This window comes from Salmo trutta, chromosome 38, assembly GCF_901001165.1.
Source record: "Salmo trutta chromosome 38, fSalTru1.1, whole genome shotgun sequence".
Classification (NCBI taxonomy): Eukaryota; Metazoa; Chordata; class Actinopteri; order Salmoniformes; family Salmonidae; genus Salmo; species Salmo trutta.
In genome coordinates this window covers 33678377-33747521 of record NC_042994.1, presented here as the reverse complement: position 1 = coordinate 33747521, position 69145 = coordinate 33678377, and the positions used below count along the sequence as shown (strand labels likewise).

At 43.2% G+C, this 69145-nt stretch overlaps 1 pseudogene; it reads right to left on the bottom strand.

The window, feature by feature from the left end:
• Nucleotides 1-15465: 15465 nt before the first annotated feature.
• LOC115178082 (zinc finger protein 271-like) lies at nucleotides 15466-48924 on the bottom strand (annotated as a pseudogene).
• Nucleotides 48925-69145: the final 20221 nt, after the last annotated feature.

Genomic DNA, 69145 nt, shown 5'->3' with positions numbered 1-69145 from the left:
TACCTCTCATCGCTACGGCGGTGGAATCATTTCACGGCGCGCGTTTTTTCACGAAACTGGACCTCAGGAGCGCTTACAATCTGGTGCGTATCCGGGGAGGAGACGGGTTAAAGAATGCTCCAGCCGTCTTTCAATCCTTTGTTGACGAGATTCTCAGGGACCTGCACGGGCAGGGGGTGGTGGTGTATATTGACGACATCCTGATTTATTCCGCCACCCGCGCCGCGCATGTCTCCCTGGTGCGCAAGGTGCTTGGGCGACTGCTGGAGAATGACCTGTACGTCAAGGCTGAGAAATGTGAGTTTTTCAAACGAGCCGTTTCCTTCCTGGGGTATCGCATTTCCACCTCGGGGGTGGTGATGGAGGATGACCGCGTTAAAGCCGTGCGTAATTGGCCGACTCCGACCACGGTAAAGGAGTTGCAGCGGTTTTTATGGTTTGCCAATTACTACCGGAGGTTTATCCGGGGCTTTGGTCAAGTTGCGGCTCCCATTACCTCACTGCTGAAGGGGGGTCCGGCGCGCTTGCGCTGGTCAACAGAGGCGAACAGAGCGTTCAGTCGCCTGAAGGAGCTGTTTACCGTTGCTCCAGTGCTGGCTCATCCGGATCCCTCTTTGGCATTCATAGTGGAGGTGGACGCGTCCGAGACTGGGGTGGGGGCCGTGCTATCACAGCGCTCGGGCACGCCACCCAAACTCCGCCCCGTGCGCTTTCTTTTCTAGGAAGCTGGGGCCGGCGGAGCAGAACTATGACGTGGGGGACAGGGAGTTGTTAGCTGTGGTCAAGGCTCTGAAGGTGTGGAGACATTGGCTTGAGGGGGCTAAGCACCCTTTCCTCATCTGGACTGACCACCGTAATCTCGAGTACATCCGGGCAGCTAGGAGACTGAATCCGCGTCAGGCCAGGTGGGCCATGTTCTTTACCCGTTTCCGGTTCACGATCTCTTATCGGCCAGGTTCACAGAACACGAAGGCCGACGCACTGTCCCGCCTATATGACACCGAAGAGAGGGCCATCGATCCGGCTCCCATTCTTCCGGCGTCGTGTTTGGTAGCTCCGGTGGTATGGGAGCTGGACGCGGAGATCGAGCGGGCGTTACGGTCGGAACCTGCACCATCGCAGTGTCCGGCAGGTGTTCAGTACGTACCGCTTGGTCTCCGTGATCGATTGATTCGATGGGCCCATAATCTCCCCTCTTCGGGTCACCCTGGGATTGAGAGGACAGTGCGGAACCTGAGGGGAATGTACTGGTGGCCCACCTTGGGTAAGGACGTGCGGTTCTATGTTTCCACCTGCTCGGTGTGCGCTCAGAGCAAGGCTGCTCGACACCTGCCTAGAGGGAAATTACACCCCCTCCCCGTTTCACAGCGGCCGTGGTCACACTTGTCAGTGGACTTCCTCACTGACCTTCCCGTATCTCAGGGGAACACCACTATCCTGGTCGTTGTGGATCGGTTCTCGAAGTCCTGTCGTCACATCCCGTTGCCCGGTCTCCCTACGGCTCTGCAGACTGCGGAGGCACTGTTTACCCATGTCTTCCGGCACTACGGGGTGCCCGAGGACATCGTTTCTGATCGGGGTCCCCAGTTCACGTCCAGAGTTTGGAGGGCGTTCATGGAACGTTTGGGGGTCTCGTTCAGCCTGACCTCGGGTTTCCACCCCGAGAGTAATGGGCAGGTGGAGAGGGTGAACCAAGAGGTGGGTAGGTTTCTAAGGACGTATTGCCAGGACCGGCCCAGAGAATGGGCGAGATACGTGCCATGGGCGGAATTAGCCCAAAATTCTCTACGGCACTCATCTACCAACATGTCCCCGTTCCAGTGCGTGTTGGGCTACCAGCCGGTCCTGGCTCCATGGCACCAGAGCCAGACCGAGGCTCCTGCGGTGGAGGATTGGGTGCAGCGCTCGAAGGACACCTGGAGAGCCATCAAGGACGCACTCACAAAGGCGAGTGGACGGCAAAAGAAGAGCGCTGACCAGCACAGCAGTGAGACCCCTGTGTTTGCACCGGGGGATCGAGTCTGGCTCTCGGCTAGAAACCTGCCCCTCCGCTTGCCCTGCCGGAAGCTGGGCCCGCAGTGTGTAGGGCCGTTTAAAGTCCTGAGGAGGATAAACGAGGTGTGTTACCGATTACAACTTCCATCTTACTACCGTATTAACCCCTCGTTTCATGTGTCTCTCCTCAGGCCGGTGGTGGCTGGTCCCATGCAGGAAGGTGAGGTGCCGGAGGTTCCTCCCCCCCGCTGGACATTGGGGGGTCCCCGGCGTATAGGATACACGCCATTCTGGACTCCAGACTTCGGGGGGGGGGCCTACAGTACCTCGTCGACTGGGAGGGGTACGGCGCGGAGGAGAGGTGCTGGGTACCCAGGAGGGACATTTTGGACCCCCCACTACTGAGGGAGTTCCACCGCCTTCATGGGGATCGCCCTGCGCCTCGTCCTCCGGGTCGCCCTCGAGGTCGGTGGCGGCGCGCTGCGGGAGCCGCGCGTCAGGAGGGGGGTACTGTCACGAATCCCACCGAAGGTGGCTCCCCTGCCTGCTCGGGCGGCGCTCGAGCGGTCGTCGTCACCGACCTACTAGCCGCCGCTGATCCCTTTTTCCTTTTCGTTTGGTATGTCTTATTGTTTGCACCTGTCCCTCATTTGGTCTTTTGATTTTGGTTATTTAAGCCTGGTTAGCCCGCCCAGTGTTGTGCGGGATTATTTTAGCGTCAGGTTGTATTTGATCGTTGGATGTGCTGGCGATTTATTACTTATTATTAATTGCATGCTGTGCACCTGTTTTGGGCACTTGGCAATTTTCCCACGCCGTTTGTGTTGGCGTTTATCGTGTTGTTTTTTTGTTCAAAATAAACACGAAGTTCTGTACCTCTGCTCTCTGCGCCTGACTCCTACCACCACTCCTAGCAACATTGTGACAATTATCCATCTGTAGGTGTTTGTAATGTATTTTAATGTATTATCCATCTGTAGGTGTTTGTAATGTATTTTAATGTATTATCCATCTGTAGGTGTTTGTAATGTATTTTAATGTATTATCCATCTGTAGGTGTTTGTAATGCATTTTAATGTATTATCCATCTGTAGGTGTTTGTAATGCATTATCCATCTGTATCCATCTGTAGGTGTTTGTAATGTATTTTAATGTATTATCCATCTGTATGTGTTTGTAATGTATTTTAATGTAATATTCATCTGTCAAACCACATGGCATCTGTCAAACTACATGGCATCTGTCAAACCACAGGACATCTGTCAAACCACACTGCATCTGTCAAACCACACTGCATCTGTCAAACCACAGGACATCTGTCAAACCACAGGACATCTGTCAAACCACACTGCATCTGTCAAACCACAGGACATCTGTCAAACCACAGGACATCTGTCAAACCACATGGCATGCTGTCAGGGACGTGACATGTTAAGGTACCATGTTAAGGTACCATGTTAATGTACCATGTTAATGTACCATGTTAATGTACAATGTTAAGGTACCATGTTAAGGTACCATGTCAAAATGAGCCCTCTTCACCTAAATGACTCAAATCTAACTGTCTGTAGCTCAGGACCAGAAGCAGGGATATGAGCCCCCTTCACCTAAATTATATACCTACATTAGATCTGGTAAAAGACAATACAAACAAACAAAAAGTTCCCTGAGATCATGGCTCTGTATAATACTGTGGTGGGAGTTCCCTGAGATCATGGCTCTGTATAATTCTGTGGTGGGAGTTCCCTGAGATCATGGCTCTGTATAATACTGTGGTGGGAGTTCCCTGAGATCATGGCTCTGTATAATACTGTGGTGGGAGTTCCCTGAGATCATGGCTCTGTATAATACTGTGGTGGGAGTTCCGTGAGATCATGGCTCTGAATAATACTGTGGTGGGAGTTCCCTGAGATCATGGCTCTGTATAATACTGTGGTGGGAGTTCCCTGAGATCATGGCTCTGTATAATACTGTGGTGGGAGTTCCCTGAGATCATGGCTCAATATAATACTGTGGGTGGGAGTTCCCTGAGATCATGGCTCTGTGTAATACTGTGGTGGGAGTTCCCTGAGATCATGGCTCTGTATAATACTGTGGTGGGAGTTCCCTGAGATCATGACTCTGTATAATACTGTGGTGGGAGTTCCCTGAGATCATGGCTCTGTATAATACTGTGGTGGGAGTTCCGTGAGATCATGGCTCTGAATAATACTGTGGTGGGAGTTCCCTGAGATCATGGCTCTGTATAATATTGTGGTGAGAGTTCCCTGAGATCATGGCTCTGTATAATACTGTGGTGGGAGATGCCTGAGATCATGGCCCTGTATAATACTGTGGTGGGAGTTCCCTGAGATCATGGCTCTGAATAATACTGTGGTGGGAGTTCCCTGAGATCATGGCTCTGTATAATACTGTGGTGGGAGTTCCCTGAGATCATGGCTCTGTATAATTCTGTGGTGGGAGATCCCTGAGATCATGGCTCTGTATAATACTGTGGTGGGACTTCCATGAGATCATGGCTCTGTATAATACTGTGGTGGGAGTTCCCTGAGATCATGGCTCTGTATAATACTGTGGTGGGAGATCCCTGAGATCATGTCTCTGTATAATACTGTGTTGGGAGTTCCCTGAGATCATGGCTCTGTATAATACTGTGGTGGGAGTTCCCTGAGATCATGGCTCTATATAATACTGTGGTGGGAGTTCGGAGTTCCCTGAGATCATGGCTCTGTATAACACTGTGGTGGGAGTTCCATGAGATCATGGCTCTGTATAACACTGTGGTGGGAGTTCCCTGAGATCATGGCTCTGTATAACACTGTGGTGGGAGTTCCATGAGATCATGGCTCTGTATAACACTGTGGTGGGAGTTCCCTGAGATCATGGCTCTGTATAATACTGTGGTGGGAGTTCCCTGAGATCATGGCTCTCTATAATACTGTGGTGGGAGTTCCCTGAGATCATGGCTCTGTATAATACTGTGGTGGGAGTTACGTGAGATCATGGCTCTGTATAATAATGTGGTGGGAGTTCCCTGAGATCATGGCTCTGTAAAAAAATGTGGTGGGAGTTCCCTGAGATCATGGCTCTGTATAATACTGTGGTGGGAGTTCAATGAGATCATGGCTCTGTATAATACTGTGGTGGGAGTTCCCTGAGATCATGGCTCTGTATAATACTGTGGTGGGAGTTCCCTGAGATCATGGCTCTCTATAATACTGTGGTGGGAGTTCCCTGAGATCATGGCTCTGTGTAATACTGTGGTGGGAGTTCCCTGAGATCATGGCTCTGTATAATACTGTGGTGGGAGTTCCCTGAGATCATGGCTCTATATAATACTGTGGTGGGAGTTCCCTGAGATCATGGCTCTGTGTAATACTGTGGTGGGAGTTCCCTGAGATCATGGCTCTGTATAATACTGTGGTGGGAGTTCCCTGAGTTCATGGCTCTGTATAATACTGTGGTGGGAGTTCCCTGAGATCATGGCTCTGTATAATACTGTGGTGGGAGTTCCCTAAGATCATGGCTCTGTATAATACTGTGGTGGGAGTTCCCTGAGATCATGGCTCTGTATAATACTGTGGTGGGAGTTCCCTGAGATCATGGCTCTGTATAATACTGTGGTTGGAGTTCCCTGAGATCATGGCTCTGTATAATACTGTGGTTGGAGTTCCCTGAGATCATGGCTCTGTATAATACTGTGGTGGGAGTTCCCTGAGATCATGGCTCTGTATAATACTGTGGTGGGAGTTCCCTGAGATCATGGCTCTGTATTTATAATACCAGTTTATTTTACCCCCCCCCATTCTGATACTGGAACTCTGTATTTATAATACCAGTATATTATACCCCCCCATTCTGATACTGGAACTCTGTATTTATAATACCAGTTTATTATACCCCCCCCCCCATTCTGATACTGGAACTCTGTATTATAATACCAGTTTATTATACCCCCCCATTCTGATACTGGAACTCTGTATTTATAATACCAGTTTATTATACCCCCCCATTCTTATACTGGAACTCTGTATTTATAATACCAGTTTATTATACCCCCCCCCATTCTGATACTGGAACTCTGTATTTATAATACCAGTTTATTATACCCCCCCCCATTCTGATACTGGAACTCTGTATTTATAATACCAGTTTATTATACCCCCCCCCATTCTGATACTGGAACTCTGTATTTATAATACCAGTTTATTACCCCCCCCCCATTCTGATACTGGAACTCTGTATTTATAATACCAGTTTATTATACCCCCCCCAATCTGATACTGGAACTCTGTATTTATAATACCAGTTTATTATACCCCCCCCCCCATTCTGATACTGGAACTCTGTATTTATAATACCAGTTTATTATACCCCCCCATTCTGATACTGGAACTCTATTTATAATACCAGTTTATTATAACCCCCCCCCCATTCTGATACTGAACTCTGTATTTATAATACCAGTTTATTATACCCCCCCCCATTCTGATACTGGAACTCTGTATTTATAATACCAGTTTATTATACCCCCCCATTCTGATACTGGAACTCTGTATTTATAATACCAGTTTATTATACCCCCCCATTCTGATACTGGAACTCTGTATTTATAATACCAGTTTATTATACCCCCCCCCCCCATTCTGATACTGGAACTCTGTATTTATAGTACCAGTTTATTATACCCCCCCCATTCTGATACTGGAACTCTGTATTTATAATACCAGTTTATTATACCCCCCCCCATTCTGATACTGGAACTCTGTATTTATAATACCAGTTTATTATACCCCCCCCCATTCTGATACTGGAACTCTGTATTATAATACCAGTTTATTATACCCCCCCCCCATTCTGATACTGGAACTCTGTATTTATAATACCAGTTTATTATACCCCCCCATTCTGATACTGGAACTCTGTATTTATAATACCAGTTTATTATACCCCCCCATTCTGATACTGGAACTCTGTATTTATAATACCAGTTTATTATACCCCCCCCCCCCATTCTGATACTGGAACTCTGTATTTATAATACCAGTTTATTATACCCCCCCCCATTCTGATACTGGAACTCTGTATTTATAATACCAGTTTATTATACCCCCCCCATTCTGATACTGGAACTCTGTATTTATAATACCATTTTATTATACCCCCCCCCCATTCTGATACTGGAACTCTGTATTTATAATACCAGTTTATTATACCCCCCCATTCTGATACTGGAACTCTGTATTTATAATACCAGTTTATTATACCCCCCCATTCTGATACTGGAACTCTGTATTTATAATACCAGTTTATTATACCCCCCCATTCTGATACTGGAACTCTGTATTTATAATACCAGTTTATTATACCCCCCCCTTCTGATACTGGAACTCTGTATTTATAATACCAGTTTATTATACCCCCCCCCCCATTCTGATACTGGAACTCTGTATTTATAATACCAGTTTATTATACCCCCCCATTCTGATACTGGAACTCTGTATTTATAATACCAGTTTATTATACCCCCCCATTCTGATACTGGAACTCTGTATTTATAATACCAGTTTATTATACCCCCCATTCTGATACTGGAACTCTGTATTTATAATACCAGTTTATTATACCCCCCCATTCTGATACTGGAATCTGTATTTATAATACCAGTTTATTATACCCCCCCCCCCATTCTGATATTGGAACTCTGTATTTATAATACCAGTTTATTATACCCCCCCCCATTCCCTGATACTGAACTCTGTATTTATATACAGTTTATTATACCCCCCATTCTGATACTGAACTCTGTATTTATAATTTGATTTTATTATACCCCCCCTTCTGATACTGGAACTCTGTATTTATAATACCAGTTTATTATACCCCCCAAACTCCATTATAATACCATGTTCCCCCCCATTTGTAAACTCTGTATTTATATACCAGTTTATTATACCCCCCCCATTCTGATACTGGAACTCTGTATTTTAATACCATTTATTATACCCCCCCATCTGTTATTGTATTTTTTATATCATTCATTTCTGATACTGGAACTCTGTATTTATAATACCAGTTATTATACCCCCCCCCATTCTGATACTGGAACTCTGTATTTATAATACCAGTTTATTATACCCCCCCATTCTGATACTGGAACTCTGTATTTATAATAACCCGTTTATTATACCCCCCCCATTCTGATACTGGAAACTCTGTATTTATAATACCAGTTTTATACCCCCCCATATCTGATACTGGAACTCTGTATTTATAATACCAGTTTATTATCCCCCCCCCCATTCTGATACTGGAAACTCTGTATTTATAATACCAGTTTATTATACCCCCCCATTCTGATACTGGAACTCTGTAATTATAAGTACAGTTTATTATACCCCCCCCCCATTCTGATACTGAACTCTGTATTTATAATACCAGTTTATTATACCCCCCACCATTCTGATACTGGAACTCTGTATTTATAATACCAGTTTATTATACCCCCCCAATTCTGATACTGGAAACTCTGTATTTATAATACCAGTTTATTATACCCCCCCCCCCATTCTGATACTGGAACTCTGTATTTATAATACCAGTTTATTATACCCCCCCCATTCTGATACTGGAACTCTGTATTTATAATACCAGTTTATTATACCCCCACCCCCATTCTGATACTGGAACTCGTATTATAATACCAGTTTATTTACCCCCCCCCCTTCTATACTGGAACTCTGTATTTATAATACCCGTTATTATACCCCCCCATTCTGATACTGGAACTCTGTATTATAATACCAGTTATAAACCCCCCAAACTGATACTGGAACTCTGTATTTATAATAACAGTTTATTAAACCCCCCCCCCCATTCTGATACTGGAACTCTGTATTATAATACCAGTTATTATACCCCCCCATTCTGATACTGGAACTCTGTATTTATAATACCAGTTTATTATCCCCCCCCCCCCAATTCTGATACTGGAACTCTGTATTTATAATACCAGTTTATTATACCCCCCCCCCATTCTGATACTGGAACTCTGTATTTATAATACCAGTTTATTTATACCACCCCCCCATTCTGATACTGGAACTCTGTATTTATAATACCAGGTTATTATACCCCCCCCATTCTGATACGGGAACTCTGTATTTATAATACCAGTTTATTATACCCCCCCCATTCTGATACTGGAAACTCTGTATTTATAATACCAGTTTATTATACCCCCCCCCCATTCTGATACTGGAACTCTGTATTTATAATACCAGTTTATTATACCCCCCCATTCTGATACTGGAACTCTGTATTTATAATACCAGTTTATTATACCCCCCCCCATTCTGATACTGGAACTCTGTATTTATAATACCAGTTTTTTATATACCCCCCCCCATTCTGATTACGAACTGGAACTCTGTATTTATAATACCAGTTTATTATACCCCCCCCATTCTGATACTGGAACTCTGTATTATAATACCAGTTTATTATACCCCCCCATTCTGATACTGGAACTCTGTATTTATAATACCAGTTTATTATACCCCCCCATTCTGATACTGGAACTCTGTATTTATAATACCAGTTTATTATACCCCCCCATTCTGATACTGGAACTCTGTATTTATAATACCAGTTTATTATACCCCCCCCCCCCATTCTGATACTGGAACTCTGTATTTATAATACCAGTTTATTATACCCCCCCCATTCTGATACTGGAACTCTGTATTTATAATACCAGTTTATTATACCCACCCCCCCCATTCTGATACTGGAACTCTGTATTTATAATACCAGTTTATATACCCCCCCATTCTGATACTGGACTCTGTTTTATAATCAGTTTATTATACCCCCCCCACATTCTGATACTGAACTCTGTATTTATAATACCAGTTTATTATAACCCTCCCCATTCTGATACTGGAACTCTGTATTTTAATACCATTATTATAACCCCCCCCCTTCTGTACTGGAACTCTGTATTTAATACCAGTTTTATTATACCCCCCCCATTCTGATACTGACTCTGTTTTATAATACCATTTTAGTACACCCCCATTCTGATACGGAACTCTCTATTTATATACCAGTTTATTATACCCCCCCCCCATTCGATACTGGAACTCGTATTTATAATACCAGTTTATTATACCCCCCCCATTCTGATACTGGAACTCTGTATTATAATACCAGTTTATTATACCCCCCCCCCTTCTGATACTGGAACTCTGTATTTATAATACCAGTTTATTATACCCCCCCATTTCTGATACTGGAAACTCTGATATTTATAATACCAGTTTAATATATTACCCCCCCCATTCTGATACTGGGAACTCTTGTATTTTATTAATACCAGTTAATTATTCCCCCCCATTTTATGATACGGAACTCTGTATTATATACAGTTTATTATACCTCCCCATTCTGATACTGAACTCGGTATCTATAAATACCGTTATTAGACCCCCCCCCCATTTGATACTGGAACTCTGGATTTATAATACCAGTTTATTATACCCCCCCATTCTGATTACTGGAAGCTCTGTATTTATAATACCAGTTTATTATTACCCCCCCCATTTGATACCGGGAACTCTGTATTTATATACCAGTTATTATACCCCCCCATTCTGATACGGGAACCATCTGATTATCAATGACCAAGTTTATTATCCCCCCCCCATCATCGATACTGGAATCTGTAATTTATAATACCAGTTATTATACCCCCCCATTTGATACTGGACCTCTGTTGTATATTTTTAATACCAGTTTATGTATACACCCCCCCCCCATTTCTGATACTACTGGAACTCTGTATTTATAATACCAGTTTTATTATTACCCCCTCCCCCATTCTGATACTGGAACTCTGTATTCTATAATACCAGGTTTATTATACCCCCCCCCATTCTGATATGGAACTCTGTATTTTATAATACCAGTTTATTATACCCCCCCCCATTCTGATACTGGAACTCTGTAATTTATAATACCAGGTTTATTTTTATACCCCCCCACCATTCTGATACTGGAACTCTGTATTTATAATACCAGTTTTATTATACCCCCCCCTCCATTATGATACTGAACTCTGTATTTTCATAATAACCAGTTTATTATACCCCCCCCCATTCTGATTCATGCGAACTCTGTATTTATTATACCAGTTTATTATACCCCCCCATTCTGATACTGGAACTCTGTATTTATAATACCAGTTTATTATACCCCCCCCCCCCATTCTGATACTGGAACTCTGTATTTATAATACCAGTTTATTATACCCCCCCCCCCATTCTGATACTGGAACTCTGTATTTATAATACCAGTTTATTATACCCCCCCCCCCAATCTGATACTGGAACTCTGTATTATAATACCAGTTTATTATACCCCCCCATTCTGATACTGGAACTCTGTATTTATAATACCAGTTTATATACCCCCCCCCATTCTGATACTGGAACTCTGTATTTATAATACCAGTTTATTATACCCCCCCCCATTCTGATACTGGAACTCTGTATTTTATAATAACAGTTTATATACCCACCCCCCCCCATTCTGATACTGGAACTCTGTATTTATAATACCAAGTTTATTATACCCCCCCCCCCATTCTGATACTGGAACTCTGTATTTATAATACCAGTTTATTATACCCCCCCTTTCTGATACTGGAACTCTGTATTTATAATACCAGTTTATTATACCCCCCTCCCCCATTCTGATACTGGAACTCTGTATTTATAATACCAGTTTATTATACCCCCCCCCCCCATTCTGATACTGGAACTCTGTATTTATAATACCAGTTTATTATCCCCCCCCCCCCCCATTCTGATACTGGAACTCTGTATTTATAATACCAGTTTATTATACCCCCCCCCCATTCTGATACTGGAACTCTGTATTTATAATACCAGTTTATTATACCCCCCCCCATTCTGATACTGGAACTCTGTATTTATAATACCAGTTTATTATACCCCCCCCCATTCTGATGCTGGAACTCTGTATTTATAATACCAGTTTATTATACCCCCCCCCATTCTGATACTGGAACTCTGTATTTATAATACCAGTTTATTATACCCCCCCATTCTGATACTGGAACTCTGTATTTATAATACCAGTTTATTATACCCCCCCCCCCCCATTCTGATACTGGAACTCTGTATTTATAATACCAGTTTATTATACCCCCCCCATTCTGAACTCACTGGCTTTGAGCTCCAACCCAAAATATAAGCTTGTTTTTACTACATTGTTTGTAAACAATATAGTTGAACAACAAACAAAAAAAAGTCAGTTTGTTTCATAAATAATATTTCATCAATATAATTGTACACAAAAATTGTCAGTTGGTTGCATAAATAATTATGATTACTAAATGTTACATTAATATTAAACATGAAATATAAAACCCAAATGTACACCCCTTTGTTAATATGTATTAGCAATAATTCACTTAATGGTGAGGCATAAAATGTATCTTTTGTCAGGCTGGATGTTTGAAATATTAGGTGATTTGAGTCATGCTTCTTCAGTAGTGGAATAAAGACAATTAGTACTTGAATGTTGTCAAGAAATACTGGAGTGATGTAGGATTGTTAATAAAATTGTTCATAGACCGTACATTTAAATTAAGTTGTTTTCAAGCCGTTGAAACAATAACCTGAAAAATGTAAACCAAAACCGAACGTTTTTTGGACGTCGGGCAAAGTCTTCTGTTCAATGACATGTTGCTAGGTGGGATAGCCTGAATGTCAAAACACAGTTTTAACGTGTCCAAATCAATAACCAATATGCAGAAACAGTTTGGGATATATTGAAAACCTAAACATAAAATGTGCTATATACACAAACACAATAGTAATCATATTACTTGTATTTTTTTTAACTGCACAAGCACCAAAAACGCTGTTGTTTTGACAAGTAGCAATAAATCACTGATATCGATTAGGGGGGAAATTAGGTTGTACGTGCTGTTGAAACTAACAAAACAAAAAAAACACATGGAAATGGGAGATATATTTCACCTCACTGGTTAGAGGACAACCTGCAGAAGACAGTCAGCTACATTTTGGAGTGATACATTTAAATGTAGGGGTCGCTAAACAAAGGAACACAACACTTATTTGTCATGTCACGTTGAAATCAATTGTGCGAGAGGGGGGGTAGATGAAGTTGCACGTCCTGTTAAAACGAACAGCTCAAAAACCACACGGAATCTGGGAATAATGTGTACATCCCTGGTTAGAGGACAATTTGTAGAAAACAGATCGCTACATTTTGATTCAAGTGGGTCATCAACGCGGTAAGTGTAAGGCAACACTTTTTGTTAATCACATAAATAGTAACTCTTTAATTTGACATTGTTGGAAGAGATAGAGACCCTGTCAAAACAAAGATCCTAAACGGTCAAATAAAGATGTTTATTGAAATTACATGGTGCCCAAAGAATATATAATAGTACAAGAAAGTGCCTAAATAAAAGGTTAAAAGAACAGTTGGGTCCTCAGGCCATGATCACTGTGAATAGGCACCAGGCTTCTATTTCACTGGTAATTACATGTCACATGGTCTCAGATCATGATCACTGTGAATAGGCACCAGGCTTCTATTTCAATGATAATTACATGTCACATGGTCTCAGGCCATGATCACTGTGAATAGGCACCAGGCTTCTATTTCAATGGTAATTACATGTCACATGGTCTCAGGCCATGATCACTGTGAATAGGCACCAGGCTTCTATTGCAATGGTAATTACATGTCACATGGTCTCAGGCCATGATCACTGTGAATAGGCACCAGGCTTCTATTTCACTGGTAATTGCATGTCACATGATCTCAGATCATGATCACTGTGAATAGGCACCAGGCTTCTATTTCACTGGTAATTGCATGTCACATGATCTCAGATCATGATCACTGTGAATAGGCACCAGGCTTCTATTTCACTGGTAATTGCATGTCACGTGATCTCAGGCCATCGTCATTGTGAATAGGCACCAGGCTTCTATTTCACTGGTAATTGCATGTCACATGATCTCAGATCATGATCACTGTGAATAGGCACCAGGCTTCTATTTCACTGGTAATTGCATGTCACATGATCTCAGATCATGATCACTGTGAATAGGCACCAGGCTTCTATTTCACTGGTAATTGCATGTCACGTGATCTCAGGCCATCGTCATTGTGAATAGGCACCAGGCTTCTATTTCAATGGTAATTACATGTCACATGATCTCAGGTCATCATTAGTGTGAAAAGGCACCAGGCTTCTATTTCAAATGGTAATTACATGTCACATGACGGGGCAAGAAAACACATCAGAACATCAATAAATCAGTACTTAGTACAACAGAATGCATGCTCTACATTATATATACCAAATATACACAAACCGGACAGAGAAACATCATCATTTATTGCTTATACATGTGAACGGTTTCCCTCGGGAATAAATAAAAAGAGGATGGTGAGAGTAGGGAGCTAGAGACACCACTAGATGGAGGTATGGAACACTGATACGAGGCTCTACACCCGTTACAGAAAACACAAATAATGAGCCTCAAACTCCCTGTACATTTTTACTGAGAGCATCACCAAGCCATTCTTTAGGGGGGGGGGGGTGAGCCTCAAACTCCCTGTACATTTCTACTGAGAGCATCATCAAGCCAATCTTTAGGGGGGGGGGGATGAGCCTCAAACTCGCTGTACATTTCTACTGAGAGCATCATCAAGCCATTCTTTAGGGGGGGGGTGAGCCTCAAACTCCCTGTACATTTCTACTGAGAGCATCATCAAGCCAATCTTTAGGGGGGGGGGGGATGAGCCTCAAACTCCCTGTACATTTCTACTGAGAGCATCATCAAGCCATTCTTTGGGGGGGGGGGGAATGAACCTTTAAACCCCCTGTACATTTTCAGCCTCTGTTTTACTACAACACACAAGAGCTTCAGTCTCAGAAATGTGGGATTGCGCACTAGAAGCGTGTAGGATACTGCTCTCGTCTGTAGGTTTTGTTTACTAAAGTAGTGGACATAAGAAAGACCTGGAGTGAAGGCGCACAAGGAAGAATATCTCACTCAGTATATATATTTTACATTGTGACATTATTAATTAAAATACTCCTACTACAACGGTAAAACATTCTACATTGTGACATCATTAAAATATGCCTTCTACAACATTCTACATTGTGACATCATTAAAATACGCTTTCTACAACATTCTACATTGTGACATCATTAAAATACGCCTTCTACAACATTCTACATTGTGACATCATTAAAATACGCCTTCTACAACATTCTACATTGTGACATCATTAAAATACGCCTTCTACAATATTAAAAACATTCTACATTGTGACATCATTAAAATATGCCTTCTACAATATTAAAAACATTCTACATTATTTCATTGATATCATGAAACAACTCCTTCATGTATTTTCTGATGTTTAATCAGAGATCTTTTTACCAGAGTATCTCTTCCCACATTGATCACAACTACAATATTTACTTCCTGTGTGTGTTCTCTGGTGTGATATCAGCCAGTCTGGCTGAGTAAAATTCTTCCCACATTGATTTCAACTGTAAGGATTCTCTCCTGTGTGCGTTCTCTGGTGCGTAGTCAGATGGCTAGATGTAGTAAAACGCTTCCCACATTGATCACAGCCGTAAGGTTTCTCTCCTGTGTGTGTTCTCTGGTGTATAGTCAGACTGCTAGATGTAACAAAACTCTTCCCACATTGATCACAGCTGTAAGGTTTCTCTCCCGTGTGTGTTCTCTGGTGTATAGTCAAACGGCTAGATGTAACAAAACACTTCCCACATTGATCACAGCTATGAGATTTCTCTCCTGTGTGTGTTCTCTGGTGTATAGTCAGCTGGCTAGAAGTAACAAAACTCTTCCCACATTGATCACAGCTATAAGGTTTCTCTCCTGTGTGTGTTCTCTGGTGTATAGTCAGGCTGCTTGAGTGAGTAAAACTCTTCCCACATTGATCACAGCTATAAGGCTTCTCTCCTGTGTGTGTTCTCTGGTGTGATTTTAAATGTCCCGACGAAACAAATCTCTTTCCACAGTCAGAGCAGTGGTAAGGTTTCACTCCTGTGTGTGTTCTCTGGTGTGTAGTTAGCCTTCTAGATTCAGTAAAACTCTTCCCACATTGATAACAGCTATAAGGTTTCTCTCCAGTGTGAATTCTCTGGTGTGATTGTAATGTAGATGATTTTGAAAAGGTCTTCCCACAGTCAGAGCAGCTATAAGGTTTCTCTCCAGTGTGAATTCTCTGGTGTGATTGTAATGTAGATGATTTTGAAAAGCTCTTCCCACAGTCAGAGCAGCTATAAGGTTTCTCTCCTGTATGGATTCTCTGATGTATTTTAAGATCTGCTGAAGAGGTAAATCTCTTCTCACAGTCAGAGCAACAGTGAGGTTTCTCTCCAGTGTGTATTCTCATGTGTGCTGTCATGCTGCGTGAGTGAGCAAAACTCTTCCCACATTGATTACAGCTATAAGGCTTATCTCCTGTGTGTGTTCTCTGGTGCAAAGTCAGCAGTCTAGATGTAGTAAAATTCATCCCACATTGATCACAGATATAAGGATTCTCTCCTGTGTGTGTTCTCTGGTGTATAGTCAGACGGCTTGACGAAGTAAAGCTCTTCCCACAATGACAACAGCTATAAGGTTTCTCTCCTGTGTGTGTTCTCTGGTGTGTTTTCAGGCTGCTTGGAACATTAAAACTCTTTCCACAGTCAGAGCAGCTATAAGGTTTCTCTCCTGTGTGGATTCTCTCATGTCTTTTAAGGTCTGCCGAAGAGGTGAGTCTCTTCCCACAGTCAGAGCAGCAGTGAGATTTATCACCTGTGTGAATTCTCTGGTGTAGTTTCAGTGAATCTGATCTTGAGTAACTCTTCCCACAGTCAGCGCAGCAGTGAGGTGTCTTTCCTGTGGGTCTCTGCTGGTGTTTCTTGAGGTGGTCTGATGTGGAGAGACTCTTCCCTGCCTCGTCAGCATCATGATGTTGAGGCTCCCCAGAGGATCCACTATAGTCATGTCTCTCTCCTGTGTGAACAACAAAGTCAGACCGATGGTTAAAGGCCCACAACAGTAGAAATCCACTGTTTATTTTAGCTGAAAGGTGATGCCCGTGATGTACAATTTAAGTCTGTAATGAATGTTTAACTTCTTCGGGCTATGGGGCAGTATTCGGAAGTTTGGATGAATGAGGTGCCCAAAGTAAACTGACTGTTACTCAGGCCCAGAAGCTAGGATATGCATATAATTGATAGTATTGGATAGAAAACACTCTAAATTTTCCAAAACTGTTAAAATAATGTCTGAGTATAACAGAACTGATATGGCAGGCAAAAACCAGAGGACAATCCATCCAGAATTATTTTTTTCCAGCTCACCTCTGATTACAATGGCTGGGAATGGGAATATAAAAGGAAGTCCTCCCAGATTGCAGTTCCTAGGGCTTCCACTAGATGCCAACAGTCTTTAGAAAGAGTTTTAGGCTTGTTTTTGAAAAATGAGCCAGAATTTTGTAGTTTTTCTAAGTGGCTCCCATTTTGGCTGTAGTGTTTGTAGCGCGTTCCGGTGAGTGCTCGTACTTCGTCATTTATGTCCGGTAATGGTCTCCGGTATTCTCAGTCTTACATTTTATCGTTTATTTACATAATAGGGTACCTGAGGATTGATTAGAAACATTGTTTGACTTGTTTAGAAGTTTATTGGTATCTTACGGGATTAATTTTGTATGCATTTTGAACGAGGGAAACCGGTGGATTACTGAGTCAAGCGTGCCATTGAAACATACTTTTTGGGGATATAAAGAAGGACTTTATCGAACAAAAGGACCATTTATTATGTATCTGGGACCCTTGTGATTGCAACCAGATGAAGATCTTCAAAGGTAAGTGATTTATTTTATCGCTATTTCTGACTTTCGCAACGCATTTGCTTGGTTGGAAAATGTATTGCGCTGTCCTCAGATAATCGCATGGTGTGCTTTCGCTGTAAAGCCTTTTTGAAATCCGACAACGTGGCTGGATGAACAAGAAGTTAAGCTTTTAAATGATGTATGACACTTGTATTTTCATGAATGTTTAATATTCCGATTTATGGAATTTGAATTTGGCGCTCTGCGATTTCACCGGATGTTGGCCAGGTGGGACGGTAGCATCACAATGATTCGCAAGAAGTTAAATGTTTTTACAAACTCATTTGAAAACTGTCTTAAGGACATTCAAGTGAACAACAACAGCCATATTATCTTGTTTTTTTCACAGTAGTATATAGTGGATGATTCTAGAAATAAGTTAATACAGCTGTTAAAACCCTAAGTACTAATTGACCACCGTGGGGGAAAACTCAGGGGAGTTCTCATAAACTTACAGCAAAAATAGCCTCCATTTACAGGTTGCTTATGAGTGCATTTCACACTACCTTTGGATCATAATTGTACAGGCTCGTTTGAATGTCCTGCTTAATATAATGTTTGTGCCATTGTTTAAAATCAACTGCTTTATACTTAAAAAAAAAAAATCAATTTCAACCAGTAAAATGTTCTTCGGCTAGCTTTGCTACCATCCTATGTCAAGAAGCTTTAGCATTCCAGCTAACAGCTTTGCTACCAGCCTATGTCAATAAGCGTTAGCATTCTAGCTAACAGCTTTGCTACCAGCCTATGTCAATAAGCGTTAGCATTCTAGCTAACAGCTTTGCTACCAGCCTATGTCAATAAGCGTTAGCATTCTAGCTAACAGCTTTGCTACAAGCCTAGCGTTAGCATTTAAGCTAACAACTGCTGCATCCAAAATACATATTTTGCAATTATCACAACCAAATAGTCTCTTAGAGACTGTTCAAGAAATAATCAAAACAACAATTGTAAGTCTATGACAACCCCAAAAACGGTTTATTGTTAAGCAGTGATACCCTGGTAAATCTAGACTGTTGAATGGTCCCAGGTGGTGAACAGCAGTAATACCCTGGTAAATCTAGACTGTTGAATGGTCCCAGGTGGTGAACAGCAGTAATACCCTGGTAAATCTAGACTGTTGAATGGTCCCAGGTGGTGAGCAGCAGTAATACCCTGGTAAATCTAGACTGTTGAATGGTCCCAGGGGGTGAACAGCAGTAATACCCCCTGGTAAATCTAGACTGTTGAATGGTCCCAGGTGGTGAGCAGCAGTAATACCCTGGTAAATCTAGACTGTTGAATGGTCCCAGGTGGTGAGCAGCAGTAATACCCTGGTAAATCTAGACTGTTGAATGGTCCCAGGTGGTGAACAGCAGTAATACCCTGGTAAATCTAGACTGTTGAATGGTCCCAGGTGGTGAACAGCAGTAATACCCCCTGGTAAATCTAGACTGTTGAATGGTCCCAGGTGGTGAACAGCAGTAATACCCTGGTAAATCTAGACTGTTGAATGGTCCCAGGTGGTGAACAGCAGTAATACCCTGGTAAATCTAGACTGTTGAATGGTCCCAGGTGGTGAACAGCAGTAATACCCTGGTAAATCTAGACTGTTGAATGGTCCCAGGTGGTGAACAGCAGTAATACCCTGGTAAATCTAGACTGTTGAATGGTCCCAGGTGGTGAGCAGCAGTAATACCCCCTGGTAAATCTAGACTGTTGAATGGTCCCAGGTGGTGAACAGCAGTAATACCCCCTGGTAAATCTAGACTGTTGAATGGTCCCAGGTGGTGAGCAGCAGTAATACCCCTGGTAAATCTAGACTGTTGAATGGTCCCAGGTGGTGAACAGCAGTAATACCCTGGTAAATCTAGACTGTTGAATGGTCCCAGGTGGTGAGCAGCAGTAATACCCTGGTAAATCTAGACTGTTGAATGGTCCCAGGTGGTGAACAGCAGTAATACCCTGGTAAATCTAGACTGTTGAATGGTCCCAGGTGGTGAACAGCAGTAATACCCTGGTAAATCTAGACTGTTGAATGGTCCCAGGTGGTGAACAGCAGTAATACCCTGGTAAATCTAGACTGTTGAATGGTCCCAGGTGGTGAGCAGCAGTAATACCCTGGTAAATCTAGACTGTTGAATGGTCCCAGGTGGTGAACAGCAGTAATACCCCCTGGTAAATCTAGACTGTTGAATGGTCCCAGGTGGTGAACAGCAGTAATACCCTGGTAAATCTAGACTGTTGAATGGTCCCAGGTGGTGAACAGCAGTAATACCCTGGTAAATCTAGACTGTTGAATGGTCCCAGCAGTAATAACATAGACCAACTGTAGGACCCATAACTTCACCTAATAACAACATAGACCTACTGTAGGACCCATAACTTCACCTAACAATAACATAGACCTACTGTAGGACCCATAACTTCACCTAACAATAACACAGACCTACTGTAGGACCCATAACTTCTCCTAACATCAACATAGCCCTACTGTAGGACCCCTAACTTCCCCTAACATCAACATAGCCCTACTGTAGGACCCATAACTTCACTTAACAACAACATAGACCTACTGTAGGACCCATAACTTCACCCAACAACAACATAGACCTACTGTAGGACCCATAACTTCACCTAACAACAACATAGACCTACTGTAGGACCCATAACTTCACCTAACAATAACACAGACCTACTGTAGGACCCATAACTTCACCTAACAATAACATAGACCTACTGTAGGACCCATAACTTCACCTAACAATAACATAGACCTACTGTAGGACCTACTGTAGGACCCATAACTTCACCTAACAACAACATAGACCTACTGTAGGACCCATAACTTCACCTAACAATAACATAGACCTACTGTAGGACCCATAACTTCACCTAACAATAACATAGACCTACTGTAGGACCCATAACTTCACCTAACAACAACATAGACCTACTGTAGGACCCATAACTTCACCTAACAATAACATAGACCTACTGTAGGACCCATAACTTCACCTAACAATACAACAGGTGTAGACCTTAACTTGAGATGCTTACTTACAAGCCCTTAACTAACAATGCAGTTCAAGAAAGATAAGAGTTAAGAAAATATTTGCTAAGTAAACTAAACTATAAAATAAAAAGTACACAATAAGAACCTAACAATAACGAGGCTATACACAGGGTGTACGTTACCGAGTCAATGTGTGGAGGTACAGATCAACCAGACCGGACACAGCTGAAAAATCAACCAGACTAGACCCTACTGTAAAACAACCAGACCATGCTGTAAACAACCAGACCCTGCTGTAAATCAACCAGACCCTGCTGTAAATCAACCAGACCCTGCTGTAAATCAACCAGACTAGACCCTGCTGTAAATCAACCAGACTAGACCCTGCTGTAAATCAACCAGACAAGACCCTGCTGTAAATCAACCAGACTAGACCCTGCTGTAAATCAACCAGACTAGACCCTGCTGTAAATCAACCAGACTAGACCCAGCTGTAAATGAACCAGACTAGACCCTGCTGTAAATCAACCAGACTAGACCCAGCTGTAAATCAACCAGACTAGACCCTGCTGTAAATCAACCAGACTAGACCCTGCTGTAAATCAACCAGACTAGACCCTGCTGTAAATCAACCAGACTAGACCCTGCTGTAAATCAACCAGACTAGACCCTGTTGTAAATCAACCAGACCAGACCCTGCTGTAAATCAACCAGACTAGACCCTGCTGTAAACCAACCAGACTAGACCCTGCTGTAAATCAACCAGACTAGACCCTGCTGTAAATCAACCAGACTAGACCCTGCTGTAAACCAACCAGACTAGACCCTGCTGTAAATCAACCAGACTAGACCCTGCTGTAAATCAACCAGACTAGACCCTGCTGTAAATCAACCAGACTAGACCCTGCTGTAAATCAACCAGACTAGACCCTGCTGTAAATCACCCAGACTAGACCGTGCTGTAAATCAACCAGACAATAACAGATGATAAACATAAATGTAGGGATATTAGATCCGGCGCCGACAGAGATGGTCGCCTCGCTTCGCGTTCTCAGGAAACTATGCAGTATTTTGTTTTTTTTGTGTATTATTTTTTACATTGTTACCCCAGGAAATCTGGGGGCAGAAGAAGCGGTCTTCTGGCCCGGCTCCGTAGACAGGCACATCGCGCACCGCTCCTGAGTTTACTACTCACCAACGTCCAGTCTCTTGACAACAAGGTAGACGAAATCCGAGCAAGTTTAGCCTTCCAGAGAGACATCAGAGACTGTAACGTTCTTTGTTTCACGGAAACGTGGCTCATTCGAGACACGCTATTGGAGTCGGTACAGCCACCTGGTTTCTTCACGCATCGCGCCGACAGAAACAAACATCTCTCTGGTAAGAAGAAGGGCGGGGGGTATATGCCTTATGATTGACGAGACGTGGTGTGATCATAACAACATACAGGAACTCAAGTCCTTTTGCTCACCTGACCTAGAATTCCTTTCAATCAAATGTCAACCGCATTATCTACCAAGAGAATTCTCTTCGATTATAATCACAGTCGTGTATATCCCCCTCAAGCAGACACCTCGACGGCCCTGAAAGAACTTCATTGGACTCTATGTAAACTGGAAACCACATATCCTGAGGCTGCATTGATTGTAGCTGGGGGATTTTAACAAGGCTAATCTGAAAACAAGACTCCCTAAACGTTATCAGCATATCGAATGCGCTACCCGGGCGGAAAAAATCCTGGACCATTGTTACTCTAACTTCCGTGATGCATACAAAGCCCCGCCCCGACCACGGCTCCAGTTTGTTGCTCCCAGCCTATAGACAGAAACTAAAACAAGAAAACGCCCGTGCTCAGGTCTGTTCAACGCTGGTCCGACCAATCGGATTCTACGCTTCAAGATTGCTTCGATCACGTGGACTGGGATATGTTCCGCATTGCAGCGAATAACAACATTGATGTATACGCTGATTCGGTGAGCGAGTTTATTAGCAAGTGCATCGGTGATGTTGTACCCACGGTGACTATTAAAACATTCCCCAACCAGAAACCGTCGAATGATGGCAGCATTCGTGCAAAACAGAAAGCGCGAACCACTGCTTTTAATCAGGGCAAGGTGACCGGAAACATGACCGAATACAAACAGTGTAGCTATTCCCTCTGCAAGGCAATCAAACAAGCTAAGCGTCAGTATAGAGACAAAGTAGAGTCGCAATTCACGAGACGTATGTGGCAGGGTCTACAGTCAATCACGCATTACAAAAGGAAAACCAGCCCCGTCGCGGACCAGGATGTCCTGCTCCCAGACAAACTAAACAACTTCTTTGCTCGCTTTGAGGACAATACAGTGCCACTGACACGGCCCGCTATCAAAACCTGCGGACTGTCCTTCACCGCAGCCAGCATGAGTAAAACATTTAAAAGTGTTAACCCTCGCAAGGCTGCAGGCCCAGACGGCATCCCTAGCCGCGTCCTCAGAGCATGCACAGACCAGCTGGCTGATGTGTTTACGGACATACTCAATCAATCCTTATCCCAGTCTGCTGTTCCCACATGTTTCAAGAGGGCCACCATTGTTCCAGTTCCCAAGAAAGCTAAGGTAACTGAGCTAAATGACTATCGCCCAGTAGCACTCACCTCCGTCATCATGAAGTGCTTTGAGAGACTAGTCAAGGGCCATATCACCTCCACCCTACCTGACACCCTAGACCCACTCCAATTTGCTTACCGCCCCAATAGGTCCACAGACGACGCAACCGCAATCACACTGCCCACTGCCCTAACCCATCTGGACAAGAGGAATACCTATGTAAGAATGCTGTTCATGGACTACAGCTCAGCATTTAACACCATAGTACCCTCCAAACTCATCATTAAGCTCGAGACCCTGGGTCTGGACCCCGCCCTGTGCAACTGGGTCCTGGACTTCCTGACGGGCCGCCCCCAGGTGGTGAGGGTAGGAAACAACATCTCCACTCCACTGATCCTCAACACTGGGTCCCCACAAGGGTGTGTTCTCAGCCCTCTCCTGTACTCCCTGTTCACCCATGACTGTGTGGCCATGCACGCCTCCAACTCAATCATCAAGTTTGCAGACGACACTACAGTGGTGGGCTTGATTACCAACAACGACAAGACGGCCTACAGGGAGGAGGTGAGGGCCCTCGGAGTGTGGTGTCAGGAAAATAATCTCACACTCAACGTCAACAAAACAAAGGGGATGATCGTGGTCTTCAGGAAACAGCAGATGGTGCACCCCCCTATCCACATCGACGGGACAGTAGTGGAGGAAAGTTAAGTTCCTCGGCGTACACATCACGGACAAACTGAAATGGTCCACCAGGTTAATGACAGTACTGATGTTGGTGTTCTGAATCAATTCAATGTGACTCTTTATTGAAGAGCCAGGTTAATGAGAGAACTGACTTGGTGTTCTGAATCAATTCAAAATGACTCTATTGAAGAGCCAGGTTAATGAGAGAACTGACTGGGTGTTCCGAATCAATTCAAAATGACTCTCTATTGAAGAGCCAGGTTAATGAGAGAACTGACTTGGTGTTCTGAATCAATTCAAGGTGACTCTTTATTGAAGAGCCAGGTTAATGAGAGAACTGACTTGGTGTTCTGAATCAATTCAAGGTGACTCTTTATTGAAGAGCCAGGTTAATGAGAGAACTGACTTGGTGTTCTGAATCAATTCAAGGTGACTCTTTATTGAAGAGACAGATTAATGAGAGAACTGACTTGGTGTTCTGAATCAATTCAAAATGACTCTTTATTGAAGAGCCAGGTTAATGACAGCTCTGACTTGGTGTTCTGAATCAATTCAAAATGACTCTTTATTGATGTTGGTGTTCTGAATCAATTCAAAATGACTCTTTATTGATGTTGATGTTCTGAATCAATTCAAAATGACTCTTTATTGATGTTGGTGTTCTGAATCAATTCGAGGTGACTCTTTATTGAAGAGCCAGGTTAATGAGAGAACTGACTTGGTGTTCTAAATCAATTCAAGGTGACACTTTATTGAAGAGCCAGGTTAATGACAGAACTGACTTGGTGTTCTGAATCAATTCAAAATGACTCTTTATTGATGTTGGTGTTCTGAATCAATTCAAAATGACTCTTTATTGATGTTGATGTTCTGAATCAATTCAAAATTACTCTTTATTGATGTTGGTGTTCTGAATCAATTCAATGTGACTCTTTATTGAAGAGCCAGGTTAATGAGAGAACTATTGTTAGTGTTCTGAATCAATTCAAGGTGACTCTTGAAGAGCCAGGTTAATGAGAGAACTGACTCGGTGCTCTGAATCAATTCAAGGTGACTCTTTATTGAAGAGCCAGGTTAATGACAGAACTGACTGGGTGTTCCGAATCAATTCAAAATGACTCTTTATTGAAGAGCCAGATTAATGAGAGAACTAACTTGGTGTTCTGAATCAATTCAAGGTGACTCTTTATTGAAGAGCCAGATTAATGAGAGAACTGACTTGGTGTTCTGAATCAATTCAAAGAGACTCTTTATTGAAGAGCCAGGTTAATGAGAGAACTGACTTGGTGTTCTGAATCAATTCAAAATGACTCTTTATTGAAGAGCCAGGTTAATGAGAGAACTATTGTTAGTGTTCTGAATCAATTCAAAATGACTCTTTATTGATGTTGGTGTTCTGAATCAATTCAAGGTTACTCTTTATTGAAAAGCCAGGTTAATGAGAGAACTATTGTTAGTGTTCTGAATCAATTCAAGGTGAGTCTTTATTGAAAAGCCAGGTTAATGAGAGAACTGACTCGGTGCTCTGAATCAATTCAAGGTGACTCTATTGAAGAGCCAGGTTAATGAGAGACCTGACTCGGTGCTCTGAATCAATTCAAGGTGACTCTATTGAAGAGCCAGGTTAATGAGAGAACTGACTCGGTGTTCTGAATCAATTCAAAATGACTTTTTATTGAAGAGCGAGGTTAATGAGAGAACTGACTCGGTGTTCTGAATCAATTCAAGGTGACTCTCTGTTAGAAGCATTCTATTGTTCTAACTCATAAATGTGAAAACTGTTTACACAGCGTAACTTAATAATAAGCAGCCCACGTATCCATTATGGCCATTTCCCTCTTTGGAGTTCAAATTTAAAAAAATAAAACATCTGGTTGTCATACCAATAACAGGTTTTATTCTCAGCCAATCAGTTGTTATTGACAGTGTTGTGATAGTTCCCACTAAACGAGAACAATTTCAAAGCTGCAAAAAAAAAAAAAACAACTTTGGTGTTGAGGTTACCATGATGAAAAAACAACCTTTTTTAAATGTTTTCACTACCTTTTCTAGATAAGTGATGATACTTTACGTAAAATGGAACAATATACCAGGAGGTGTCAGAGAAAAGGCCCAAAAATTGTCCGAGACTCCAGTCACCCAAGTCATAGACTGATTTCTCTCTGCTATCGCACGGCAAGTGGTACCGGAGTGACGAGTCTAGGTCCAAAAGACTCCTTAACAGCTTCTACCCCCAAGCCATAAGACTGCTGAACAATTATTCAAATGGCCACCGGACTATTTACATTGACCCCCCTTGCTGCTACTCGCTGTTTATTATCTATGCATACCCCCGCACATTGACTCGGTACCCCCTGTATATAGCCTCGTTATTGTTATTTTATTGTGTTACTTTTTACTTTAGCTTATTTGCTAAATATTTTGTTGACTCTTCTTGAACCGCAATGTATTGGGGTGGCGGCAGGGTGGCCTAGTGGTTAGAGCGTTGGACTAGTAAACAAAAGGTTGCTAGATCGAATCCCCCTGAGCTGACAAGGTACAAATCTGTCATTCTGCCCCTGAACAAGGCAGTTAACCCACTGTTCCCTGGTAGGCTGTCATCGTAAATAAGAATCAAATCAAAGACATTTGAAAATAACAGTAGCGAGGCTATATACAGACACCGGTTAGTCAGGCTTATTGAGGTAGTATGTAGATATGGTTAAAGTGACTATGCATATATGATGAACAGAGAGTAGCAGCAGCTTAAAAGAGGGGTTGGGTGGGGCACACAATGCAAATAGTCCAGGTAACCATTTGGTTACCTGTTCAGGATGTGTTCTTCACTAACTTGCCTAGTTTAATAAAGGTAAAATTCAATGTTGGTTAAGGGCTTGTGAGTAAGCATTTTCATGGTAAGGTCTACACTTGTTGTATTCGGCGCATGTGAGAAATACAGTTTGATTTCATAGCATATTTTGTGGATATGAATGACTATTTCTTATCAATTAAAAATCTGGGTACTTTTCATAGCTTTTGTCACATCAGTTGAACAAGTGCGGAGTAAAATGCCCCTGTTTTTAAGACAGTACTTACTGGTGTTAATCAGATCGCCTGTCTCCTCCTCTTTCAATGTGACAGTCATCTCTCCTTCCTTCTTCACTTCAAAAACTGCTTCCTCCTCTTTCTCTTCCTCCTCTTCTTTTACTGTAACATCCTCCTCTTCCTCTTTCACTCTGAACGCGTCTTCCTCTTCTTTCACTGTAACGTCTTTCTCTTCTTCTTTCACGGTAACAGCCTCACCTTCCTCCTCTTCTTCTTCTTGTTTTACTGTGACATCCTCCTCTTCATCCTCCTCTTTCACGACAACGTTCAGCCACAGACCCTCTTCCTCCGTCCAGCAGACCTCCTCCTCCTCCTCCTCTTCTTCAACAGGAGGCGAGTAGCTTGGTGAACTCATGGTCGGGGATGTTTGCTAACAGTTAGCTAGCTAGGCTAATGCTAACTCAACCAGCCAGCTACGTTAGCTAGCTAGGCTAATGCTAACTTAACAACCAGCCAGCTACGTTAGCTAGCTAGACTAATGCTAACTTAACAACCAGCCAGCTACGTTAGCTAGCTAGGCTAATGCTAACTTAACAACCAGCCAGCTACGTTAGCTAGCTAGGCTAATGCTAACTTAACAACCAGCCAGCTACGTTAGCTAGCTAGGCTAATGCAAAATCAACCAGCCAGCTACGTTAGCTAGCTAGGCTAATGCTAACTTAACAAGCTAGTTAGCTGACCAATAACAACGTAAACAGGAAATTAAATGGGGTAACTAGTTAGACGATAGAAATGTGTTCAAAACACAGTGGCTCATATATCAGAAAACGTCTTAAGAGCTTGAACGTTTCCGCTATGTTGGCTAGCAAGCTACCGAGATGGCTGACCAGCTGTTGTTGTTGTTCTGCTTTTAGTTTTGATTTAACCGACCGAGAGGTGCCAACACCGCCCCCGACTGTACCGGAGTGGGAGACCGGTTACGACCTACCAATACCGCTATATTCTTCTCTTAACTAACCCTGCATTTCTAACTCAATACAAATAATTCCCTTATAAACTAAACTACTCCCATCACCACCCACCCAATCCCCATTCTCCCAGTCCAAACGGTCTCTGACCCTGTCATACAACCTCTCCCTGTCTAAATCATTACATTTCCTCTACCATACAACCTAGACATGGAATTACTGGTCACTTTAATAATGTTTACATATTGCTTTACTTATCTCATATATATATATATATATATATATATATTTATAATTTAACCTTTATTTAACTAGGCAAGTCAGTATTCACACTGTATTCTATTCTACTGTATTTTAGTCGATGCCACTCCACATTGATTGTCCTTGAATTTATATATTTCTTAATTCCATTATTTTAACTTTTAGATTTGTGTGGGTAATGGCTGAACGGTAGAGGAAATGGCTGACCATGTAATGATGTAGAGGGGGAGAGGTACAAATCAAATTGTATTGGTCACAAACACACATTCAGCAGATGTTATTGGTCCATACACACATTCAGCAGATGTTATTGGTCCACACATTCAGCAGATGTTATTGGTCACAAACACATATTCAGCAGATGTTATTGGTCCAGACATTCAGCAGATGTTATTGGTCCACACATTCAGCAGATGTTATTGGTCCACACATTCAGCAGATGTTATTGGTCCACACATTCAGCAGATGTTATTGGTCCACACATTCAGCAGCTGTTATTGGTCCACACATTCAGCAGATGTTATTGGTCCACATATTCAGCAGATGTTATTGGTCCAGACATTCAGCAGATGTTATTGGTCACAGACACACATTTAGCAGATGTTATTGGTCCACATATTCAGCAGATGTTATTGGTCCACACATTCAGCAGATGGTATTGGTCCAGACATTCAGCAGATGGTATTGGTCCAGACATTCAGCAGATGGTATTGGTCCAGACATTCAGCAGATGGTATTGGTCCACACATTCAGCAGATGTCATTGGTCCACACATTCAGCAGATGTTATTGGTCCACACATTCAGCAGATGTTATTGGTCCAGACATTCAGCAGATGTTATTGGTCACAGACATTCAACAGATGGTATTGGTCCACACATTCAACAGATGGTATTGGTCCAGACATTCAGCAGATGTTATTGGTCCACACATTCAGCAGATGTTATTGGTCCACACATTCAGCAGATGGTATTGGTCCACACATTCAGCAGATGTTATTGGTCCACACATTCAGCAGATGGTATTGGTCCACACATTCAGCAGATGTTATTGGTCCAGACATTCAGCAGATGTTATTGGTCACAGACATTCAACAGATGGTATTGGTCCACACATTCAACAGATGGTATTGGTCCAGACATTCAGCAGATGTTATTGGTCCACACATTCAGCAGATGTTATTGGTCCACACATTCAGCAGATGGTATTGGTCCAGACATTCAGCAGATGTTATTGGTCCACATATTCAGCAGATGTTATTGGCCCAGACACACATTCAGCAGCTGTAATTGGTCCACACATTCAGCAGATGTTATTGGTCCACACATTCAGCAGATGTTATTGGTCACAGACACACATTCAGCAGATGTTATTGGTCACAGACACATGGTTAGCAGATGTTATTGTGTATTGAAATGCTTGTGTTCTTATCTCCAACAGTGCAGTAGTATCTAACAATTCACAATAATACACACAAATCTAAAAGTAAAAGAATGTAATTAAGAAACGTATAAATATTAGGACGATGTAAACATTATTAAAGTGACCAGTGTTCCATTATTATAGTGACCAGTGTTCCATTATTAAAGTGACCAGTGTTCCATTATTAAAGTGACCAGTGTTCCATTATTAAAGTGACCAGTGTTCCATTATTAAAGTGACCAGTGTTCCATTATTAAAGTGACCAGTGTTCCATTATTAAAGTGACCAGTGTTCCATTATTAAAGTGACCAGTGTTCCATTAATAAAGTGGCCAGTGTTCCATTATTAAAGTGACCAGTGTTCCATTATTAAAGAGGCCAGTGTTCCATTATTAAAGTGACCAGTGTTCCATTATTAAAGTGACCAGTGTTCCATTATTAAAGTGACCAGTGTTCCATTATTATAGTGACCAGTGTTCCATTATTAAAGTGACCAGTGTTCCATTATTAAAGTGACCAGTGTTCCATTATTAAAGTGACCAGTGTTCCATTATTATAGTGACCAGTGTTCCATTATTATAGTGACCAGTGTTCCATTATTATAGTGACCAGTGTTCCATTATTATAGTGACCAGTGTTCCATTATTAAAGTGACCAGTGTTCCATTATTAAAGTGACCAGTGTTCCATTATTAAAGTGACCAGTGATTCCATTATTAAAGTGACCAGTGTTCCATTATTATAGTGACCAGTGTTCCATTATTAAAGAGGCCAGTGTTCCATTATTAAAGTGACCAGTGTTCCATTATTAAAGTGACCAGTGAATCCATTATTAAAGAGGCCAGTGATTCCATTATTAAAGTGACCAGTGTTCCATTATTATAGTGACCAGTGTTCCATTATTAAAGTGACCAGTGATTCCATTATTAAAGAGGCCAGTGATTCCATTATTAAAGAGGCCAGTGAATCCATATCTATGTATGTAGGGCAGCAGCCTCTATGGTGCAGGGTTGGGTGGCCAGGTGGTAGAAGGCTAGTGATGGCTATTTAACAGTCTGATGGCCTTGATACAGATAACTGTAAACCCCATGTTAAGGACCATTCCTCTACAACAGCACCTTGATACAGATAACTGTAAACCCCATGTTAAGGACCATTCCTCTACAACAGCACCTTGATACAGATAACTGTAAACCCCATGTTAAGGACCATTCCTCCACTGCTACAATACCAAATATTTTCAGTCTTCTGAGGGGGGGGAATAGGTTTTGTGGTGCCCTCTTCACGATTGTCTTGGTGTGCTTGGACCATGATAGTTTGTTGGTGATGTGGACACCAAGGAACTTGAAGCTCTCAACCTGCTTCACTGCAGCCCCGTCGATGAGATTGGGGACGTGCTCGGTCCTCCTTTTTCCTGTAGTCCACAATCATCTCCTTTGTCTTGATCACGTTGAGGGAGAGGTTGTTGTCCTGGCACCACACGGCCAGGCATGACTGGCCAGGCATGACCGATTACACAACAGTGGTAGGCCTGATCACCGACAACGACGAGACAGCCTATAGGGAGAAGGTCAGAGACCTGGCCATGTGGTGCCAGGACAACAACCTCTCCCTCAACGTGAACAAGGCAAAGGAGATTATTGAGTGTACAGGGAGTACAGGAGGGGACTGAGCACGCACCCCTGGGGGGCCCCGTGTTGAGGATCAGCGTGGCGGATGTGTTGTTGCCTACTCTCACCACCTGGGGGCGGCCCGTCAGGAAGTCCAGGATCCAGTTGCAGAGGGAGGTGTTTAGTCCCAGGGTCCTTAGCTTAGTGATGAGCTTTGAGGGCACTATGGTGTTGAACGCTGAGCTGTAGTCAATGAACAGCATTCTGACATAGGTGTTCCTTTTGTCCCGGTGGGAAAGGGCAGTGTGGAGGGCAATGGAGATTGCATCATCACTGGGACATTGTAATTACATTATCATTAACAGACAGGTATACACATCACTGGGACATTGTCATTACATTATCAGACAGGTACACACATCACTGGGACATTGTAATTACATTATCAGACAGGTTTACACATCACTGGGACATTGTTATTACATTATCATTAACAGACAGGTACACACATCACTGGGACATTGTTATTACATTATCATTATCAGACAGGTACACACATCACTGGGACATTGTCATTACATTATCAGACAGGTTTACACATCACTGGGACATTGTAATTACATTATCATTAACAGACAGGTTTACACATCACTGGGACATTGTCATTACATTATCAGACAGGTTTACACATCACTGGGACATTGTAATTACATTATCATTAACAGACAGGTTTACACATCACTGGGACATTGTCATTACATTATCATTAACAGACATTACCACCTTATGTAATAGTGGATGTGTACTGCACTGTTAAGAAGAGCCCACGAGTAAACATTTCACTACAACGTTTAACCTACTTCCTGTATCCTGCGCATGTGACCAATAAAAACGTTGATATGATCACATCTGATTATTCAGTAGAAACCAGTGATTTCCATCTAAAATCAACAGACTGATTGTGTCTGTATCTGTGTCTGTGTAGCACCAGATTAATACGCTGCCGTCTGACATGGCTTTAAAGAAGATGGAAACCCCCCCCTGAGTTCGACATGACGGCCATTTTTATACATTTTTCTACGGCCATTTTTCTTTTCGGAGGCTAGAAAGACACACTGTTGATTTCACTGGAAAGAGGATAATCGAGAATAAGATCGGATGTGATCAGTCGACAACTAACATTCTGTAATGTCTGTTTTTGTGTTGTTTGTTGTTGTTGTTAACCTTTATTTAACTTGTCAAGTCAGTTAAGAACAAATTCGTATTTACAATTTTTGGCCTAGGAACAGTGGGTTAACTGCTTTGTTCAGGGGCAGAACGACAGATTTTTTACTTTGTCAGCTCTGAGATTCAAACCACCAACCTTTCAGTTACTAGTCCAACGCTCTAACCACTAGGCTACGTTGCCGCCCTGTTAATGATAATGTAATAACAATGTCCCAGTGATGTGTCATGGCTGATTCCAGAGGACGCTGGTCACTAGAATGGGCTGGGAAAGACACTGGGCCACACTCACGCTATATAGCTAGCTAGCTACCTAGGTTAGCTAGAAAAGAAAAATGGCCCGTCTGGTTAGCATCTAAAACAGCTAGCTAGCTACCTAGGTTAGCTAGAAAAGAAAAATGGCCCGTCTGGTTAGCATCTAAAACAGCTAACTAGCTACCTAGGTTAGCTAGAAAAGAAAAATGGCCCATCTGGTTAGCATCTAAAACTGCTAGCTAGCTAGCTAACGTTAGTGAGAGAGCGTTAACTAGCCACAATGCAGCCAAATTGAATGTAATCTAGCTAGCTAGCTAGTTTAGTTAGCTGCTGTTACCATATAGCTAGCTACAGTTAGTTTATAAACTAATTATCTAGCAATATCAACGAATTACAAAGCTGAACCAACCAACTAAACAATTAAGCAATTTTAGCAGCATGCCATCACAATATCCAACCTCTTACCTTCCATAGCAGTCTGTCCTGTAGCTACAGTCTATAGCTTCTAACTCAACCTTCCATAGGAGTCTGTGTTGTGGCTACAGTCTATTGCTTTTAACTCAACCTTCCATAGCAGTCTGTCCTGTAGCTACAGTCTATAGCTTCTAACACAACCTTCCATAGGAGTCTGTGTTGTAGGTACAGTCTATTGCTTTTAACTCAACCTTCCATAGCAGTCTGTGTTGTAGCTACAATCAATAGCTTTAACTCAACCTTCCATAGCAGTCTGTGTTGTAGCTAACTCAACCTTCAATAGCAGTCTGTGTTGTAGCTAACTCAACCTTGCATAGCAGTCTGTGTTGTAGCTAACTCAACCTTGCATAGCAGTCTGTGTTGTAGCTAACTCAACCTTCCATAGCAGTCTGTGTTGTAGCTAACTCAACCTTGCATAGCAGTCTGTGTTGTAGCTAACTCAACCTTGCATAGCAGTCTGTGTTGTAGCTAACTCAACCTTGCATAGCAGTCTGTGTTGTAGCTAACTCAACCTTCCATAGCAGTCTGTGTTGTAGTTACACATTGTGCCTATCTACCCTTCTCCCTCCCTCCACAACAGTCTTCCAAAGAAATGTTCACTTAGGCTTGTAATGAAGTTTGTACCAAAAATGTTCACTTAAAATCCTCCACTCTGCTCCCCTAGCAGTCAGCACTTCTGGTTCTTGTTGCATGAGCAGTTTTATTAACCACTCTATTGCGGTATTTTGCCTTATCAGTTGTTAGTTGGTTATTCCATGTTACAATCTATATGTAGGCACGTATAGCCTCATAGTTGAGCTTGCTGAAAGGCCAGTCTCTTTGGGAATGGCAAGGAATGGCCTGTTACCTAAAGAGGCTGGTACCCAGATTAGAGGCACCAGGCCATGCAAAGGAGTGGACTGGAAAGGCACACACCTGTCAATATAATGTCCCACAGTTTACAGTGCATGTCAGAGCAAAAACCGAGCCATGAGGTCGAAGGAATTGTCCGGAGAGCTCAGAGACAGGATTTTGTTGAGGCACAGATCTGGGGAAGGGTACCAAAAAATGTCTGCAGCATTGAAGGTCCCAAAGAACACAGTGGCCTACATCATTCTTAAATGGAAGAAGTTTGGAACCACCAAGACTCTTCCTAGAGCTTGCCGCTCGGCCAAACTGAGAAATCGAGGGAGAAGGGCCTTGGTCAGGGAGGTGACCAAGAACCCGATGGTCACTCTGACAGAGCTCCAGAGTTCCTCTGTGGAGACGGGAGAAACTTCCAGAAGGCCAACCATCTCTGCAGCACTCCACCAAATAGGATGTTTTTGGTAGAGTGGCCAGACAGAAGCCACTCCTCAGTAAAAGGCACGACAGCCCGCTTGGAGTTTGCCAAAAGGCACCCAAAGGACTCTGACCATGAGAAACAAAATTCTCTGGTCTGATGAAACCAAGATTGAACTCTTTGGCCTGAATGCTAAGCTTTACATCTGGAGGAAACCTGGCACCATCCCTATGGTGAAGCATGGTGGTGGCAGCATCATACTGTGGGGATGTTTTTCAGCGGCAGGGACTGGGAGACTAGTCAGGGTCGAGGGAAAGATGATCGAAGCAAAGTACAGAGAGATCCTTGATGAAAACCTACTCCAGAGAGCTCAGGACCTCAGACTGGGGGCGAAGGTTCATCTTCCAACAGGACAACGACCCTAAGCACACAGCCAAGACAATGCAGGAGTGGCTTCGGGACAAGTCTCTGAATGTCCTTGAGTGGCCCAGCCAGAGCCCGGACTTGAACCCGTTCCCAAGGTTATGTTTTACAGCTGTTCCCTTTCTCATCTCCTCCATTTTGCTTCCAGAGAAGAACGAAGGTTGCATGTGCAGTGTGTGTGTAGTTCCACATTTTATTTACTCTGTGAAACTATGCAATACATCAAATAACTGAATAGATAAAAACAACAAACCGTGACGCAGAGGAGAAACAAACACCACTCAAAAAATATAAATCACCCACAAAACCCAGGCAGAAAAACCCCTACTTAAGTATGATCTCCAATTAGAGACAACGAGAACCAGCTGCCTCTAATTGGAGATCATCCCAAACAAAACCAACATAGAAATACAAAAACTAGAACCTAATAACATAGAAATAGAACACATAGAATAAACCCCCCCTGTCACACGCCCTGACCAACTCTACCATAGAAAATAACAGCTTACCATGGTCAGGACGTGACACCTTTCTCATCTCCTCCATTTGCTTCCAGAGAAGAACGAAGGTTGCATGGCCTGTGTCCAGTGTTCCCTTTCTCTAAGCAGTGTGTATGGACCAAAGGACCAAACGGATATCCACATTTGTGACCAGCTTTTAATCTGTTTCACTAATCCAGCTCAGGGTAGGGCTCTCTCTCTCTCTAAGCAGCATCTTTCTCATCGGATTGTGGAGGTCATCTCCCTGGCGTACGGCAGCAAAGATGCACGGGTTGCCTTGACGACGGCGAGGTTTGATGGCACGGATGTAGCTGCTCCCAGCGTGGCTCGTAGCGTTGCTATGGTTATGGGATGTGGTTGTTAGGCAGTGTCCATTTTCCTTTTTTTATATATATATCCGGGTTATCACCGTTTTCCTGTGGGTTAGAGCCTTGGGTTCATTTACTCTGGTCGATGCTATGCGTCGCGCATGTGCGCGGTTTACCAAGTCACGACCAGGTGTTCTGTTGTTTTTGGACTTGTGTGGTTCCTTTGTATGAGTTCTGCCATTTCAGATTCGTAAGGTAAGTATTGTTCTTGGAACCCTGGGGGGGGGGGGGTCTATGGACTTGTGTGGTTCCTTTGTATGAGTTCTGCCATTTCAGATTCGTAAGGTAAGTATTGTTCTTGGAACCCTGGGGGGGGGGTCTATGGACTTGGGATGCAGTAGCAGTGTGTCCGTATGGGGGGGGGGTCTATGGATGCAGTAGCAGCGTGTCAGTATGGGGGGGGGGTCTATGTACTTGGGATGCAGTGGCAGCGTGTCAGTATGGGGGGGGGGGTCTATGGATGCAGTAGCAGCGTGTCAGTATGCATAGCCAAGTGGCAGTAGGTCCTGGACCTCTATATGAGACTCTGACAGGTCGGTATCAGGGGAAAACGGTGGCTTCTGTAGCCTCTTTTTTTGGAGCAAAGTGGAACCTGTGTGTGCTTGGGCTGCCGTGGGCTTCCTAGTTTGGTACCCCTATTATATGTTGTAACCAGTTACTGACTGAAAGGGAACGTACAGGTATGAATATAACTACGGTTCCCTGAAGGAGGGAAACTAGGTACAACATACTATTAAATCCACACGTTATGACTATAACTACTGTTCCCTGAAGGAGGGAAACGAGGTACAACATACTACAACATACTAGGTACAACACACGTTATGACTATGGGCTGCCGTGGGCTTCCTAGTTTGGTACCCCTATAATATATGTTGTAACTTCATTAGTAGATCTTTTATACAAAAATATTTCACAACTACATTTCACTTTTGTAGTTTTTTCCACTTTACTAAGTGAAATAGTCATTGATATGACTGGCAATATGAAAAAGAGGCCTCCAAGCCACAGTGTCTCGCACCCACTGTGAAATTTGGTAGAGGATCGTGATGATCTGGGGGATGGTTCAACAAGGCTGGAATCGGACAGATTGGTCTTTGTGAAGGAGGCATGAATCAAGCCACGTACAAGGTTGTCCTGGAAGAAAACTAGCTTCCTTCTGCTCTGACAATGTTCCCCAAAACTCTTGAGGATTGGGTTTTTTCCCCCCCAGCAGGACAATACTCCATGTCACGCAGCCAGGTCAATCAAGGTGTGGATGGAAGACCACCAGATCAAGACCCCTGTCATGGCTTAGCCCAATCTCCAGACCTGAACCCCGTCGAAAACCTCTGGAATGTGATCTAGCGGAAGATGGACGGTCACAAGTCATCAAAACAAAGCCGAGCTGCTAGAATTGTTTGCGCCACATGAGTGGCATAAAGTCACCCAACATCAATGTGAAAGACTGGTGGAGAGCATGACAAGATGCATGAAAGCTGTGACTGAAAATCAGGGTTGTTCCCCCAAATACTGATTTCTAAAACTCTTCCTAAGTTAAAACGTTGGTATTGTCTTGTTTTAAAAAATGAATATGAACTTATTTTCTTTGCAGTATTATTCGAGGTCTGACAACACTGCATCTTTTTTTGTTGTTATTTATTTATATTTTGAACAGTTGTCATTTTCTGCAAATAAATAAATACTCTAAAATGACAATATTTTTATTTGGAATTTGGGCGAAATGTTGTCAGTAGTTTATAGAATAAAAAATGTAAAAAAATAATTTTACCCAAACACATACCTATAAATAGTAAAACCAGAGAAACTGATAATTTTGCTGTGGTCTCTTAATTTTTTTTCCAGAGCTGTATAATCCAAATACTGACTGTGAGCACTTGGTGACCTATAGCAGGACCACAGAACAGGTTTATATGAGGCAGGTGAACTTGCAGCCACAACACTTCCAACAACATTTGACATGAGATCCTCGCTAACTTTTACAGGAATATGGCTCTGAACATACAGCAACACCTCCCTGTCTCACCATTCCTGTCTTTTCTGTAGATGTTATATCCTTGTATTGCTCCTGCTGTATCAAATGACTTATCTAAGTGAGTTTCAAACAAGTTACTGAGTTCCTGAACCTTATTTCTAAGGCTGCATATATTAATGTGGGATATTCTTTGCCATTTCCTGAATCGCTTATCGGAGATGTCAGTGTCAGTTGGTGTGTGTGTGTGTGTGTGTAAGGTTTGACTGATGCTACTGACCCGGAAGTTGACAAAAAAGTAAATTTTTCATGAGACGTATAAAGAAAAACAAGTGTTGATTGATTAGTGCAGATTTTTAATGAGTGGGGATTAAAAAAAAAACGTAACATATATTACACATCTGCATTTAAGGCAACGTCTTGTTAATTTTATATATAATTTATAATAATAATAAATATAATATTAATTCAGTCAAACAAACAGTTAGTATTAACATATATATAATGAATTGACTAGGTCTATACCGCTCCTACATGGTGTAACAATACATCATGTAGATGTATATAATGAACAGACTAGATCTATACTGCTCCTACATGGTGTAACAATACATCATGTAGCTGTATATAATGAACAGACTAGGTCTATACTGCTCCTACATGGTGTAACAATACATCATGTAGATGTATATAATGAACAGACTAGGTCTATACTGCTCCTACATGGTGTAACAATACATCATGTAGATGTATATAATGAACAGACTAGGTCTATACTGCTCCTACATGGTGTAACAATACATCATGTAGATGTATATAATGAACAGACTAGGTCTATACTGCTGCTACATGGTGTAACAATACATCATGTAGATGTATATAATGAACAGACTAGGTCTATACTGCTCCTACATGGTGTAACAATACATCATGCAGAGGCACACAGAGTGTACAAAACATTAAGAAAGCCTTCCTAACAGAATGGTGTGGGGTGTACCCCAACAACAGAATGGTGTGGGCGTATACCGGGTCATAAAAAATAACACGAGTAGACCGTTGATTGGCCAGCTCATTCTCCTCAAGACCGCTGATTGGCCAGCTCATTCTCCTCAAGACCGCTGATTGGCCAGTTCATCCTCCTCAGGGAGATGTTCTATGAGGAAATAGTCATTTTTAAAGAGTTTTCTTTCTTCCTGTAATTTACGATAATTATTAATAATTATTATATAATAATTTATGCTTTGGCCTCAAATACGAGAATCGGACGAGTCAACAACATTATTTGGATATGAATTAAGAGACGATTAACTTTAAAAAGTTAGATTTTCACAGGACAGTTACTTTAAATGAAACATTATTAACCGGTTACCATACTTTTAAAATAATGCTTCTGTTCCAGAACGGTAGAGATCACTTTCTTTCCCGGTTCTGTTTCTGTTCCTCAATAAAACACTTTTTTTTTTGCGGTTTTCTGTTCTGTTTTCGGAATTGGTTCCAACTCCTGGGGTCATTGTTAAGACTGTGTGTGTCCTCTCATGCCTTTTCAGGTTCCCTATCTGGGTAAAACCCTTTCCACACAGGGAACATTGGAAAGGCTTCTCTCCTGTGTGTATTAATTTATGGTCCTTCAGATTCCCTAACCTTGTAAAACCCTTTCCACATTGGGAGCATTGGAAAGGTTTCTCTCCTGTGTGTAATTTTATATGTTTTTTTAGGTTCCCTAACTTGGTAAAATCCTTTCCACACATAAAGCAATGGTAAGACGTCTCCCCTGTGTGTGTTCTTTCATGCTCCTTCAAGCTCCCTAAACTTTTAAAACTATTTCCACACTGGGAACATTGGAAAGGCTTCTCTCCTGTGTGTATTCTCTCATGCTTTTTCAGGTTCCCTAACAGGGTAAAACCCTTTCCACACTGAGAGCATTGGAAAGGCTTCTCTCCTGTGTGTACTATTTTATGTTCTTTCAGGCTCCCTAACTGTGCAAAACTCTTTCCACACTGGGAACATTGGAAAGACTTCTCTCCTGTGTGTATTTTCTTATGCCTTTTCAGGTTCCCTAACTGGGTAAAACCACTTCCACACTGGGAACATTGAAAAGGCTTCTCTCCTGTGTGCATTATTTGATGGTCCTTCAGGTTCCCTAACCGTGTAAAACTCTTTCCACACTGGGAACATTGGAAAGGCTTCTCTCCTGTGTGTATTCTTTTATGATCCTTCAGGTTCCCTAACCGTGTAAAATCCTTTCCACATTGGGTGCATTGGAAAGGTTTCTCTCCTGTGTGTAATTTTATATGTTTTTTTAGGTTCTTTAACTTGGTAAAATTCTTTCCACACAAAGAGCAATGGTAAGACGTCTCCCCTGTGTGTGTCCTTTCATGAGCTTTCAGGCTCCCTAACCGTGTAAAACTATTTCCACACTGGGAACATTGGAAAGGCTTCTCTCCTGTGTGTGTTCTCTCATGCTTTTTCAAGTTTCCTAACAGAATAAAACCCTTTCCACACTGGGAGCATTGGAAAGGCTTCTCTCCTGTGTGTACTATTTTATGTTCTTTCAGGCTCCATAACCGTGTGAAACTCTTGTCACACTGGGAACATTGGAAAGTTCTCTCTCCTGTGTGCATTCTCTCATGCCTTTTCAGGTTCCCTAACTGAGTAAAACCATTTCCACACTGGGAACATTGGAAAGGCTTCTCTCCTGTGTGTATTCTTTTATGGTCCTTCAGGTTCCCTAACCGTGTAAAACCCTTTCCACACTGAGAGCATTGGAAAGGCTTCTCTCCTGTGTGTAATTTTATATGTTTTTTTAGGTTCCCTAAGTTGGTAAAATCCTTTCCACACTGAGAGCAGTGGTAAGGCTTTTCTCCTGTGTGTGTTCTACCATGCTCTTTCAGCTTCCATAACCACTTAAAACTCTTATTACACTGGGAGCAGTGGTGTCGTCTCGCTGGTTTGGGCGTCTCTGGGTCTGGTTCCTGTGAAGGACTCTTCCTGCCGTCAGAGTGAGAGTCTGGTCTCTCTCCTGCCAAAGACAGAATATTTGGTTAAACAGAGAGATCTAAATTAAAGCTCCAAATTATAAAACTGTTTAATCCGGACTAGATCCCTCAATATAAAACTGTACATTTAGATTCTGATTTTGTTAATTGCCGGTAGTTGATTGATTGATTCTGTTGATTGCCGGTAGTTGATTGGTTGATTCTGTTGATTGCCGGTAGTTAATTGGTTGATTCTGTTGATTGCCGGTAGTTAATTGGTTGATTCTGTTGATTGCCGGTAGTTGATTGATTGATTCTGTTGATTGCCGGTAGTTGATTGGTTGATTGCCGGTAGTTAATTGGTTGATTCTGTTGATTGCCGGTAGTTGATTGGTTGATTCTGTTGATTGCCGGTAGTTGATTGATTGATTGATTTTGTTGATTGCCGGTAGTTGATTGGTTGATTCTGTTGATTGCCGGTAGTTAATTGGTTGATTCTGTTGATTGCCGGTAGTTAATTGGTTGATTCTGTTGATTGCCGGTAGTTAATTGGTTGATTCTGTTGATTGCCGGTAGTTGATTGATTGATTCTGTTGATTGCCGGTAGTTGATTGATTGATTCTGTTGATTGCCGGTAGTTGATTGGTTGATTGCCGGTAGTTAATTGGTTGATTCTGTTGATTGCCGGTAGTTGATTGGTTGATTCTGTTGATTGCCGGTAGTTGATTGATTGATTGATTTTGTTGATTGCCGGTAGTTGATTGGTTGATTCTGTTGATTGCCGGTAGTTAATTGGTTGATTCTGTTGATTGCCGGTAGTTGATTGATTGATTGATTTTGTTGATTGCCGGTAGTTGATTGGTTGATTCTGTTGATTGCCGGTAGTTAATTGGTTGATTCTGTTGATTGCCGGTAGTTGATTGGTTGATTCTGTTGATTGCCGGTAGTTGATTGGTTGATTCTGTTGATTGCCGGTAGTTGATTGGTTGATTCTGTTGATTGCCGGTAGTTGATTGGTTGATTCTGTTGATTGCCGGTAGTTGATTGGTTGATTCTGTTGATTGCCGGTAGTTAATTGGTTGATTCTGTTGATTGCCGGTAGTTTGTTAATAGCCGTTAGTGTCAGTGGCAGTTTTGTCTTAAAACTAAGACCGTCGCCCAAAACAAAGACGATTCTGCAGAGTTGTTCTGCAGAGTTGTTCTGCAGAGTTGTTCTTTGCTATTTTGCTATTTTCTGTAGCTTTTGGCAACTATGTGTGTGTTTTCTATACCTGTTCGCTCCTCTCCCTGTAGGCTTTACAGACGCTCCCCCATCCCTTAGCTGCAACCTTTCTAATTTTGTGTTCCCTGCTTGGAATTCCGGATCTCTGGTTTAGTGTTCCCTGCGTGGAATTCCGGATCTCTGGTTTAGTGTTCCCTGCATGGAATTCCGGATCTCTGGTTTAGTGTTCCCTGCATGGAATTCCGGATCTCTGGTTTAGTGTTCCCTGCGTGGAATTCCCGGATTTCTGGCATCGTTTGGAACTGTGGATCTGCGGTCAAGAACACTGAGTTCATCTCAACCTATATGCTGCCCTACAGCCCCTTGACATTTTGGCCCTGAAGGAGACATGAATCACTGCTACTCCAGCTGCTCTCTCTTCATCTGACTACGTGTTCTCTCGTAGTCCGAGAGCATCTGGTCGTCGCGGTGATGGAACACTGCTACTCCAGCTGCTGTCTCGTCATCTGACTAGGTGTTCTCTCGTAGTCCGAGAGCATCTGGTCGTCGCCGGCGGTGGCACAGGGCTACTCATTTCTCATAACATTTGAATTCCATGCTGTTACTTTTCCACTCAAGCTTAACATTGTCATTTACCAGATGCCCTTGGGGAGTTCCTCAATGATCTCAAGACCTTGATAAGCTAATTTCCTGTCGATGGCTCACCGCTCTTCGTACTTGGCGACTTCAACCTCCCGAGGTCTGCCTTCAATTAATTTATTTCCAACTCTCTCTTTCCCTTTCCATGCCTCTTTTGACTTCACCATTTCCCAATCCCCTCCAACTCACAAGACAGGCAATATGCTTGACCTCATCTTTACTAGAGGCTGTTCTCCTACTAATCTCACTGTAACCCCCCTCCAGGTCTCTGTTCTCCTACTAATCTCACTGCAGCCCCCCTCCAGGTCTCTGTTCTCCTACTAATCTCACTGTAACCCCCCTCCAGGTCTCTGTTCTCCTACTAATCTCACTGTAACCCCCCTCCAGGTCTCTGTTCTCCTACTAATCTCACTGTAACCCCCCTTCAGGTCTCTGTTCTTCTAATCTCACTGCAACCCCCCTCCAGGTCTCTGTTCTCCTACTAATCTCACTGTAACCCCCCTCCAGGTCTCTGTTCTCCTACTAATCTCACTGCAACCCTCCTCCAGGTCTCTGTTCTCCTACTAATCTCACTGCGACCCCCCTCCAGGTCTCTGTTCTCCTACTAATCTCACTGTAACCCCCCTCCAGGTCTCTGTTCTCCTACTAATCTCACTGTTACTCCCCTCCAGGTCTCTGATCACTACTTTGTTTCCTTTCCTGTCTCCTTTCCTCCAACCCTAACCACTCAGTCCCTACCCCTCCAGGTCTCCCTTTCCTCCAACCCTAACCACTCAGCCCCTACCCAGATGGTCATGCGCCGTCGCAAACTTCGCTCTCGCTCTCCCACTACTCTCTCCTCTTCTGCTAAATCCTTCTCCCTCCTGTCTCCTGATTCTGCCTCCTCAAACCCTAGTCTCCTCCCTTTCTGCATCCTATGACTTGCACTGTCCCCTTTCCTCCTGGCCAGCTCGGCCCTCCCCTCCTGCTCCGTGACCGAGTGACTCATTGCGAGCTTACAGAAGCGGGCAGCTGAACAAAAATGGAGACAAATTAAACTTCTGGAGGACCCATCATCCTTTCCCTCCCTCCTCTCTACCTTATCTTCCTCTGTATCTGCTGCTAAAGCCACTTTCTACCACTCTAAATTTCAAGCTTCTACCTCTAACCCTTAGGAAACTCTTTTCTACCTTCTCCTCGCTCCTTAATCCTCCACCCCCTCCTTCCTTCCTCTCTGCGGACAACTTTGTCAACCACTTTGACAACATCCACTGGTCTCATTCACTCAGCCTATTGAGCCCAATGGTCTCACTCAGAACAACCCTACGCCTTGACCTCTTTCTCCCTCATCTCTCTCCAGATTAAATCCTGCGGCTAGTGAGGTATGGCTACCCGAAAACCTGCCCACTTGACCCCATGCCCTCCTCCATTCTACAGACCATCTCTGGAGACCTTCTCCCATTCCTCACTTCCCTCATCAACTCATCCCTGAACACTTGCTGCGTTCCCCTCTGACTTCAAAGTGGCCTGAGTCGCTTCCCTTCCTCAAGAAACCAAAACACTCGACTCATCTGACATCAAAAAACTACAGACCTGTATCCCTTCTTTCTTCTCTTTCCAAAACACTTGAGCGTCTCTGTCTCTGATCAACTTTCTCGTTATCTTCTCTCTGTCAGAACAATCTTCTTGACTCTAACCAGTCAGGCTTCAAGACGAGTCAATCAACCGAGACTGCTCTTCTCTGTGTCCTGGAGACTACCAAAGCAGTTGACTCTCTCTCTCTCTCTCTCTCTGTTCTCATCCTCCTAGATCTATCTGCTGCTTTCAACACTATGAATCATCAGATCCTCCTCTCAGGGCTGGGTGTCTCAGGATCTGAAACACTCTTGAATCAATCCTACCTGACAGGCCGCTCATACCAGGTGACGTTGAGAGGATCTATGTCTACACTACGTACTCTCGCTACTGGTGTCCCCCAGGGCTTGGTTCTAGGCCCTCTCTTCTTCTGTCTATACACCAAGTCACTCAGCTCTGTCATATCCTGACATGGTCTCTCCTATCACTGCTTTGAGGATGAAACTCAACTACTTTTCTCCTTCCCCCCTTCTGACACCCAGATGGAGACATGCATCTCTGCGTGCCTGGAAACTTGGATGTCGGCCCACCACCTCAAATTCAACCTCGAGAAGTCAGAGCTGCTCTTCCTCCCGGGGAAGGCCTGCCCGGTTCAAAGACCTCTCCATCACGGTTGACAACTCCACAGTGTCACCCCTCCCAGAGTGCAAAGAACGTTGGCGTGACCCTTTGACAACACCCTGTCGTTCTCTGCAAACGTCAAAGCAGTGACTCGCTCCTGCAAGGTTCGTGCTCTACAACATCCGTAGATTACGACCCTACCTCACACAGGAAGTAGCGTAGGTCTTAATCCAGGCACTTGTCCTCTCCCGTCTGGACTACTGGAACTCACTGTTGGCTGGGCTCCCCGCTTGTGCCATAAAATTCCCTGCAACTTATCCAGAACGCTGCAGCCCGGCCTGATTTTCAACCTTCCCAAGTTCTCCTATGTCACCCCGCTCCTCCTCACACTCCGCTGGCTTCCAGTTGAAGCTTGCATCCTACGGAGCAGCAAGAGGAACTGCCCCTCCCTACTGTCAGGCTCTGCTCAAACCCTACACCCCAACCTGAGCACTCTGCGCTGCAACCTCAGGTCTCTTGGCCGTCCCACCCCTACGGGAGTGTGGTCCCGCTCAGCCTAGTCCAAGCTCTTTTCTGTCATGGCACCCAAATGGTGGGACAAGCTTCCCCCTGAAGCTAGGACAACAGAGGCCCCGCCCATCTTCCCGAAAACATCAGAAACATCTTAAACAGCATCTTATATAATCCTCCTCCTCACATGGGTAATGGCTGTTAGTTATTCATGATGATCCCTGGGTAATGGTTGTTAGTTATTCATGATGATCCCTGGGTAATGGCTGTTAGTTAATCATGATGATCCCTGGGTAATTGCTTTTAGTTATTCATGATGATCCCTGGGTAATGGCTGTTAGTTAGTAACTCATGATGATCCCTGGGTAATAGCTGTTAGTTATTCATGATGATCCCTGGGTAATGGCGGTTAGTTATTCATAATGATCCCTGGGTAATGGCTGTTAGTTATTCATTATGATCCCTGGGTAATGGTTGTTAGTTATTCATAATGATCCCTGGGTAATGGCTGTTAGTTATTCATAATGATCCCTGGGTAATGGCTGTTAGTTATTCATAATGATCCCTGGGTAATGGCTGTTAGTTATTCATAATGATCCCAGGGTAATGGCTGTTAGTTAGTTATTCATGATGATCCCTGGGTAATGGCTGTTAGTTACTCATGATGGTCCCTGGGTAATAGATGTTAGTTATTCATAATGATCCCTGGGTAATGGTTGTTAGTTATTCATGTAAATCACTGGGTAATGGCTGTTAGTTAGTTAATTCATGATGATCCCTGGGTAATGACTGTTAGTTATTCATGATGATCCCTGGGTAATGGCTGTTAGTTATTCATGATGATCCCTGGGTAATGGCTGTTAGTTATTCATGATGATCCCTGGGTAATGGCTGTTAGTTAGTAACTCATGATGATCCCTGGGTAATAGCTGTTAGTTACTCATGATGATCCCTGGGTAATGGCTGTTAGTTATTCATGACGATCCCTGGGTAATGGCTGTTAGTTATTCATGATGATCCCTGGGTAATGGCTGTTAGTTATTCATGATGATCCCTGGGTAATGGTTGTTAGTTATTCATGATGATCCCTGGGTAATGGCTGTTAGTTATTCATGATGATCCCTGGGTAATGGTTGTTAGTTATTCATGATGATCCCTGGATAATGGCTGTTAGTTATTCATAATGATCCCTGGGTAATGGCTGTTAGTTAGTTATTCATGATGATCCCTGGGTAATGGCTGTTAGTTACTCATGATGGTCCCTGGGTAATGGATGTTAGTTATTCATAATGATCCCTGGGTAATGGTTGTTAGTTATTCATGTAAATCACTGGGTAATGGCTGTTAGTTAGTTAATTCATGATGACCCCTGGGTAATGGCTGTTAGTTATTCATGATGATCCCTGGGTAATGACTGTTAGTTATTCATGATGATCCCTGGGTAATGGCTGTTAGTTATTCATGATGATCCCTGGGTAATGGCTGTTAGTTATTCATGATGATCCCTGGGTAATGGCTGTTAGTTATTCATGATGATCCCTGGGTAATGGCTGTTAGTAACTCATGATGATCCCTGGGTAATAGCTGTTAGTTACTCATGATGATCCCTGGGTAATGGCTGTTAGTTATTCATGATGATCCCTGGGTAATGGCAGTTAGTTATTCATGATGATCCCTGGGTAATGGCTGTTAGTTATTCATGATGATCCCTGGGTAATGGCTGTTAGTTATTCATGATGATCCCTGGGTAATGGCTGTTAGTTATTCATGATGATCCCTGGGTAATGGTTGTTAGTTATTCATGATGATCCCTGGGTAATGGCAGTTAGTTATTCATGATGATCCCTGGGTAATGTATGTTAGTTATTCATGATGATCCCTGGGTAATGGCTGTTAGTTCATTCGTGATGATCCCTGGATAATGGTTTTTAGTTAGTTATTCATGATGATCCCTGGGTAATGGTTGTTAGTTATTCATGATGATCCCTGGATAATGGCTGTTAGTTATTCATGATGACCCCTGGGTAATGGCTGTTAGTTACTCATGATGATCCCTGGGTAATGGCTGTTAGTTATTCATGATGATCCCTGGGTAATGGCTGTTAGTTATTCATGATGGTCCCTGGGTAATGGCTGTTAGTTAGTTACTCATAATGACCCCTGGGTAATGGCTGTTAGTTATTCATAATGATCCCTGGGTAATGGATGTTAGTTCATTCATAATGATCCCTGGGTAATGGCTGTTAGTTATTCATGATGATCCCTGGGTAATGGCTGTTAGTTATTCATGATGATCCCTGGGTAATGGCTGTTAGCCCTGGGTAATGACTGTTAGTTATTCATGATGATCCCTGGGTAATGGCTGTTAGTTATTCATGATGATCCCTGGGTAATGGCTGTTATTTATTCATGATAATCCCTGGGTAATGGCTGTTAGTTATTCATGATGATCCCTGGGTAATGGCTGTTAGTTAGTTATTCATGATGGTCCCTGGGTAATGGCTGTTAGTTACTCATGATGATCCCTGGGTCATGGCACACATGTTCAACAACTGCAGAGTTTGTCCTCCTGTTAAGAGAGTACTCACTGTATTTACTGGTGTTAATCAGATCAATGTCCCTGTTTTATTAGATAGTACTCACTGTATTTACTGGTGTTAATCAGATCAATGTCCCTGTTTTATTAGATAGTACTCACTGTATTTACTGGTGTTAATCAGATCAATGTCCCTGTTTTATAAGATAGTACTCACTGTATTTACTGGTGTTAATCAGATCAATGTCCCTGTTTTATTAGATAGTACTCACTGCATTTACTGGTGTTAATCAGATCTCCAGTCTTCTGTGCTTCTTCATCCTCCAATGTGACAGTAATCTCCTCCTCCTTCACTCCAAAAACGTCTTCCTCTTCTTTCACTGTAACAGTCATGTCCTCCTCCTTCTTCATTACAAAAACGGCATCCTTCTCTTCCTCCTCTTCTTTCACGGTAGCCAACATCCTCCTCTTCCTCTTTCACTCTGAAAGCGTCTTCCTCTTCTTTCACTGTAACGTCTTCCTCTTTTACTGTAACATCCTCACCCTCTACTTGTTTTTAATTAGTTTAACAGACTTCTCTTCTTTCTCGAGTTTCTATTATCCGTCCAGCAGACCGAGTTAGCTTAGTGACCTCCTGTCATGAGGTGTTTAGCTTGCTACCTATCTAGCATCAGCAACTAGCTTAGTGTTATTGCTAATTTAACCAGCTAGATAGATATCTAACAACGTCAATATGAAATTAAACGGGGTAACAGTTAGACGAAATAAATGTGTTTAAAAACACATAGATACGCTGAAAGATTCTAAAGAGCTACAATGTTTCCGCTATGTTGGCTAACAAGCTACCGAGGTGGCTGGCTAGCTAACGGTTGTTGTTGTTGAAGACTCGTTCCGTCCACTAGATTATACGTCACACCGGTAGCGTCGCCTGAATGACGCACATCGCTTTCTGCTGACTGGAGTGGGGAAACGCAGTTGAAAGAAGTTTTATTTTTTTTATTTCCATACAAAACGTTGTTCATTTCATTTAATTAATTAAATCATATTAATGTATTGAGATGTACAAAGGAAAGCGTGTATTGTATTTATTTATTTTGCTCCTTTGCACCCCAGTATTTCTACTTTGCACACTCATCTACTGTCAAATCTACCATTCCAGTGTTTTAATTGCTATATTATATTTACTTCACCACCATGGCCTTTTTCTTGCCTTTACCTCCCTTATCTCACCTCATTTGCTCACATTGTATATAGACGTATTTTTCTACTGTATTATTGACTGTATGTTTGTTTTACTCCATGTGTAACTCTGTGTTGTTGTATGTTGTCGAACTGCTTTGCTTTATCTTGGCCAGGTCGCAGTTGTAAATGAGAACTTGTTCTCAACTAGCCTACCTGGTTAAATAAAGGACTTGTTCTCAACTGGCCTACCTGGTTAAATAAAGGTCTTGTTCTCAACTGGCCTACCTGGTTAAATAAAGGACTTGTTCTCAACTGGCCTACCTGGTTAAATAAAGGACTTGTTCTCAACTGGCCTACCTGGTTAAATAAAGGTGAAATAAATAAAAATACAAAAATATATAGGAAGCCGATTCTAGATTTAATTTGATTGATGGAGGTAAACAAACCTAACTGCATGTCCAGGCCCTGGTACATCATTACACTGTACAAACCTAACTGCATGTCCAGGCCCTGGTACATCACCAGACTGCATACAAAGTGGCACTGAACACTGCACCCAAGTTATACTAAACCAATCTCATTGGAAATGGTGAAGGGAACCCCTAAAATACTATTTTCTGTCATAAATTAAATGAGTTCATCTCCAGATAACTCCTCTTTTACCCCAGTGCTCGACTTGGACAGGAGCTCACCGGAGCTGAGTACCTGGCACCTCAAATATTCTACTGCTACATCTCCTGTTCCTTGTATAGAATATCAGGTCCCGTGTGGCTCAGTTGGTAGAGCATGGTGTTTACAACGCCAGGGTTGTGGGTTTGATTCCTACGGGGGGGAAAAAATGTATGAAATGTATGCATTCACTACTGTAAGTTGCTCTGGATAAGAGCGTCTGCTAAATGACTAAAATGTAATGTCAGCTCAACAGTATTGTGGAGCTCCTGCACCTATATATATATATAAACAGTACCAGCACCCAAAATGAGTACTGGCACCTATTTCAGTCAATGTAATTCACTGCTTTGAGTAATGAAACAGTGTTCTGCAATGTTAATGAAGGGGGGCTATAATTCACAGAGCTTTTGTTGTGATGAACCTCTCTGCCTTGAATGGGTCCTGGGTAACCAGCTAATCCACTTCCTGTACTCCACATTATGTACCAAAGAGAAAGAGACTGACCTTTCTAACATCTTTCAATTATGAACATTGTTATCATTATTAATGAGCTCGAATAGATCCTGATTAAATCCCTCCCCCCACCCCCCTTTACAGCTATCCTCCAATCACAACGATTATACAAATATTGGAATGGATGACATTGTCTCCACGGAACATTGTGTTGGTATCCGGTTACTAAGCAACCGGTCACTAAGCAACCGGTCACTAAGCAACCGGTCACCAAGCAACCGGTCACTAAGCAACCGGTCACTAAGCAACCGGTCACTAAGCAACCAGTCTGTCTAAAGTGGCTAGCTCAACGTCCTAAATTATCAAATTAAACACTACATTTCCAACCAATAAAACGTCGTAGTCTTGATTTTTTTAAAATCCTCCTCACAATATAACTTTACGTTGTTAAAACAGTTTAATAAATGGTTTGTTGACTTTGTTATAAATTCGAATGACATTTTTTTTTAGGTTTCCCCATATGTTGACATAGAAAATACTAATGTTTATTTACAACAACCAAAGAGCAACTCCGTTGTAAATCCAGCACATATTGATCATTGATCAGTCTCTTTAGGCAATGACAAGGACTGGTATGTTATATCTAAAGAGACTGGTACTCAGACTAGGAAAGTAGCTAGGGATTTGGATTCTTTCATTAAATGCCTTGTTTTATGTGTTGTTTTTACTGACCCGGCAGTGGATACTATTCAGGGTGGACTGGCGACAAAACTGGACAACTAGACTATATTCCCGATATTCAGGTTGATCACCGCAGATTTAAACCTGATTAATTACAGTAGAAACGGGGTAACGAGCTCTATTTACAAACACTAATAAAGCGTAGCTAATTAATTGGTATGTCCAAGAAAAACAAGTGACAAAAACCCAGTATGGTTTGTTCCAAAACTGGGGAGACTTTCTTATCTGGTTTCTCAAATTCCCCCTCACTTCCGGGTTTCGTCCCCGGCTGTCCTACCCAGCACAAAAGGACAACCTCCCCTCTGTAAAATCCCCAAGGTCAATGTCCACGTACGGAAATCTAATTCGTTTAATAAATCAGGCAATTTAAGCTAGAGATATGTTGATCTTTATCTTATGTTATTTATTTATTTTTTATCTTTATTATTTGTATAGTTTATTATTAATTTATTTCCCCCTTATTTTTTATATTATTTATTCAATTTTTATATTTTTTACGAATTTAGCGTTTTTATATTTTTGTAACATTTTATTTTATTTTAAATATTCAATTTGTTTTATATCTTTTTTCGTTTTTAAATTTTCTTATTTTTCTCTATTTTTTTACAGATTTTTTTATTTTATTTTTTTATTTTTATTTTTTTCTTATTATTATTTTTTTTATTTTATGTATTTATTTTTTGCATTGGATATGCCTCAATCCACCTCATTCCGCAGTTGGTAGAGCATGGTGTGTGCAACGCCAGGGTTGTGGGTTCGATTCCCACGGGGGGCCAGTAAAAAAAATACAAAATAAAATAAAATAATGCATGAAATGAAATGAAATGAAATGTATGCATTCGCTACTGTAAGTCGCTCTGGATAAGAGCATCTGCTAAATGATTAAAATGTAAATGTAAAATGTAAATTCCCATATGTCCCACAAGGCGACAGAGCTAGAGTAGTGTTTATCAGACCATGAGACAAACAAAGTGTCAGGAGACTCTTCTGAAATCGGTACAGCCGATCTGCCAGGTCTGTAGCATCCGAACCGTTTGGGTTCACACACACTAATACTCTCCGGAATATGAACATGTCTGTTGTTTCTCTGTAGGACGCCCACAGGCCTCACAACACTAGCCTGAAGGTCCCTCAGTACCACTTGAAAACATGAAGGGAAGTTATATGGAGATTATTTAATGCTAAAAACATGGGGTTCAAGACATGTTAAAAAAAAATATATATATAGATAAATAAATATACATTACCTGATCTTTCTTATATCTCTCAGATATAGGACAGACATTTAAGAACAAACTTCCTTTTGATATTTTTGGGGGGACTATCTGTAGTGAATCTGTTATTCAATGTGTTTCTATGGGCTAATAGCAGTAATCTGTTATTCAATGTGTTTCTATGGGCTAATAGCAGTAATCTGTTATTCAATGTGTTTCTATGGGCTAATAGCAGTAATCTGTTATTCAAAGTGTTTCTATTGGCTAATAGCAGTAATCTGTTATTCAATGTGTTTCTATGGGCTAATAGCAGTAATCTGTTATTCAATGTGTTTCTATGGGCTAATAGCAGTAATCTGTTATTCAATGTGTTTCTATGGGCTAATAGCAGTGAGGACTATCTGTTATTCAATGTGTTTCTATGGGCTAATAGCAGTAATCTGTTATTCACTTTGTGTTTCTATGGGCTAATAGCAGTAATCTGTTATTCAATGTGTTTCTATGGGCTAATAGCAGTAATCTGTTATTCAATGTGTTTCTATGGGCTAATAGCAGTAATCTGTTATTCAATGTGTTTCTATGGGCTAATAGCAGTAAGGACTATCTGTTATTCAATGTGTTTCTATGGGCTAATAGCAGTAATCTGTTATTCAATGTGTTTCTATGGGCTAATAGCAGTAAGGACTATCTGTTATTCAATGTGTTTCTATGGGCTAATAGCAGTAATCTGTTATTCAATGTGTTTCTATGGGCTAATAGCAGTAATCTGTTATTCAATGTGTTTCTATGGGCTAATAGCAGTAATCTGTTATTCAATGTGTTTCTATGGGCTAATAGCAGTAATCTGTTATTCAATGTGTTTCTATGGGCTAATAGCAGTAATCTGTTATTCAATGTGTTTCTATGGGCTAATAGCAGTAATCTGTTATTCAATGTGTTTCTACCAGTATGCCTTAACTACCATACTGGTAACTACCAAAATAAAGGAAACACTTGAGTAAACAAGGGATACAAAGTATTCGTTATGGTGTTGGGGGGGGGGGGGGGGGTTGCATTTTCCTGCCATGATTTAGGTCCACATAATCTATACCAAAGTGCATTGAAGCTGTTCTGGCAGTTTGTGGTGGCCAAATACCCTTTTTTAATTAAAGACACTTTTTATGTTGGTGTTTCCTTTATTTTTGGCAGATACCTGTATGTGCTTGTGATAAATCTTAATCCAGAGTTATATTGAACATTGAGAGTGGTCTCCTGTGATTGGATAAAAAACAATTATTATAATAATACAACAATGTATACAAGTATTCAGACCCCTTTTGACTTTTCCCACATTTTATTACCTTACAGCCTTATTCTAAAAAAATATACATTTTCCCATCATCAATCTACACACAAAACCCCATAATGACATCACAATAAACCATAATGAAAAAGCAAAAAAACGGTTTTTAGAAATTGTTGCAAATGTATAAAAAAATTAAATAAAGGAAATATTACATTTACATAAAGTATTCAGACCCTTTACTCAGTACTTTGTTGAAGCACATTTGGCAGCAATTACAGCCTTTAGTCTTCTTGGGTATGATGCCACAAGCTTGGCACACCTGTATTTGGGGAGTTTCTCCCGTTCTTCTCTGCAGATTCTCTCAAACTCTGTCAGGTTGAATGGGGAGCGTTGCTGCACAGCTATTTTCAGGTCTCTCCAGAGATGTTCGATCGGGTTCAAGTCCGGGCTCTGTTTGCACTGTCTTGACTCTCCCAGTCCCTGCTGCTGAAAAACATCCCCACAGCATGATGCTTCCACCACAAACCTGTCTCGGTGCTCTACAGACAATCCCTTTGAACTCATGGCTTAATTTTTGCTCTGACGTGCACTGTGAACTGAAGGTCCTTTTATAGACAGGTGTGTGCCTTTCCAAATCATGTCCAATCAATTGAATTTACCACAGGTGGACTCCAATCAAGTTGTAGAAACATCTCAAAGGTGATCAGTGGAAACAGGATACATCTGAGCTCAATTTCGAGTCTTATAGCAAAGGGTCTGAATACTAATGTAAAATAAGGTTTTTCTATTTTTAATACATTTGCAAACATTTCTAAAAACCTGTTATCGCTTTGTCATTATGGGGTATTGTGATGTCATTATGGGGTATTGTGACGTCATTATGGGGTATTGTGATGTCATTATGGGGTATTGTGATGTCATTATGGGGTATTGTGATGTCATTATGGGGTATTGTGTGTAGGTTGATGAGTGAAAAAAACCAATTGAAACGATTTTAGAATAATGCTGTAACGTAAAGTCAAAGGAATACTTTCCCGAATGCACTGGGGGCAGTACTCAGTGACATCACTTCCACTTCCTGAAACAGGAAGTACAAATGCACATAGAGCCATGACTACACTCTATTTCACATCAGGTAATTTATACAAGTAGAATCACATTTTAAAAACAGATACAAATACACCTAATGGAACAGTGGGGACTGTGAAGAGATACACACACAGGTACAGACACACACTTACATTGTAATATTGTTGTATGGTGGTATTATACATTATGTATTGTAGATATGTAGTGGTGTAATAATGTTGTACTGTTTTAGCTTTTGTTTTATATGTAATGTAAGTGCTTTAATATGTTTGGACCCCAGGAAGAGTAGCTGCTGCCTTGGCAGGAACTAACGGGGATCCATAATAAACCCCAGGAAGAGTAGCTGCTGCCTTGGCAGGAACTAACGGGGATCCATAATAAACCCCAGGAAGAGTAGCTGCTGCCTTGGCAGGAACTAATGGGGATCCATAATAAACCCCAGGAAGAGTAGCTGCTGACTTGGCAGGAACTAATGGGGATCCATAATAAACCCCAGGAAGAGTAGCTGCTGCCTTGGCAGGAACTAACAGGGATCCATAATAAACCCAGCAACCCCATAATGCACTGTAATGAACGTCTACTATTAGCGTTCCACATATGATTTTTATTCAGATAAAAATGTTGCATTAAATCATAAAAAAAAAAAATAATTTACAATCAGCATCTGTGTTTTCTTTCTCTGACATGAATAATAATATATAATAATAATATAATATATAATATATATAATACACCTGGGAACATTGATTAGCATAGCAAGTGAATGTTCTTCATGTCAACAACTGTTATCAGAGACGTCATTACATTTTCTAGTTTGAAGACTAGTACACAAATTAATTCAATGAAACAAAACAACTAAAATTGACAATTATTTTTTCTTAAGGTTAGAATCAAGAAATACAAATTTAAAAAAAAATCTATTTAATAAAATCTACAACTTTCCATATCATGAACATCTGAGGGGGGGGGGGGGGGGGTCATACTTGTATTCAATCAAATCGATAATCAAAATAAAAATACACATTTTAAAATGTTAAATCTGATTTTAAACATGGACCATTTCTTGAGAGGAAAACAACTAAAGTATAAAAATAGTAGCCTATTTTATTTCAGTTATTATTTTTATACAAACATGATTTCACATGGCATCAACAACATTCTCATAGTGGAACATAGGAAAGGCTTTTCTCCTGTGTGTTCCCCTCTCAGGTGTTTTCAGGCATCAACAACATTCTCAGTCAAAAAAATTGTCAGAAAACAGCATTTATATTGTCTTATTTTAAGCCCTGTGTCCTAGAAAATGTCTTTCCACAATTAGGTTCCCTAACTGACTAAACCCCATTCCACACTGGGAATCTATACCACCAATCCAGAGCCTCGAACCGGGATCTCTAGTGGCACAGCTAGGACTACAATGCAGTGCATTAGACCACTGCGCCACTCGCGAGGCCGTATTTTCTGATTGTTTAATCAGAGATCTTTTACCAGAGTATCTCTTGCCACATTGATTTCTCTCCTGTGTGTCCGCTGGTGTATAATCAGACTGCTAGATGTAGTAAAACTCTTCCCACATTGAGCACAGCTGTAAGGTTTCTCTCCCGTGTGTGTTCTCCGGTGTATAGTCAGACGGCTAGAAGTAACAAAACTCTTCCCACATTGAGCACAGCTATAAGGTTTCTCTCCTGTGTGTGTTCTCTGGTGCACTATCAGACAGCTTGAGTGAGTAAAACTCTTCAAACATTGATTACAGCTGTAAGGTTTCTCTACTGTGTGTGTTCTCTGGTGTGATTTTAAATGTCCTGACTTAAGAAAACTCTTTCCGCAGTCAGAGCAGTGGTAAGGTTTCTCTCCTGTGTGTGTTCTCTGGTGTATAGTCAACTGGCTAGATGTTGTGAAACTCTTCCCACATTGATTACAGCTATAAGGTTTTTCTCCTGTGTGGATTCTCTCATGTCTTTTAAGATCTGCCGAAGAGGTAAATCTCTTCCCACAGTCAGAGCAGTGGTAAGGTTTCTCTCCTGTGTGAATTCTCAGGTGTACTTTTAGTGAATCTGATCTTGAGTAACTCTTCCCACAGTCAGAGCAGCGGTGAGGTGTCTTCCCTGTGGGTCTCTGCTGGGGTTTCTTGAGGTTTTCTGCTCTGGAGAGACTCTTCTCTGCCTCTTCAGCGTCATGATGTTGTTGAGGCTCCCCAGAGGATCCACTATAGTCATGTCTCTCTCCTGTGTGAACAACAAAGTCAGACAGATGGTTAAAAGCCCACAACAGCAGAAATCCATTGTTTATTTGAGGTAAAAGTTGATGCCCAGAGCAGGAAGTTGTACAACAATTGACGTCTGAAATTAAATGTTTAAATGCTTTTACAAACTTATTTGACAATTGTCTTAATATGACAGTCGAGTGAGAAATAATAGCTATATTTTGTTAAAAAAAAAAAATCCACTTAGTGGTAAAGTTGATGATTGTAGTTAGTGGTAACTAGAAATTGTAGGCGAGAAATAAGTTATTAAAGTTGTTGAAATCCTAAGCAGTGTTCCAGACGACTTACGGTCTGTGTTTGCTAAAATAGCTGCACGAAAGCGATGCACACGCAATTCGGTTGTAGAAACTCCTCCATGCTAATGAGGAAACCGTTAGTTACGGATGTAGTAAAGCATTTCACTGTAAGGTCTACACACCTGTTGTATTTGGCGCACGTGACAAATAAACTTTGATTTGATAGTGAACTCCATTTTTCAGGACCCTGTCTTTCAAAGATAATTCGTAAAAATCCCCAAAAACTTCACAGATCTTCATTGTACAGGGTTTAAACACTGTTTCCCATGCTTGTTCAATGAACCACAAACAATTAATGAACATGCACCTGTGGAACGGTCGGTAAGACCGTTCCACAGCTTACAGACGGTAGGCAATTAAGGTCACAGTTATGAAAACTTAGGACACTAAAAGAGGCCTTTCTACTGACTCTGAAAAACACCAAAAGAAAGATGCCCAGGGTCCCTGCTCATCTGCGTGAACATGCCTTAGGCATGTTGCAAGGAGGCAAGAGGACTGCAGATGTGGCCAGGGCAATAAATGGCAATGTCCGTACTGTGAGAGACTACAGGGAGACAGGACGGACAGCTGATCGTCTTCGCAGTGGCAGACCACGTGTAACAACACCTGCACAGGATCGGTACATCCGAACATCACACCTGCGGGACAGGTACAGGATGGCAACAACAACTGCCCGAGTTACACCAGGAATGCACAATCCCTCCATCAGTGCTCAGACTGTCCGCAATAGGCTGAGAGAGGCTGGACTGAGAGCTTGTAGGCCTGTTGTAAGGCAGGTCCTCACAAGGCATCACCGGCAACAGCGTCGCCTATGGGCACAAACCCACCGTCACTGGACCAGACAGGACTGGCAAAAAGTGCTCTTCACTGACGAGTCGTAGTTTTGTCTCACCAGGGGTGATGGTCGGATTCGCGTTTATCGTCGAAGGAATGAGCGTTACACCGAGGCCTGTACTCTGGAGCGGGATCGATTTGGAGGTGGAGGGTCCGTCATGGTCTGGGGTGGTGTGTCACAGCATCATCGGACTGAGCTTGTTGTCATTGCAGGCAATCTCAACGCTGTGCGTTAAAGGGAAGACATCCTCCTCCCTCATGTGGTACCCTTCCTGCAGGCTCATCCTGACATGACCCTCCAGCATGACAATGCCACCAGCAATACTGCTCGTTTTGTGCGTGATTTCCTGCAAGACAGGAATGTCAGTGTTCTGCCATGGCCAGCGAAGAGCCCGGATCTCAATCCCATTGAGCACGTCTGGGACCTGTTGGATCGGAGGGTGAGGACTAGGGCCGTTCCCCCCAGAAATGTCAGGGAACTTGCAGGTGCCTTGGTGGAAGAACTGGCAAATCGGGTGCAGTCCATGAGGAGGAGATGCACTGCAGTACTTAATGCAGCTAGTGGCCACACCAGATACTGACTGTTACTTTTGATTTTGACCCCCCCTTTGTTCAGGGACACATTATTCCATTTCTGTTAGTCACATGTCTGTGGAACTTGTTCAGTTTATGTCTCAGTTGTTGAATCTTGTTATGTTCATACAAATATTTACACATGTTAAGTTTGCTGAAAATAAACGCAGTTGACAGTGAGAGGACGTTTATTTTATATATAGGAGTTTATATCTGCATTATTTACTAATTCACAATGTATTCTGAATATTACAGCGCAAGATCAGGAGTGCTACTCAAGGAAACTCACATTAAGCTCTGTGTCTATTCACTAATTCACCACCATGGGGGAAAACTCAGGGGAGTTCTCATAGGCTGACAGCAAATAAAGCCTCCATTTACAGGTTGCATATGAGTGCATTTCACATTACTTTTGGATTATAATTGTAAGGCTCGTTTGTTTCTAACCACTAGGCTACCTGCCGCCTCTACACTCTAACCACTAGGCTACCTGCCGTCCCTACACTCTAACCACTAGGCTACCTGCCGCCTCTACACTCTAACCACTAGGCTACCTGCCGCCCCTCCACTCTAACCACTAGGCTACCTGCCGCCCCTCCACTCTAACCACTAGGCTACCTGCCGCCCCTCCACACTCTAACCACTAGGCTACCTGCCGCCTCTACACTCTAACCACTAGGCTACCTGCCGCCCCTACACTCTAACCACTAGGCTACCTGCCGCCTCTACACTCTAACCACTAGGCTACCTGCCGCCCCTCCACTCTAACCACTAGGCTACCTGCCGCCCCTCCACTCTAACCACTAGGCTACCTGCCGCCTCTACACTCTAACCACTAGGCTACCTGCCGCCTCTACACTCTAACCACTAGGCTACCTGCCGCCCCTCCACTCTAACCACTAGGCTACCTGCCGTCCCTACACTCTAACCACTAGTCTACCTGCCGCCCCAATTGTAAGGCTTATTTGAATGTCCCGCTTAATATAATGTTTGTGTCATCGTAGCAAATCAACTGCTTTATACTTTTTTTAAAAACACTTCAAAATCAGTAAAATTCTATTTGGATTTTCCATTGGCGTTAGTTTCAAGTGTCAATGTCACGTGGACAAGTACAGTGAAATGACTCTCTCTCAGCTCTAAACCCAACAATGTAATAATCAATAATAATAAATAATCAATAACAATGCAATACGTCAACAACAATGTAATAATCAATAACAATATAATACTAGAAAATAATAAGGTAGACCAAAAACCCAACAGATATAAGAAGAACATTAAGTCAGTCAGAAGATATGTATAGGGGGAAGGTGTATATATCCTGTCAGAGTGTAGAGTCCTGTCAGTGTAGAGTCCTGTCAGTGTAGAGTCCTGTCAGAGTCCTGTCAGAGTGTAGAGTCCTGTCAGAGTGTAGAGTCCTGTCAGAGTCCTGTCAGAGTGTAGAGTCCTGTCAGAGTGTAGAGTCCTGTCAGAGTCCTGTCAGAGTCCTGTCAGAGTGTAGAGTCCTGTCAGTATGTAGAGTCCTGTCAGAGTGTAGAGTCCTGTCAGTGTGTAGAGTCCTGTCAGAGTGTAGAGTCCTGTCAGAGTGTAGAGTCCTGTCAGTGTGTAGAGTCCTGTCAGTGTGTAGAGTCCTGTCAGTGTGTAGAGTCCTGTCAGAGTGTAGAGTCCTGTCAGAGTGTAGAGTCCTGTCAGAGTGTAGAGTCCTGTCAGTGTGTAGAGTCCTGTCAGAGTGTAGAGTCCTGTCAGAGTGTAGAGTCCTGTCAGTGTGTAGAGTCCTGTCAGTGTGTAGAGTCCTGTCAGAGTGTAGAGTCCTGTCAGAGTGTAGAGTCCTGTCAGTGTGTAGAGTCCTGTCAGTGTGTAGAGTCCTGTCAGTGTGTAGAGTCCTGTCAGAGTCCTGTCAGAGTGTAGAGCCCTGTCAGAGTCCTGTCAGAGTGTAGAGTCCTGTCAGAGTGTAGAGTCCTGTCAGTGTGTAGAGTCCTGTCAGAGTGTAGAGTCCTGTCAGAGTGTAGAGTCCTGTCAGAATCCTGTCAGTGTGTAGAGTCCTGTCAGAGTCCTGTCAGAGTGTAGAGTCCTGTCAGAGTGTAGAGTCCTGTCAGTGTGTAGAGTCCTGTCAGAGTGTAGAGTCCTGTCAGAGTGTAGAGTCCTGTCAGAGTCCTGTCAGTGTGTAGAGTCCTGTCAGAGTCCTGTCAGAGTGTAGAGTCCTGTCAGAGTGTAGAGTCCTGTCAGTGTGTAGAGTCCTGTCAGAGTGTAGAGTCCTGTCAGAGTGTAGAGTCCTGTTAGAGTCCTGTCAGTGTGTAGAGTCCTGTCAGAGTGTAGAGTCCTGTCAGAGTGTAGAGTCCTGTCAGTGTGTAGAGTCCTGTCAGAGTCCTGTCAGTGTGTAGAGTCCTGTCAGAGTGTAGAGTCCTGTCAGAGTGTAGAGTCCTGTCAGAGTGTAGAGTCCTGTCAGAGTGTAGAGTCCTGTCAGAGTCCTGTCAGAGTGTAGAGTCCTGTCAGAGTCCTGTCAGTGTGTAGAGTCCTGTCAGAGTCCTGTCAGAGTGTAGAGTCCTGTCAGAGTCCTGTCAGAGTCCTGTCAGAGTGTAGAGTCCTGTCAGAGTCCTGTCAGAGTGTAGAGTCCTGTCAGAGTCCTGTCAGTGTGTAGAGTCCTGTCAGAGTCCTGTCAGAGTGTAGAGTCCTGTCAGAGTCCTGTCAGAGTGTAGAGTCCTTTCAGTGTGTAGAGTCCTGTCAGTGTGTAGAGTCCTGTCAGAGTCCTGTCAGAGTGTAGAGTCCTGTCAGAGTCCTGTCAGAGTGTAGAGTCCTGTCAGAGTGTAGAGTCCTGTCAGTGTGTAGAGTCCTGTCAGTGTGTAGAGTCCTGTCAGTGTGTAGAGTCCTGTCAGTGGGTAGAGTCCTGTCAGTGTGTAGAGTCCTGTCAGAGTCCTGTCAGTGTGTAGAGTCCTGTCAGAGTGTAGAGTCCTGTCAGAGTGTAGAGTCCTGTCAGTGTGTAGAGTCCTGTCAGTGGGTAGAGTCCTGTCAGAGTCCTGTCAGTGTGTAGAGTCCTGTCAGAGTCCTGTCAGAGTCCTGTCAGTGTGTAGAGTCCTGTCAGAGTCATGTCAGAGTGTAGAGTCCTGTCAGTGTGTGTAGAGTCTTGTCAGAGTGTAGAGTCCTGTTAGTGTGTAGAGTCCTGTCAGTGTGTAGAGTCCTGTCAGTGTGTAGAGTCCTGTCATTGTGTAGAGTCCTGTCAGAGTGTAGAGTCCTGTCAGAGTCCTGTCAGAGTGTAGAGTCCTGTCAGAGTCCTGTCAGTGTGTAGAGTCCTGTCAGAGTCCTGTCAGAGTGTAGAGTCCTGTCAGAGTCCTGTCAGAGTCCTGTCAGAGTGTAGAGTCCTGTCAGAGTCCTGTCAGAGTGTAGAGTCCTGTCAGAGTCCTGTCAGTGTGTAGAGTCCTGTCAGAGTCCTGTCAGAGTGTAGAGTCCTGTCAGAGTCCTGTCAGAGTGTAGAGTCCTTTCAGTGTGTAGAGTCCTGTCAGTGTGTAGAGTCCTGTCAGAGTCCTGTCAGAGTGTAGAGTCCTGTCAGAGTCCTGTCAGAGTGTAGAGTCCTGTCAGAGTGTAGAGTCCTGTCAGTGTGTAGAGTCCTGTCAGTGTGTAGAGTCCTGTCAGTGTGTAGAGTCCTGTCAGTGTGTAGAGTCCTGTCAGTGTGTAGAGTCCTGTCAGAGTCCTGTCAGTGTGTAGAGTCCTGTCAGAGTGTAGAGTCCTGTCAGAGTGTAGAGTCCTGTCAGTGTGTAGAGTCCTGTCAGTGGGTAGAGTCCTGTCAGAGTCCTGTCAGTGTGTAGAGTCCTGTCAGAGTCCTGTCAGAGTCCTGTCAGTGTGTAGAGTCCTGTCAGAGTCATGTCAGAGTGTAGAGTCCTGTCAGTGTGTGTAGAGTCTTGTCAGAGTGTAGAGTCCTGTTAGTGTGTAGAGTCCTGTCAGTGTGTAGAGTCCTGTCAGTGTGTAGAGTCCTGTCATTGTGTAGAGTCCTGTCAGAGTCCTGTCAGTGTGTAGAGTCCTGTCAGAGTCCTGTCAGTGTGTAGAGTCCTGTCAGTGTGTAGAGTCCTGTCAGAGTGTAGAGTCCTGTCAGAGTCCTGTCAGTGTGTAGAGTCCTGTCAGAGTCCTGTCAGTGTGTAGAGTCCTGTCAGAGTCCTGTCAGTGTGTAGAGTCCTGTCAGTGTGTAGAGCCCTGTCAGTGTGTAGAGTCCTGTCAGAGTGTAGAGCCCTGTCAGTGTGTAGAGTCCTGTCAGTGTGTAGAGCCCTGTCAGTGTGTAGAGTCCTGTCAGTGTGTAGAGTCCTGTCAGAGCCCTGTCAGTGTGTAGAGTCCTGTCAGAGTGTAGAGTCCTGTCAGAGTGTAGAGTCCTGTCAGAGTCCTGTCAGTGTGTAGAGTCCTGTCAGAGTCCTGTCAGTGTGTAGAGTCCTGTCAGAGTCCTGTCAGAGTCCTGTCAGTGTGTAGAGTCCTGTCAGTGTGTAGAGTCCTGTCATAGTGTAGAGTCCTGTCAGAGTGTAGAGTCCTGTCAGAGTCCTGTCAGTGTGTAGAGTCCTGTCAGAGTCCTGTCAGTGTGTAGAGTCCTGTCAGAGTGTAGAGCCCTGTCAGTGTGTAGAGTCCTGTCAGAGTGTAGAGCCCTGTCAGTGTGTAGAGTCCTGTCAGTGTGTAGAGTCCTGTCAGAGCCCTGTCAGTGTGCAGAGTCCTGTCAGAGTGTAGAGTCGTCAGTGTGTAGAGTCCTGTCAGAGTGTAGAGTCCTGTCAGAGTGTAGAGTCCTGTCAGAGTCCTGTCAGTGTGTAGAGTCCTGTCAGAGTCCTGTCAGTGTGTAGAGTCCTGTCAGTGTGTAGAGTCCTGTCAGTTTGTAGAGTCCTGTCAGTGTGTAGAGTCCTTTCAGTGTGTAGAGTCCTGTCAGTGTGTAGAGTCCTGTCAGTGTGTAGAGTCCTGTCAGAGTCCTGTCAGTGTGTAGAGTCCTGTCAGTGTGTAGAGTCCTGTCAGTGTGTAGAGTCCTGTCAGAGTCCTGTCAGTGTGTAGAGTCCTGTCAGTGTGTAGAGTCCTGTCAGAGTCCTGTCAGTGTGTAGAGTCCTGTCAGTGTGTAGAGTCCTGTCAGAGTCCTGTCAGAGTGTAGAGCCCTGTCAGAGTCCTGTCAGAGTGTAGAGTCCTGTCAGAGTGTAGAGTCCTGTCAGTGTGTAGAGTCCTGTCAGAGTGTAGAGTCCTGTCAGAGTGTAGAGTCCTGTCAGAGTCCTGTCAGTGTGTAGAGTCCTGTCAGAGTCCTGTCAGAGTGTAGAGTCCTGTCAGAGTGTAGAGTCCTGTCAGAGTCCTGTCAGTGTGTAGAGTCCTGTCAGAGTCCTGTCAGAGTGTAGAGTCCTGTCAGAGTGTAGAGTCCTGTCAGTGTGTAGAGTCCTGTCAGAGTGTAGAGTCCTGTCAGAGTGTAGAGTCCTGTCAGAGTCCTGTCAGTGTGTAGAGTCCTGTCAGAGTGTAGAGTCCTGTCAGAGTGTAGAGTCCTGTCAGTGTGTAGAGTCCTGTCAGAGTCCTGTCAGTGTGTAGAGTCCTGTCAGAGTGTAGAGTCCTGTCAGAGTGTAGAGTCCTGTCAGAGTGTAGAGTCCTGTCAGAGTCCTGTCAGAGTGTAGAGTCCTGTCAGAGTCCTGTCAGTGTGTAGGTGTCCTGTGAGAGTCCTGTCAGAGTGTAGAGTCCTGTCAGAGTCCTGTCAGAGTCCTGTCAGAGTGTAGAGTCCTGTCAGAGTCCTGTCAGAGTGTAGAGTCCTGTCAGAGTCCTGTCAGTGTGTAGAGTCCTGTCAGAGTCCTGTCAGAGTGTAGAGTCCTGTCAGAGTCCTGTCAGAGTGTAGAGTCCTGTCAGAGTCCTGTCAGTGTGTAGAGTCCTGTCAGTGTGTAGAGTCCTGTCAGAGTCCTGTCAGAGTGTAGAGTCCTGTCAGAGTCCTGTCAGAGTGTAGAGTCCTGTCAGAGTGTAGAGTCCTGTCAGTGTGTAGAGTCCTGTCAGTGTGTAGAGTCCTGTCAGTGTGTAGAGTCCTGTCAGTGGGTAGAGTCCTGTCAGTGTGTAGAGTCCTGTCAGAGTCCTGTCAGTGTGTAGAGTCCTGTCAGAGTGTAGAGTCCTGTCAGAGTGTAGAGTCCTGTCAGTGTGTAGAGTCCTGTCAGTGGGTAGAGTCCTGTCAGAGTCCTGTCAGTGTGTAGAGTCCTGTCAGAGTCCTGTCAGAGTCCTGTCAGTGTGTAGAGTCCTGTCAGAGTCATGTCAGAGTGTAGAGTCCTGTCAGTGTGTGTAGAGTCTTGTCAGAGTGTAGAGTCCTGTTAGTGTGTAGAGTCCTGTCAGTGTGTAGAGTCCTGTCAGTGTGTAGAGTCCTGTCAGTGTGTAGAGTCCTGTCATTGTGTAGAGTCCTGTCAGTGTGTAGAGTCCTGTCAGAGTCCTGTCAGTGTGTAGAGTCCTGTCAGTGTGTAGAGTCCTGTCAGAGTGTAGAGTCCTGTCAGAGTCCTGTCAGTGTGTAGAGTCCTGTCAGAGTCCTGTCAGTGTGTAGAGTCCTGTCAGAGTCCTGTCAGTGTGTAGAGTCCTGTCAGAGTCCTGTCAGAGTCCTGTCAGTGTGTAGAGTCCTGTCAGTGTGTAGAGTCCTGTCAGAGTGTAGAGTCCTGTCAGTGTGTAGAGTCCTGTCAGAGTCCTGTCAGTGTGTAGAGTCCTGTCAGTGTGTAGAGCCCTGTCAGAGTGTAGAGGCCTGTCAGTGTGTAGAGTCCTGTCAGTGTGTAGAGCCCTGTCAGTGTGTAGAGTCCTGTCAGTGTGTAGAGTCCTGTCAGAGCCCTGTCAGTGTGTAGAGTCCTGTCAGAGTGTAGAGTCCTGTCAGAGTGTAGAGTCCTGTCAGAGTCCTGTCAGTGTGTAGAGTCCTGTCAGAGTCCTGTCAGTGTGTAGAGTCCTGTCAGAGTCCTGTCAGAATCCTGTCAGTGTGTAGAGTCCTGTCAGTGTGTAGAGTCCTGTCAGAGTGTAGAGTCCTGTCAGAGTGTAGAGTCCTGTCAGAGTCCTGTCAGTGTGTAGAGTCCTGTCAGAGTCCTGTCAGTGTGTAGAGTCCTGTCAGTTTGTAGAGTTCTGTCAGTGTGTAGAGTCCTGTCAGAGCCCTGTCAGTGTGTAGAGTCCTGTCAGAGTGTAGAGTCCTGTCAGAGTGTAGAGTCCTGTCAGAGTCCTGTCAGTGTGTAGAGTCCTGTCAGAGTCCTGTCAGTGTGTAGAGTCCTGTCAGAGTCCTGTCAGAGTCCTGTCAGTGTGTAGAGTCCTGTCAGTGTGTAGAGTCCTGTCAGAGTGTAGAGTCCTGTCAGAGTGTAGAGTCCTGTCAGAGTCCTGTCAGTGTGTAGAGTCCTGTCAGAGTCCTGTCAGTGTGTAGAGTCCTGTCAGTGTGTAGAGTCCTGTCAGTTTGTAGAGTCCTGTCAGTGTGTAGAGTCCTTTCAGTGTGTAGAGTCCTGTCAGTGTGTAGAGTCCTGTCAGTGTGTAGAGTCCTGTCAGAGTCCTGTCAGTGTGTAGAGTCCTGTCAGTGTGTAGAGTCCTGTCAGAGTCCTGTCAGTGTGTAGAGTCCTGTCAGTGTGTAGAGTCCTGTCAGAGTCCTGTCAGTGTGTAGAGTCCTGTCAGTGTGTAGAGTCCTGTCAGAGTCCTGTCAGTGTGTAGAGTCCTGTCAGAGTCCTGTCAGTGTGTAGAGTCCTGTCAGAGTCCTGTCAGTGTGTAGAGTCCTGTCAGAGTGTAGAGCCCTGTCAGAGTGTAGAGCCCTGTCAGTGTGTAGAGCCCTGTCAGAGTGTAGAGTCCTGTCAGAGTGTAGAGTCCTGTCAGTGGGTAGAGTCCTGTCAGTGTGTAGAGTCCTGTCAGAGTGTAGAGTCCTGTCAGAGTCCTGTCAGAGTGTAGAGTCCTGTCAGAGTGTAGAGTCCTGTCAGAGTGTAGAGTCCTGTCAGTGTGTAGAGTCCTGTCAGAGTGTAGAGTCCTGTCAGTGGGTAGAGTCCTGTCAGTGGGTAGAGTCCTGTCAGTGTGTAGAGTCCTGTCAGAGTGTAGAGTCCTGTCAGAGTGTAGAGTCCTGTCAGAGTGTAGAGTCCTGTCAGTGTGTAGAGTCCTGTCAGTGTGTAGAGTCCTGTCAGAGTGTAGAGTCCTGTCAGTGTGTAGAGTCCTGTCAGTGTGTAGAGTCCTGTTTACAATGATTGCAACAACAAAAAAACATTTGAGAGTGCGCTGACCCTGGTGCTAGAGGGGGTACGTTTGAAGGAATACAGGACTAGAACACATTTACATTTAACATTTTAGTCATTTAGCAGACGCTCTTATCCAGAGCGATTTACAGTAGTGAATACATACATTTCATGCATTTTTTTTTTTGTACTGGCCCCCCCCCGTGGGAATCGAACCCACAACCCTGGCGTTGCAAACACCATGCTCTACCAACTGAGCCACACGGGACACATAACCCGGTCCGGTCGAGCCTCTCTAGTCAGATGAAGCTAGCCCGGCTGCTTATAACGTTAGCTTTAGGGCAACAGGGTTAAGTAGCTGGCTAGCTATTTATTTTCATGAACTGAAGTTCAATTTCAATAGGTGAACAACAAGTGGCTACCTAGCTAATAGTTACAAGGATTCCTAAATCATTGCTAAGAATAATGAAAAATGACTGCAGTTTCTACTGGTCATTGTTTTCAGGCTGGTTGTATTGGTGCTAGCTAGGTACCAAGCTAAAGCTAGCTACCCCAGAAGTTGCGGTCGAACAAATAATCCTTTATTACCAACGCGGTATTGTAATCACATCGTTCGTGGCCGGTGTTTGCATGTTTGCAGACATTTGTTTTGTACAGCTTTGACAGAGCTACTGATAGTAGTAGTGGTGGCGCTTGGCTTGGACGGGCAAATTCAGAACACACAACATTCTATAATAGAACTGTGTTATTTGAGGTGTTAAATTAAAAGCTTATTTAACACGTTAAATAGTGTTATTGTCAAATAGTGGTTATTTTGACGTGTATCTTTTTTTGACATGCAAAAACCCAAACGGCGTTCCATAGTATGTCGTGAAGCTAATAGCAGCGACGCTATTACTGTGTAACTTCGGTAGGGCAACATTTGAAAAATAGCGCACTTGGTAGTGTGTACCGGGGCAACATCTGTAAAATATCTCCTACTTGGTAGTGTGTACCGATGCTCACATCTGTAAAATATCTCCTACTTGGTAGTGTGTACCGATGCTCACATCTGTAAAATATCTCCTACTTGGTAGTGTGTACCGATGCTCACATCTGTAAAATATCTCCTACTTGGTAGTGTTTACCGGGGCAACATCTGTAAAATATCTCCTACTTGGTAGTGTGTACCGGGGCAACATCTGTAAAATATCTCCTACTTGGTAGTGTGTACCGATGCTCACATCTGTAAAATATCTCCTACTTGGTAGTGTTTACCGGGGCAACATCTGTAAAATATCTCCTACTTGGTAGTGTTTACCGATGCTCGACCAGTCGGTCGAAAGACAACATCACCCACAACAGAGAACGGTTGATTATCAAGGGCAATGAATTCCATTATCTTGGCGTTAAACGAATTTCGCCTTTTGAGTTGTCTCTCGCTGAAATGTTCGTACTCTTTCAAAATGTCCGCTCGATCCACACAGCAGACATTGTGGGCTAGGTTAGGAATGCTGTGTTGCACGTGTAGTGCCGGAAAAAAAACGATTAGGTGGCGTCATTACGTCATGTACCTACGTTGTAGAGGTGAGCACGTCGTCTTTGACATCGGTTTTGCACATCGGCGTTAAACTAGACAACGGGCCGAAAGCCGATGTTGGCATTTTTAGTTAATAATCGTCCGATTCCGATACGTTGACCGATATATCATCCCTACTTTATATCTTTATATCATCCGCAGCACGCCCTCCAACACGCCCTCCAGCACGCCCTCCAGCACGCCCTCCAGCACGCCCTCCAGCACGCCCTCCAACACGCCCTCCAACACGCCCTCCAACACGCCCTCCAACACGCCCTCCAGCACGCCCTCCAGCACACCCTCCAGCACACCCTCCAGCACACCCTCCAGCACACCCTCCAGCACACCCTCCAGCACACCCTCCAGCACGCCCTCCAGCAGGTATATCTCACTGGTCACCCCCAAAAAGCCAATTCTTCCTTTGGCCGCCTTTCCTTCTCAGTTCTCTGCTGCCAATGACTGGAACGAACTGCAAAAATCTCTGAAACTGGAGACTCATATCTCCCCCACTAACTTTAACCACCAGCTGTCAGAGCAGCTCACAGATCACTGCACCTGTACATAGCCCATCTATAATTTAGCCCAAACAACTACCTCTTCCCCTACTGTATTTATTTATTTATTTTGCTCCTTTGCACCCCAGTATTTCTACTTTGCACACTCATCTACAGTCAAATCTACCATTCCAGTGTTTTAATTGCTATATTGTATTGACTTCGCCACCATGGCCTTTTTTATTGCCTTTACCTCCCTTATCTCACCTCATTTGCTCACATTGTATATA